Raw genomic sequence first — 72,089 nt, forward strand, 5'->3', positions numbered from 1 at the left:
GAACATTCACTAGGGATGTTTAATCGGTTCAGAACCAGCAGAGAAAAGTGTAAATTCATACCCCTAACCATCTTTGATATTCAAGAGGATTACACCTTGTGTTCAAATAGAGGCAGGAGAGAATGGACGAGAGAAAGGCGACACAAAATGGAATTAGAGTCTGCTTAAAGGCCTGCTTCATTTATTGTTAACTTCTTCCAGTTCATTAAGCCTAATCCTTATTAGGGTGTAAGTAACGCAGGTCTGAATGGGCCGGCCCTGGCCAAGGGGACATGTGCATCTATTGTGGCTCCGCAGGGTTAATCCGGCCCCTGAAGCAGGGGGCCGCACTGGGGTCCAGTGCCTCACCAAAGGCCTGCGGTCCCTCAGGGTCCCGGGCAGGTTGGAGCTCACAGAGTCCCATTTGCCGAAGCAAACGGTAAAAAGCGTGAAGCGGCGTCCTTTGTTAATCAATCTGCCAGCCCGGACACATGCGGGGTCATGTGTGGCGCTGTTAATACAGATGTAAATGCCAATAAGGCCTCGTAATCAAGACACAAGAGGGGAAGATTGACTTTTTGTTGGGAGACATACGGGACCGTTGCCCCCGAAGAGCAAGTCCCTCAAGAGTTCAGTGAAACAGCTTGTCTATAGCAAACATAAATACAAGTCTAGTTCACAGACTTGCCTCCACAAGACTCTGAAAAACTTGCGATGTTGTGACTCAAATGAATGCGAAAGAGCATTGACGTTTAGCCCAAGAGGTCAGTAGGTGAAATAAACACAGGCATGTCCTATTGGGTCACACAATATGTGTCAATAAGAGGTGCAAAATAAAACTGAGAATGAGAATTTACACTTAAAAAGCCTAACAAGCATTGCAAAACATTACAGTTTATATGTACTAATAAATTAACCAAGCTGTTTTTCCTTTAAAAAACAGCTAAATCACGTCATACTGAACAGGAGACAGGTTTGAGCAATGAGGTCCTGTAAATTGAGAGGTATCAACAAGGCAACAAGAACAATGGCCTTAGATTAGCAGCCATTAGTCTACTGCATTACTGCCTCGTGCATATTAAGACCATCGTTTAGCACCATTTAACAAGACAGAAATCCCAAGTTCTAAATTGGAAATTCATTCCCCCAGGTGATTTTAATATGAGAAACTTGAAATGCATTTGATCTGCCCTAATTTCAATTAATTAGACGGGACGACTGTTTGGGGAGACCCAGAGGGTCGTTAATGTGGGCTGAGGGGCCAAAAGGAACACATTGGAAAAGTATGAAAGAGCCATCAATAAACTGTTAGAGACTAATTATTCCACAAATCGGTTTCCCAAAGTCTTGACTCTTTAACACCAGCCTGTACCCTAATTACTGGTCACAGCATCCATTACTACTGCCCAGCCCACGGTGCTCATGCCACACCGAGTATTAATGACTGCTCCGAGTGCCGTTATTAGAACCTGCAAATGTGTGAGTGAGTGTGTGCGTGTGCGCACGTCCTGAATGGGGCCTACGTGTCCTATTAATACCTCAGAGATTGTGTCAGATTTGTATCTACATTAAGTAAACATGAACCCCTTTTATATTTTAATAAACATTTGTCTCAGTGGTCTGACTGACTTATAGGGAGTTAAGGGATAATTCACCTAAAAATAAAATGTACAGAACTGTATACAGTACATAATATATTAATATTATAATACAGTATAACATCAGATTATATATTTTATAATTTAATTAGAGCACTTTTAGCATAGTAAAAGGGTTTTTGTCAGGATTTTACTTACAGATCTCGTTACAAATATTTTAATAATGCAATTTTTCACATTTATAAACTGTATAAAATAATCATACAATTTACTAATTTAGTATTAAAGTAGTCTCATAAATTAAAGCCTCTAATTTATGCAACTGAGCTAAAATATAGTGATTTAGCATATTATTAAGTAAATATTCTGCTATAAAAAGAAGGGAATAAAATTAGTAAATCTTTTTTAGTAAATCTACTCATTTAGTACACAAACAGAACAAACTGATTCACTGGAATGAATCTGACTTTTTCGCTACAGCAGAGAGGACCATTTATGGGGGAAAAATGATGCGCGAAAGCTACATACATGCGTAATACAATGCGTTTGGTTATGCAATACCACGGGTTGTTGGAAAAAATAACTTCTGAAAACAGCTGAGCTACATCAATACTTAAAAAAGTAGTTGAAGGGCTAGTTCACCCAAAAATGAAAAATCTGTCATTTAGGGGGGACATTGCACGCAAAAACACTGTTTCTTTATGCACCTGTCAAGTCTGAGATTTTGGACTTTTTGATTTTTCATAAAGTGTTTTTTCAGACTAGTGGAAACAAAACATCCAAAAGACACTGTTAAGTGTTTCTTTTATAGCACTTTGTCTATTTGTGTCAATAGATTTCAATTACAATATATATTTTTAAAGACCGTTTTCTCAAAATGAGTTTTTTTCTCCTACACTGAGCCATAAATCTCAACTTCAGAAGCCGTAGTATCCTGAAGGGTTTTACAGAGGGATTTGTTCATATATAATTAGCTTGATCATATACAACATTTTATTTTATTTACAAGTATTTTCTGAATTATGGAGTGGCAAAAATGAGATACCCAAAATTCCCTCTGTAAAAACATTTGGCTCTAATATGTCAAAACAATTAAACATGAATTTTGAAACTGACTTCATCCAGTGTTTAGATTGTACTAGAAATGTATGCAAATTAGCACATATTTCATTAAATAATGTCTCATTTAGATATTTAAACCTAACATTTGAGAAAACTTGTAATACAAAAAATGTCTGCAATTTTCAGTGTAATCAATCAACTGGGTAAGTCGATAAATATTAGTTATTTTTTTCTCGCCTAAATTAGGCGAGCACGGGGCACAACCTAACACTTTTTTAAGAATGAAAAACTATCTAATTTTGGAGTTGGACAGTAAACACATTAAAACCATGCTTGAGACGGCCCTGATTGCAAGACACAGCTATACAGCATAGATTTAAACAATGTGCGCAAATGAAGAAACACATTCAGACATTCAGAAAAACACACAGATTCACACACAGCTCTCATAGAACATGATCACATAAATAAGCCAAAATGCTTTACATTTCTTGAAATAATCATTTCTGAACATTAAACATCAGTTGTCAGTCTTTATTCACCTGTTTCTTGTGGTTTCTTATTAAAACTCATAAAATGGTGTAATTTACATAACTAATATCATAGAATAGTATAGTTTAATAATATCGAGGTGCAGTGTAACACATCTGCGCAACTGGAATTTAAAACTGGTTAGTGTCTTCTGCTAGTTTGCGAATTATTAAAAAATATCTAAACTGGTAAATAACCAAATTATTTATTATGCTATTATTTTAATTGAAGATTAAAATAATAGCAGCTTTGTGTCATTTTAAATGAATACTGAAAGCTGAGATGAAAAATTTACTTTAGCCAGAAATTTACTTTTACTATGAAAATAAATATTCAGCAAAATCTTCAAAAAACTGTTGAATTTTGGCACACTTTTTTCTCTATATAGTGTTGATATGGCAAGTAGTAAATACGGTAAATTTAGCTATGCTAGCATGTGTGAGAATATTTAAGCTACGTGTTACAAACCCTGCATTAGTTTGTGTGCTGCACTAGTCACCCTCATGTTGTTCCAAACCTGTAAGACCTTAGTTCATCTTCAGAACACAATTAAGATATTTCCGATGAAATCCAAGAGCTTACTGATCCTCCACAGACAACAATAGAACTACCACATTCAAGGCACAGAAAGATAGTAAGGATATTGTTATGGTACCCTCATTAAAGGAAAAGTCCACTTCCAGAACAAAGATTCACATATAATGTACTCAACTCCTTGTCATCCAAGATGTTCATGTCTTTCTTTCTTCAGTTGTAAAGAAATCATGTTTTTTGAGGAAAACTTTTCAGCATTTTTCTCCATATAACGGACTGATATGGTGCCCTGAGTTTGAACTTCCAAAATGCAGTTTAAATGCGACTTCAAACGATCCCAAATGCGGTTGTAAATGATCCCAGCCAAGTAAGAAGGGTCTTATCTAGCAAAACGATCAGTTGTTTTCATAAAAATAATACAATTTATATACTTAATGTTAAATGCTCGTCTTATCTTACTCTCTCTGAACTCAGTTTTTTTACGGTTCATGACAGTTAGGGTATGTCGAAAAACTCTCATCTCATGTTCTCCCTCAACTTTAAATTCACCCTATATCGCTGTTTTACCTCTTTTGTTCAGGGAGTTTGATCTTTTGTGCATGTTCACTTTGCAAAGACTGGGACGGTACTTCTGTAGCTATGCAGGATGATTTTAAAATCATTTTAGAAGTTAAGGGAGAAAATACAAGTGGAGTTTTTCGACATACCCTAACTGTCTACAACACAATACACAGAGTTCAGGCAGAGCAAGACAAGATGAGCGTTTGAGATTAAAAGGTATTTAAATGGTATTTTTTCAATGAAAATAACCGATCGTTTTGCTAGATAAGACCCGTCTTATTTAGCTGGGATCATTTACAACCGCATTAGGGATCGTTTGAAGCCGCATTTAAACTGCATTTTTGACAGCAACTCGGGGCACCATAGCAGTCCATTATATGGAGAAAAATGCTGAAATGTTTTCCTCAAAAAACATAATTTCTTTATGACTGAAGAAAGAAAGACATGAACATCTTGGATGACAAGGGGGTGAGTACATTATCTGTAAATTGTTGTTCTGAAAGTGGACTTCTCCTTTATTGTGCATCAAAGACATGGAAAAGAAGACATGGTTGAATTAAGTCGTTATTTTAGGTTTCTTCACACACTTTTTGTTGCTGTGTATATGCCTATACAGGTCAGAAAGCTCTCGGATTTCATCAAAAATATCTTAATTTGTGTTTTGAAGATGAACAAAGGTCTTACAGGTTTGGAACGACATGAGGCTGAGTAATTTTGGGTGAACTATCCCTTTAAGTTAGTATAAATTCTTTTTAGTTAGTTACTCTGTAATAATGATGAAGAGTGATCAAGCTGACCTGAAATGCCCACCATATGCACTGAACATGAGCTTACATCATGAAGAGCAATGAGGAATATTACACGACTCGTGTAGAGAAGAGAAACTTATCCGACAAGCACGGGCACAGCGCCTTAAACTCCCACTCAGTCGTTTTCACACCAGCAGCAGGTAAAGAGGAAAAAGGTAGCAGGAGAGAGTCAAAAAAGAGAGAGGAGAAAAGAGAAATTATGAGAGGATATGAGATGAGAAGGGAGAAGGAGAGATGATCAAGGCTCTGATTACCTCCGGCTGGGTGTCTCTCCAGCGCCCTGCTGAATGTGCTTAATTGGCAGGGTTGTGTGAATAGACAGCTGCCCTGGCCGCTGAGCTCTGAGAGGAAGAGGCAAAGCTGAGTGGCTGGCGGAGCACTGCGCCCTATTCTTCTCCGCTGAAAGACTCTCTCCTCTTGCCTCTCTGGGACCAGGCCTGAACCGCCACATAAAAACCTATCTAATCACTGCAGATTATCTGCCTCTAATGGTAACCCACGAGTAGGCTTCTTTGCCTCGATGAGCCAAGAGGGAGGGGAGAAATACAGATCAACAAATAAAGCTGATGGCTTAGCGCAGCAGGGGGTCTGGCAGTGGCGACTCTTGAAAGCCAGTTTGGAAATGAATCCATGTGTCTGACTCCCAGAGATCAGGGCAAAGCGTAAAAGAGCTACAGGCGCACGGTGAACGATTAAACGACTGCTATGCTAAAAAAATGGCATTTTTGAGACATAGATTACGCATAGTGTTTATGCACTGACAGACGAGAGTAGATTTTTGGTGTCATAGTTAATTACAAGAGAAAAATTACAGCACTGCGTGATAGGGAAACATCAATCATCGATTTCACACAAAAAAACAACATTTGCAGAGACAACTTTAATCTATGGCACACTTCACAGACGTGCACACACATCCATAAACAAGCAGAGCGGCGGCTGGGATCTCTGTATTGTCATTCATCCTCTCTAATGCCTGGCCCAGGGTCTCGTCGCAGGGCAGGGGAGAAGGCAGCACTCTTTACCTCCCGGGGTTTCCATTATTCCTCCACCATTCTCTAAAATGGAGGTCATATCAGGTGCCATTTTCACAACCTGCTTCTCCAGATGCACCATTTTCTCCCAAAATGACACACACATTATGCTTTAACGGAGGAGCAAATCTGAAAACGCAGCTCGCACCCTCCGCTGGGACTCGAAAGGCAAAAAACAAACAATAAAACACAGAAACCATCACGATATACAAGAATTGTTTCCCTTCCGCACGATATAACCCATAAAGTGAGGGAATTTTCTAAAGTGCCGGCACCCTGTTGACAGAGGCTTCACCTACACAGAAGACGATTCCTGAGAAGTTCAGGTTTATTTCAGTCTAAGATGTAAATCTTGAAGCGATAAAGGTTAGACAGAAACAACTGTCGTGGTACTCGTGGAAATGTGCGTCGAAAGACTGACACCGAAGAGAAGCAACCGATGAATACAGTCGTTATTTCTGATTTCTTTGTGCACAAAAAGTATTCTCATAGCATCATAAAACTGTAGTTTGAACCACTGATGTCACATGGACTATTTTAACAATGTCCTTACGACCTTTCTGGGTCTTGAACGTGTCAGTTACATTGCTGTCTATGCAGGGTCAGAAAGCTCTCGGATTTCATTAAAAATATCTTAATTTGTGTTCCGAAGATGAACAAAGGTCTTACGGGTTTGGAACGACATGAAGGTGAGTAATTAATGACAAGATTCTCATTTTGGGTGAACTATCCCTTTAAGAATTTGTAAAGCTATGCACATTTTATTTACACCTGGCCATATAAATGACATAACTGTGTCTTGGAAAATAGATAAATCTGGTCTACTATTCTCAAATCACAATTAAGACAGCACCAATATGAAAATTCTGTCAGATAAAGATTTTTCTTGTATTTTTCTTAACTAGCATCAACAAAGATTATTAAGTAGATTACTTACATATTGTAGTCCATTACTGATTACAGATTACATGATGAAAATTAAAGTTAGTAACATAATCTACTTACTCATTTTAGGTAAATAAACATTACATGTTAAATACTTTTTTTAATCAATTTTATTTATATTTTTTAATAATAAAAAAAAAAAATGTACTGCCACGATATGTAATCATTTAATCCATAAAAAGTAACTTTAATCTGAGGATAAGTATTATAAAATATAATATACTCTAATTACAAGTACTTCTGGGAATTTTTGGAATCTGATTATGTAATTCAGATTACATGTAATCAGTTACAACCCAGCACTAATTAAATAAATACTGTAACAAATATATTGATCGTTGTTAATTAATGTTAGTTGCGTGGAGATGCCCATTTTCCACAAGTTGATATGATTCTTTAGGGTCTTAATGAAAAGTCTATAATATACTTTGGTTAAAAATTATCAATGGTAGTGTAAAACAACACCCTTTTTACCTTGTCAAATCAGCTCTGCAAAAATCATCTCATTCTGGTCGAGGCTGCTTTAAATGCAAATGAGCTCTGCTCGCCCCGCCCCTCTCTTCTCTCTGTGGAGTGACAAGCCTGTTTACTTTAGACGCATTTAGCCACGTTTCGCCACTAAACTTTATTAGGAAAGCTGATCGCAAAGATTCATTAAAAAAAAAACCTTATACTTACTTCTTATAGTACAATTATAATTTTTAAAGATTACATTTAACAGTGTTATAAATTATTACTATGCTTAAAGACGAACTTGAAAGGGATACTTCACCCAAAAAAAGAAAATTCTGCCATTAATAACTCACCCTTAAGTTGTTCCAAACCGTAAGACCTTTGTTCATCTTTGGAGCACAAATTAAGATATTTTTGATGAAATTCGAGAGTTTTCTGACCCTCCATGGACAGCAACGTCCATGTGACATCAGTGGTTCAACCGTAATTTTGCAAAGCTATGAGAATACTTTTTGTGTCCAAAGAAAACAAAAAGAACGACTATATTTAACAATTCTTATCCTCCAAGTCACATCCTCCACCATTACTGAGAGTAACACAAGGACAGTGATTGTTTTACCGATATCCTTATTACGTTTCTGGGCCTGGGAACATTTCAGTTACATTGCTGTATATGCAGGATCAGAAAGCTTTCAGATTTCATCAAAAAAATATCTTAATTTGTGTTCAAAGATGAATGTAGGTCTTACAGGTTTGGAACAACATGAGGGTGAGTTATTAATGACAGAATGTTTTATTTTCAGGGTGAACTATCCCTTTAAGTGAACATTATATACCTGTTTTGTATATATTTGGAAACCATTCACATTTTTTTTATATTTGATCCATAAAACAGATGAAGTGATCTTTGTGAATTAGCACTCACATTTCCACAACATTCAGAGCGCAACAAGTCTCATTTCATGCTCAGAGCCAACCATGCCATCAACCATCACAAGCCTTCAACTAAACATTCTTATAAAGTTAATATTATCTTGAATACTTGTTAGCTTGTTTGGAAAATAAAATTCTAAGATTGAGCATAAGGGTGATGGTGGTTTTCTCACCCGCAGCCACATTGACGCCAACCATGCTGCTAGTCTCGCTACGGAGCTATGTTCCAACATCATGACCATAAAAGCAAACGTCCTGATGAGACAGAATGATCGAAACACATCAAGCGCATCATAGTTCTTCATATTCCCGGACTTTCCTTTATTGCCAAGTTAACAGCAACCTGCCAGCAGTGAGTCCCTCCTGCTCAAACACAGCAGCAGATGCCAGTCTCAGCTGCTCAGTAGCTGGTCAGGGAACTGTGGTGTGGTGGAATACCTGCCTTTGAAAGCAAAACAAAGCCAACATCTGTTTATTGCCATGTGTGGAGCACAGCTACGGTAGAAATAGAGTAAAAAAAAACAATGCAAAGCAGTTGTGTCGTGACGCTCCCTCTTCCAGCCATCTGGATAATTGATCGTTTGATATCATAAAAAGAAGGCGAATGTCTCGTAATAGCCTGCTTCTTAAAAACTCGTTCGTCGGTTTTCTCCTTCCCTGGCTTGCATTTTATTTGCATGCATTCCTGGGACCTGTCATGATGATTATGAAAGACACATTACGAGAGGGATTATGCATCATTTGCGGTGGGAGATGATCAATGGCTTGCTTTAATCTGCCATCATGGCTTCATTCACCAGAGAAGCGCTACCTCAGAAGAGCTAGCGGGTCACTATGGCGCGCCTATACCCTTGGTATGTCCGTGACAAACACGCTTGTGCGCTTGTCAATCAGAAGATGTAGAGTCACGCAAGCGGGTCACCTGCGTCGTACGCGCTCTGAATCATTTACTGTCACCTCAGCGACATTTCCAGTCATACAACGGCCGTCATTGTCTACAGGAAAGGTCTGATTGCTCCACGCTATCTCTGTGATAGCTTTCTCACCCTCTCCCCCTGCATTATGTAGATAACCTGTGACGATATATATTGCGTAGGGGTCACCCAGAGGTTGCAATCACACACTGTGACAGAGATAACCAATCCCGGCACGTCAGCAGCGGGGGGGTGGACAAGGCCCCCCTGTAGGGTGTCCTCAGTGTGCCTGGTAGACAATCGTGTCGACCGGGGGTGGTAGAGCCGTGCTTGAGAGGAGACCGGGAGGAGGCCTTTGATCACTGGCAAAGGAAATTAAGGAGAAAGGGGAAATACATGTCAGATTTGCTTTGAAACACACATACATGCATAATGATGAACATAAATTAAATGACAGTATTGACAGTATTTAATGACAGCAGAATATTATATACATATACATAGCAGTAAATATATAGTATGTATATAGTATAAAATAATATATAGTAAATAGTATAGGAAATATTAAAATAGTTTAACTTTAAACAGTTTAAAAGGGAAAAATACCATTTATATTTATATGAAGAATTCAAAATATATGAAGAATCATGCAAAATATTTTCAAAAATCAAGTTTTTTCATTGTCATTGTCATTTCATTTCATTATTTCATTGTCAAGTTTTTTCACTGTGCATTCCAGTTAATCTCAATCTCAATCCAGCTGCAGTTGGGTTATTTTGATTAAGTAAAAAATAACAAAAAATACAGCTAACACAATAAAAGCATGATAACATAATATAAAAACATAATTTAAAAAATAATAATTAAAAACAGAGTTTATTATATTACTGTAACACCTACTGTATTTAAAATAATTTAGTATATAGAGGATTACAAATATAATAGAACCTAGATAAATAAATAAATTTTTAATTATTATATATTTAAATAGTTTATCATGAATAATTAAAGAATATGTTATTGTTATTATTTAATGATTAAATATTAATTATTTAAATAATTTGAATTTATTGATAAATTGTATAATTATTAAAACATGTAAATTATAATATAACTTATATAGAGAATGTTATATATATATATATATATATATATATATATACACATAACACACACACATTTAATTTTACCTAATTTTTTCACATAATTTATTATTATTTAAATTGAATTGTTACAATATTTTAATATTTACACTAAATTCATATTTACAGTAATATTTACATTAAACAGTTATGTTTATTACATACATATCATCATTTACATAATTGAACAATTGTTATCATTTGTTACTGTTTAAACAGTTAAATAGTTTAATATTTAAATATTTAAACAGTTTAAAATTTTAAAATAAAATGTAAACAGATATATATTGTGTGTGTGTGTGTGTGTATTTATATAAAGAGATAAATAAATACATAAATAGAACCTTGATAAAAAATCTGATTTAATTATTATATATTTAAATAGTTCATAATTATTAAAGAATATATACAGTTCTTTAATTATTAAATATTAATAATTAAAATAATTAGCATCTATCGATACATGTTATTATTATCAAAACATGTCAGTTATAATATTGCTTTTATACAGTACATATTTATGTCTATATTTCTATATTTTTATATTTCTACATGTATGGAAATATCTAATACATGTAATGCAATGCCAAAAAAAAATAAAAAATTATAAAATAAAATATCTGTAAGGGAAGATTTATCTTTGCAATAAATAGACTCGTTTAGACTCAAATATGTTCATTTACTCTCTGACAGAGTGATGAGAAATAATGCTCGCTTGACATGAACACAAGACAGCAATTAGCCACTATAATTGTCAAGATTAGATTGGATCGCCGGTACAGGAAGACCTCTCGCCTGTATACTTCCTCCCCCCGCTGCTCCTCCCACCATGTGACGACCTCCACATTGAGTTCAACCATAATGAAAGTCTCTGATGTCTGATAGATGGAGCTCATAGCTACCATATCTACATGCCATCACCTCCCGACCGCATAGGAGCTCAAGGACAACAGAAGAGACAGGGTTTTAAGAATGGAAGAGTCAATTAGAGTAGTTTAAATGCAACTAATTATGCGCAGCTAAACACTCAATTATGAGTATTTTCTACAGTTTCAGAGCAGCTTGATTGATATCCACAGTAACTGACCTCTTACATATGCAAAAAAGCAGAGTTGATTGTCTTTTGAGACAATCCCAAGAGACACCTGGACTCTGGGTACATGAGCTAGCGAGAGCCACGGGAAGCAATATCTGATCCAGCGGTTTCAATAAACACCCCAGATTCACAGGGAGCATCAGGAGACCCAATTACTTGCAGGAGCACTAAATGACTGCGTGTGTGGCTGGAACATGGTGAGAGGAAGTAGGATGTGTGAGATTAAGGAAAGACTGAGAGAACTGTGTCAGCGACTTCCTCGCGCTCTCATTTCTGCCCAGGGTTTGGAGAGAGAAACAGGAGCAGCGTGGCGGATAACAGCAGGTGGTGTTTAATAAGGGACTGGCAGTGACTGTATACTGAAGAAATGTACCTGTTAATCTGCCTGAGAGTCTGAGGGGAATTGCGGGAAGAAGGCGGCTTTCTGGCTGAATGAAAGACCGGTCCAGAATCTCCTGGCCGAATTCAGGCTCGAACCCAAGACTCCCAAGCCGGCCTCTAGCATTCAAATGAGCCTGTTCTCTGGTGTATGGAGGATGTCTTAATCATCAGAGGCGAGAATGGACAGAAGGGCAGGAGATTCCTGGATGCCGTGTACTTTGCTGCCCCTTGTGGTTAAAGATGGCACGTCAGTCTTGTTGACAACCTGTTCAGGGCTGCTGTCAAGGTTTTTCCAGGAGAACATTTAGACTTTCTCTCCCAGTTTCATCCAGAGCAGGGGCCTCTTATTACTTTCCCGATAATTACATTCATTTGCAAAACAGCGAGACAATGGCATGGAAAGGACACAGTGCTGCTGGCGAGGAGGAGGGGGTGAAAATTGACAGCGGTAAAGGGCACGCTCAAGTGCAGTAGGGGAGGAAGTGAGGAGAGAGGGGAAAGTTTAGAGAAAGAAAGACTTTCAGAGTTTCTAACTTTGATAAGTTCCATTTTTATAACTTTTGCCAACTTCCTTGTACAAAAAAGGCATAAAAACCGTTTTTGGTTGTTTTATTGCCCAAAATGGTCACCTTTGACTAGGAATATGAATAAACCATTTAAAAACAGAGGTTTTCATTCAGATGCCTTTGTAGTAATCAGCCGTGATTAATATATTCATTGAGCGAATGCTTCTGATAACATTAGGATTACAGAGATAAAGCAAAAGGCATTTGGCTGGTCATGTGATCTCATCATGGTGACCTGTTCCATGATTTTTTTTTTTTTGTAATAATCAGTGTAAACACATATACATAAAAATATATTCATTAAGTAATAAATTATTTTTTTTGTATTTTTATTTTATGTACTTTTAATTTTTATATAATTATATTTAATAATGTTTATACATTTTTCATTTTTTGAATAATAATAATTAGTTTAAATTCTAATATATCTTCTATATATTATAATTATCTAGCATATCTTATTAGATATCTGACTTCTTGACAGTAGATGTTACAGTAAATTGTAGTTTAAAATGAGTATTTTTATATATTTTTATATTATTATTATATTATTGTATTATTTTCATATATATATATATATATATATACACACACACACAGAATTTTTTCCATTTTTAGAAAACATTTAAGTCATAATATAGTTTAAATTCTAATATATCTTCTATATACTATAATTATCTATTATATCTTATGAGATATCTGACTTCTTGACAGTAGATGTTACAGTAAATTGTAGTTAATTTTTTTTTATATTTCTATATTATTACTTTATTATATATATATATATATATATACAGTAAACTTTACAGTAAATTCTATATATACAGTACATTTTAGTACTTTTAAATAATTTTCTTTATTTTATTATTTTCATGACATACTATATATATATTTATATACATTTATAATTTTAAGTTTTCTATTTTCAAAAAACATTTAAGTCATAATATATTAAAAATAATAAATTCTAATATATCTTCTACATATTTGAATTATAGTACATCGCATTAAATATAACTTCTTGACAGTAGATAGTAAATTAGATAAAAATGAGATAAAATACAATATGTAACAATTACTATTTAAATAGTTTAACTTTAAATAGCTATGCTATTTAAAATCTACAGTATATTACAGTATATTGTAGTATACTATATTTAGACAAATATAATAGACACACTTGTATAATATACAAAGGATACAAAATATATAACTAAATAAAATAATTAAGAGATACTATATAACTATAGTCTACATAGTATGGCTGAAAGATATTTAAGAGGTCACTGAATGACTCCTCAACCATTGAAAAAAAATCAATGTGCCATCTTTGGGTACATACCAACTCCCACATAAGGGGTTGACGAAGCACCCCTCTGACATATGATGAACTCTTCGAAACACTGGTTCACCCATTTGAATACATGCGACCTGAGCTGAAGCTATAATGAGGAGGGAATGTGAAGGCCTAATCCAGAATTGGAGAGGAGAGAGCGTGGGGTGGATTTACAGTGCTGGAGAGCACACAGAGCGCCTTGTAATTAGGAAGAGAATTTGTCATGCTCTTCGGCGAGGCACGCGGATGAGAGCCGCTGAATAGCAATCTCCCCAATGTTTACCCAGAGAGGGGCGGCCGGTGCTGCCGCACGGCGCTGTAGCCACACCGAGATTAATATTTGATGCAGAGCGAGGGAATGTGTGCTTGGCTCCTGTTTATTTAGGATATTGTGAAAATATGGGGAAATTTGCAATTTTATTGGCTTTTTGCGCACATCACTGTGGGTGGGGGGAAGGAGGAGGGGCTACAGAGTGGGGCGGTGACCTCTGACCTCTGTACAGATCCTCAGTGGGGCGTGAGACATGAAGGTGCACTGATGTTCGGCTAAGCTCAGGTACAATCACACTGCATATCCCAAAGTGCTCTAACAGCAGGACTGACCAAGAATTTAAGCACCGGCATTTCTCTGACACAGACTAACAGGCTTACATTTACACTGTCTGTGTGTAGGCAGCGGCTGTAAGTAAATGGCTGCTAATTTCAGTTAACAGGGATGGAAAAAAAAATCATAATATCATATAATGCAAATATTGTACTATATGTATATGTATGTATGTGTACTGTACATTTAATAAAATGTAAAAAAAAAAGAAATATTTGCCTTTTAATTAAATGTAACAATTCAAAAAGAATTTATATTTAATAATACATTTCATTTTTTAAATAATATAAATATTTGAGCTCTTTAAATTGCATCTTTAAATATATAAGACTGTATTATTTTTAGAAAAATATATAATAATATAATATAATACGTATTTATGTATATGTACACACACACACCTATATAGATATATAATATATATAATTATTTTATTTGAATGTAATATATTGCAATTTAATAATATAAAAAATTGACATATTTAAATGGCTTCTATAAATATACATGATTTTTCAATATTTGTTTTTGATTTATGAATGGAATAGAATAGAATAAACAATATTTTATTTAACTATTATACCTACATTGTGTACATTACATACCTGTGAATTTTTTTTTATTATTATCTAATTTAAATGTAATATAATACAAATACAATGTATATTTAATTTTATATATACATACATACATACATATATATATATATATATTTTTATAATACAAATTCTTTAAATGGCATCATTAAATATATAAGACTTAAATATTTATGTATTATTTCTTAACATAATTAATATAATATAATATAATATAATATAATATAATATAATATAATATAATATAATATAATATAATATAATATAGTATAATACATTTTTGTGAATATAGCAAATATCTTCTAAGTCTTAAATTAAGTTAAATTAAACCAGCCTTAAAACACACTACTTCTACTGTGTGAAACAGCACTCTGGAACACATGTGAAAGCATTTCTACATCTTAGTCAGTCATCAGCCAGCACGGCTCATTATTCTGTTTATACGGTCATTACACAAGCCCTGTTTGGCACCAAAAGCAAGGAATTATCCAAAAAGCCTGTGTGTGGTTTTGCTAAGTAGCCCAAAATCTGACACTGGTAATTCTGGTGACATCATGGCATGAAAGATAATGCGAATCAGATAGCCAAGGTCATCAGGAGAAAATATGAAGATGGGACCTATTTCTAAGTATGGAGTCAGTCAGCTCTAATCTTATTTATCAGCAGGGTTACAGAAAAGTCAACTGCTGCAGATTTATGTTGCACACTCAGAGTGAAACCCAAGAACCATACGACAGCCCTTATTTCAGTCAAACGTTTTCAGAAAGACTTCGCATCAAAAAAAGGATTCATGCAAGTGTTTCAGTGTTGGATGCAGGCTAGCATCACTAAAACTCATCACCCCAGGCTGAATGTGATTAATACTTGGTTGTACACAACTAGATGCTGGATTAATGTACACATCTAGCAGCAGAGGCATCTCGTAGAGAGAGAGAGCATGCCGGCGCTACAGAAATCAGCTGCTGAACCGTAGGTGCGTGCGGGTCAATGGCATTTTCAACCACCTCGCTACAGTAAGAACATCACTCGCTTCAAATAAATAGACGCTGCAGACAGGGAGACAGGGGGAACGAAATGCTAAAAACCCAAACTTCAATCCAAATCACACTGAGATAGAAAAACACGGAGGAAGCAAATGCGTCTCGCCCAGCTGTTATTAGTATTCCAGATACACAGGGGAGGACCGACAGCAGTCATGTATTTTTTTCCCCTTTTTTTTTTTTTGCAAATATGCATATAATTTATTGTGAGGAACACAATTTACATGGGTAGTCAATGCCTGTTTTATAGCCTCACAAATAGATGTATGAACTGAAGCATATAATGGCTGAAACCAGCAGGTGCAAATACATTCTAAATCTTCCAAATGTGCAGCAGGAAAAATGTAACCAAGGTATATAAAACAGATTAATTCTTGCATGTTATGTATTGGTTTTTGATTTACAAATCTAATCCGAGGGAAATTCGCAGGCAAACGTGGTCGGGGTTTGTAAAATGCCACGGAGCCTGAGGGTTGGTGGGTGGACGGCTGTCTCCGGTGCAGACGTCTCTAGTGTGGCAATCGTGTGTAGATTTGAGATGGTAATTTAGAGGCGATATTAGAGAGAGAGGGAACAAGGATAGTTAAACGGGCAATGAAAACCTCTGAAATGACGCCTTTTATCCTGGAGCGCGATGATGGAACTGGTCTTCGTCGAGTGTTTTTTGAAACCACGTTCCCGCGTCGTGCACTCGAGGCAAATGCGCGCTTCGTCTTCGCACGCATTAGAGCCTGAAGAGGGGGATGACGGCCGCCTGTCTTTCAGCACTTTATCTTCAAACCACAATAGAGGCGGCACAAAGGGTTATGGCGCCCGACAATGACCTCGGCCCAATTCCCTCCTGATAAATTTGAGATAAAACAGCCCTAAACCTCCACGTTAACTACTGCGGCAATTGGAAAGACGGTTAGATGCGCCGAGATTTCCGAACAGACTCGATTAATCCCATGTGTGGCACCCAGAGTTTTGATCTGGGATATTGTTAACGCATTAGCCGTTAAAGGTTTACAACGCACATATAAAAACACGCCAAAATGAGATTGTGACATAAATCAGTTCATTCAGCATTCAAGCCGATGAAGAGAGAAGGAACCTGTCTGTGGAAGAAGCAGCAATGTGTTAATGGACAGCTTAATGGTCAATAACTGGCGATGGGGTATAACCTCCGTAAGAGCTAGTATGCTAATTGTACATTTGGGAACGCTTTTAAAATGAATCACCGTCAACAAAAAAGGAGGTCGAGCGGTGCCGGTGTGAGGAGAATTGAGGTCACTGCATGCGTACATGTCCCATAAAGCAACGCTTCTCACAATGGCTCAAAGGTGTCAATATGGGTCACGGCCAGAATGCTAAGTTCCCCAGGGAAGCACTATAAAAAACAGGAGAAATATGTCCGTGCGAGTCGCGTCAAGCTGGACATTCGCCTGTCCGAGATACTTAAGTAGTTAGCGCTATGTCTCTGTCAAGCGTCAACACCAGATTAGCATTAGGTAGACCACACACACATCCTTTCTCCACAAGGAAGATGAGCCCGCTTGCTGACGTAGCCGAAATACATCTGGGGTGTTGGATCGTGGGCCGGGGTCAGCCAAACCAGTCGTGCTTTCTCTCCTCTACCTCACTTTTTTCTGCCTCTCAATGCCTGACTGAACAAACGCTCTTTGGGCAGACACACAGGCGATCAATATCCCGGCTCACAGCGCACACACATACGGCATTAGCAGAGCGAATCAGTGCCGCTCCTAACCTTAAAACAATCACACGCCACCGGTCTTATTAATCTTTAACAAGGCAATCTCTGCCAGCGCCACAACAGCTGACGCAAAACAAGCGGAGAGAAAAAAATACATCAAAGTACGTGCGTTAAATAATACATTCGGTTGTGATATGAAAGTGAAAATAGAAGCAAAGTTATTCGTTTGCTAAGTGGCTTGTGTGGTTTTCCTCGAGTGGGTTTGAGGAATCCATTTGCTGGCGGTTTCATATCGTCCTACTTATTCCAGCTCCTTTTTGGTGCTTTCCAGCTTTTTAATTAAATTCCCTTTAAATGAAAAGTCTTCCAATCTTATCCCAAATAGACATCAGCGTTTTCTTAAAACATTGTCAAACAGGGTACCATCTGACTGTCTCCGAAAATAAAAAAACTCTTCTGTCTCTGAAGTTCACTTGGAGGCTCCTGTGAGCACTTGATGGCGATGTCTTCTCCTCTGTTGCATACCCTGAGGATGACACAAAGGAACCTTTCTTGGTATTTAAAGGGTTAGTTTACCCAAAAATGAAAGTTCTGTCATTAATTACTAACCCTTATGTTGTTCCAAACATCTTCAGAACACAAATTTAGATATTTTTGATGAAATAAGTAAGCTCACTCTGACCTGCACAGACAACAATGCAACTGACACGTTCAAGGCCCAGAAAGGTAGTAGGGACATTGTTAAAATAGTCCATGTGACATCAGTGGTTCAACTTTAAGTTTAAGAAACTACAAGAACACTTTTTGTGTACAAAGAAAACAAAAATAGTGACTTTATTAGCATCTATATTTTTAGTCAGAAAGCTCTCAGGTTTCATCAAAAATATTTTTGTGTTCCCGAAGATGAATGAAGGTCTTACGGGTTTGGAACGACATAAGGGTAACCTATCCTTTAAAAGATTTGAAATAAAACCAAAAAAAAAAAAAAACATCTTTGCACATATGTAACTAAGCAGGCAAATAAATAAATAAATAATTTAGGCTACAACTCTCTCGAATGTCAAATTCCTAAGCTTTACTTTCATGACGTTCACAAGGCCTAGTTTAAGTGTTGAAGAAGTAGACTTGGACTGAAGAGACCACAATAGGAGCAAAACAGATGATTTGTGCCCCTGACTATGGCAGAGAGTGTGAGAGCAAATAGATAAATCACAGGTGAATTCTCTGTCTGGTCTTTAGTAGGTCACTGTTTTTGTCCTCGATCCATTAGGGAATAATAGGAGCTGCATTATTAGAAGGTGGGAGGTAAGAGGACCGGAGAGAAGCCCTGCGGGAGGGAAAACCGTGTAATCTGGCACGGACGACCATCTACGAAATGAAAACAAATGGGGTGTCATCCCCAGGAGGAAATATATCCCTTTTCTATTTTTAGTAATCCGTTCCTTCAGACACACACACAAACATGAACACATACATGCATACTATACATATACAAAAGATCAGAAAGTTCTGCTACAAGTAGGGATGAATACCATGTGCTACGAAACCTCTAAAGGGAATAAATACAAGATGGGTTTGCACTTACGTCACGATTTGGCGATACCCGGATGTGCACAACAGCATGGATTGCACAGTTAATGTACTACTGAAAATGTTGTTCTGTTAATTTATGCTGTCTAAACCACATGAAAAAAATGTGGAAGCAGCTAAATCATAACTAGAAGGACTTAGTGAGCAGGAAAGGGCGCAATGTTTTGACAAACTAAAGTTAATAGGTGGTAAAGATACGTACGAGCAGTATTAATTAAGATATTAGCCTAATATTTCACTTACCTGACCAGAAATGATAAGAACAAACACGAATGTTGTCAAAATTGTTGTCCTGGAAATCCTGGTTTAGTTTGGCCAACCTCAAACGCATTATGTTCCTCAGACATTTTTTGCACTCTTCTCCTTGATTTGTTAGTACTCCAAATGTTTTTCCCTCTCTGACTTATTTGTACAGCACAAAACATGACAATAATTGACCATTTTCACCAGCAATAGTCTGCAAAATATGCAAGTTTCGTTCGGTTCAGTGGCATTGTTTACATTCAGTGCCGCCAGTATAGTCGATTGATGACCGGTCTTGAAAACACTCTATATACAGTGTTTAGAAAGGAAATGAAGGGCACTACTGAACCCCCCAGAACCCCCATACAGAATAAATATGGGATGGGATATTTCAGTGATTTTTCTCTCACTTGTATCGTTTGGTAATTATACAGTATATAAATTGCGGGCATCGGTGAGTTGCTATTAATATGCGAAGCATTGAAATCCTTTTGAATCTATGTTGTTTTTTTCCTTCACTTTCAATATTCGTGATCACACCTACTCTAGGTTTATACTAAGGAGCGACAGTACTTACCACACATTTTACAACATTACATGTTTGTCAGTAGTGCTCAGGATCTGTAAATCATTCGCCATCGTCCTATCAGTCATCTCTTCTTACTCTGTTTATGTGGTAAGCAAAATTTTATGTACTGTAATGTAGCATGCTACCGCTAGCAAGAGGCTAGCCATGTGCCTTTAGTGGCTCCGTAGAACGTGAATTTGTTTTCATGCCTTTCTGAATATGGACTTACTATTTGGGCACATTCCTAGCTACAAGTATGTTTATGGGTCATTCTAAGCTTGTCTGTCAAACAGATAGACAAACAGATAGACAGATAAACAGATAGATAGATAGACAGATAGATAGGCAACAGGTAGTAACACATCCTTGTCTTCTAGAGCACTGATACAGTGTAAAATGTCTCACAATGCTTCTTCATAATGAACAAAGTGGAGGAGGGGTCACATCCCTTTTTATTTATTTCCATACTAGAGCAAAAAAAAGCTCATCATGCAGGCCTCTAATTAATGAACAGCTTAAATGTCATGATATTGGGGGTTGAAGGGAACTTGACAGTGAAGCAGAGCTAAAGCACAGCATCGCTGAAATAGGACTGTCTTTCTCTCCGCAGAGCCCAGGCACCCCAGGGTTCAAACTTAATTCACTATGTAAGGTACTCAATCCTCGCTCTTAACAACCTCTCTGCCAGCCTGGCCCATCTGGAGGCCACGGTGGGAGGCTCCACCCAGACGGACGACCTCCCCCCTTATTCTGCCCCTACTCCTCAGCAGCCCAAATATTAAATTAAAAATTAGGGCCTTTTGTCGCCTTGTTAGGGGTCTGCTGAAGGATGGTAATTGAGCCTTTACCTGCTGGGTGGATCTGGGCGCGCGCTGAACGGAGGGGCAGGCCTTTTGGAGACCACCCCTACCAACCCACACACGCTCACACAGATCAGTAGGTTAAAGTGGGGGTTTTCAAACTTTTCGAGAACCCTCCAAATGATGACACTCCTTGCAAGGGACCTTTTTTAGAAAATAAAAATAGTAGAAATAGTTAAAAACGTAGCCTAAGCATGACATTGTAAAAACAAATTGATATTAATATTAGGCAATCAGCTGTATGCAATTTTTTTATATTGTCAACATGCTTAAGTCAAAAGAAAGTGCTGAAATATCTAAAAAAAATCGTCCTTTGTACTGAAATATCTTTTTCATTTAAATATAGAACGAAAAAATATATATTTCAATGCTTTTGCATTCTCTTGCAAAATGATTTTGTATCCCAGAGAAATTTTAAGGAGGAAAATATAGTTTTTCTCCCACCTTATTTTATTTCCTTTACAAAATGCTTGCGAAATTGCAAAGTTTCTTAGAGGAACACAAGTTTTGTGAGAGAACGCAAAAGCTTTGAAATTGAAACTGAAAATAATAATAATAATAATAATAATAATAATAATAATACATCTTATTATTATTAATTTATTTTATTTTATTTTATTTTATTTTATTTTATTTTATTTTATTTTATTTTATTTTATTTTATTTTATTTTAAACCATCACAATGTCCATTTAGGGACTCCGTATTTAGTTTACCATCATAAAACAATACAAACTATTCTTCAAAGTATATATGCCTCAAGTAAGAAAATTTATATTTAAAATAAATTCAAAATATTGAAATATATAAAATAAAATCACAAAACAACATTTTCTTTAACTACAGCTGTCAATACAACAAATCACAAACAATCTTTAGAAAGCACACTGAGAAATTGATACTTTCTTTCATTCTTTTTCTTTTCCCACAAAACAATTCCAATTTTCCAGACCAAAACAGATGGGAAAGCACAGAAAAAACTCCACCAATTAAAACAATATTACAGCAGTATGACATATTTGAAGTGACATATGTTAGTTAATGACCCATTATAGATGTGCTGTTATGACAAGAAGGCCTAATTGTTAACACGGCTGATACAGAACAAGATCTAACATCTCAAATCCAAAAACACATGACACATACCTGGATAACACCTCATTGTTCAATAGATCCATGTTTGGATATGTAAATAAACACCTTGGAGTGAATAAATTATAATTCCTAATGCTTGTGTGAACATGGGGAACTGGCCCTTTAAAGCGGTCGCCCGTATTCAAAGCAGGCCGATTTTACTCGGCTCCCAGATAAGAGGTTTGAAAAACAGGAGCCCAATTCCCATTATCTGCTTCCCTTATTGTCTGCATTAACCTTCCCCATGGTAACTTGTTCTTCGTAATGCTACACTTGTCTAGCCGCAACACATCAGCACGGCAAGCCAATTGTGTCATGCAAATGAATCCGGGCCCTATTGTACAGCCTGCGAGAGAGCAACGGTTTATCAGGAACATGTCTGCCTGAGCAGCGCAGGATTGTCTCCTCTTACTGGCAGGCTGGGGGGCTTCTGCTTTATTTACAGCTCAATGGTCATCCTTAGAGCTCAAGACAAACACACATACACACATACGCACACACACAGTGGCTCCAAGATAATGCATACTTCTGCTGTCCAATTTGGTCATTTTCTTTCTTAATTGTTACTGCGCTGTGGCTTCTGTGGGAAGGTGGGGGGACATATTCACGGTTTTGTTTTGCTCCTTTCATGGGTCTTTTTCTTTAAACTCTGGTGTAACTGTTGAAAGGCTTTTCAAAAAAAGACAGCTCCATGCATTTCAGAAATGGCTCTAATCCGCCAGCACTGTCGACAGAGATTGCGTGTATGTGTGTGTGTTGTACAGAAGAGCTCCACCAGACTTAACCTTCTCCCCTCCACTGCCAGTGCTCGAAGGGAAATGGCCTGTCTCAGGTGCAATGTTGCTCTCTGGAAAATAATAAAGCCCTTTGGTTCGGTTTTGGAAACTGACCTGCAAAAAAATATTTTCTTTAAATCTTAATAGTATTATTCAAATTTATATACACTACCAGGCAAAAGTTTTTGTACAGTAAGATTTTTTATGTTTTTTAAAGTCGCTTCTGCTCACCAAGTCTGCATTTATTTAATCCAAAGTAAAGTAAAAACAGTACAATTTTTTAAATATTTTTACTATTTGTTACATTGTTACATTATACACTACACCATTCAAACGCTTGGAGTGAGTGTTTTTTTTTTTTAAATAAACTATCGAAATAAATACTTTTATTCAGATGTTTTAAAGTGATCACAAGTGATGATAAACCCATATATATATATATATATATATATATATTTTTTTTTTTTTTTTTTTTTTTTTTTTTTGAGCAGCAAATATTAGACTGATTTCTGAAGGATCATATGACTGGAGTACTGATGGTAAAAATTCAGCACTGAATTTTAAAAAATTACATTTTAAAATATATTAAAATAAAAAGCTATTTTACTGTACTTTGGAACAAATAAATGCAGGCTTGGTGAGCAGAAGAGACTTAAAAAAACATATATATATATAAATATACATATATATATATATATATATATATATATATATATCGCGCTGACGCGTTTACTTCAACTTTCCTCATACCATCAACATAAACAAAAAAAAAAACAAATAGGATGTCGCTTTCTGCCATTTGAGTTTACTTTCTGTCACAAAACTGAACTGAAACTCAGCAAATATAGGCTATGTTACGTGTTTTTTCCCCTTGTCTATCAGTTAACTAAATTAAATATATTTCAAGCATTTATTCCTTGTATGTATATATGTACTGCAGATTTTCTAGCCTATATATGACATTAATTTGATATAATATTTAGTATTTTCACATGTAGGTGGATTTTTTTTTAAATTTGTACTACTGTCTGTTTAAAATACATGAAAAGAAACCTAGCATAGTAGATTTTTTTTCTGTTGTACCGAAATCGTATCGAACCGTGACCCTCGAACTGAGGTATGTACCGAACCGTGACATCTGTATACCTTTACACCCCTAATGTATATATATATAATTTTATATGCAGACTTGGTAAGCATAAGAGACCTCTAAAAAAACATTAATCTTTAATGAAGAATAGAAGAATTATTGCATATAAAACATTGTATATAAAAATAATTGCATTATTAATTCACATTTCTGAGAGAATAACTTCAGGGCAGTCAGCCACCACTGGTGCCACCATATCCTCCTCCAAAAAATAAAAAATAAATAAATAAAATAAAAAAGCAAAAGGTGATGAAGAAGATCTATGTGATGCTATGACAAATGATGCTCTTGTGTCCTTTATACCTCTCCCAGACTTCCTGAGGGATATGCAGATATTAAACAGCCAACACAAGCGAACAAGAACACGCATAATAAGGCTCATAAACTTCTATTCTCATGCCGGATGAAGTCTACGTGTAGAAACCGGCCTTAGTGGCGTCTCCTCGGAAAGCCACGAAAACATAAGCCATTGTTTGCGCGTGTTTGCATCTCTGTGTGCGTCCACATCTCATATTCCATGCATCTCATCCTATACGCTCGGTCCCTCCTGCTCGTCCTACTACAACAACCACCCCTCTCCCTCATTCATTTCAGTTCTCCTCCCATTTTTATTCGTCGCCTTTTTTTTTTAATTTATGCTCAGCATACTAAGCACTCAATACTGGCAGTGTCTGCAGTGGCTGAGATAGCTGTTAATGAGAAGAGGTCCCCCTTTATCTTCTTTATTCTGCCACTATTATCTGCATGCAGTCTATAAGCGCGCAGTTACCTTACTGGCCGATAACACCCAAGAGGCAAACGCCGCTGATGAGCTTTCTATACAGCAGAGCCCGCACAATACCTCTATCGGAGGAGCAGACCTCAGGAAAAAAAGGGAAGGGGAGAGGGTAGAGCAAAGAGAGAGACAGAAAAAACCCCGAACCCCATGTGACAGACAAGCGGGGCCGGCTCGCGCTGAATATCCAGTGAATTTACAACCCGGGCCCCCTTGAAACACGGCTTCTCGCACGCCTGATTCTCTCCCAGCTGCTGCAGTTTCTTATCTCGCCTCTTCCTCTTCTGCCTCTGAGATAACAGTAATTCTTCTCTATGCTGTATTTTCAACCCTCCGGACCCCCAATTCCAGTCCCCCGCGCTCCCGACGCCCCCCCGGTACCCGACGCCGCCACAATCAACTTACACCAATCTCGCTCCTCAACCGAACGCCGTCAAACGCGCAGGCACACGCAGGCACTCACACACCAGCAGAGAAACCTCAGCGCGGGATGCAGCGAACGTCTTTCTGCTCAGTCTAGATAAAGGGTTAAAGACTACAGTCGGCCTGGTGCTTTGTGAGATGAGGGGAACGTGAAAAAGAAAGAAGGGACGGAAGAAAGGGGGACGAAGAAATCAAGTATTCAAGTAGAGATTTTTTTATCAGTTGTACGCCGTATAAAACAGTCATTTTTGCCTCTTTCACTTACTTTTTTTCATGAATGTGGCTGCAGCCTGGAGTGTTGAAGCTAGATAAAAGAATTAGCGGTTGCACAGAGGGGCCGGGGCGCTAAGTACAGCCACGAATTAGAATGTCTATCTCTGTCGCTCTTGGCTCATCCTCTCTAGCCAGCCTGGCTCCGAGCTCGTAAACAATTTAATCTTTTCACTACAGTTTGGGGGGGAAAAAGGAGAACGCGGAGAAGAAGAAGAAGAAAAAAAAAACTAGACGTGGACATTACTTCTCCGCTCTCTGTTTCTCTCTCTTACCTCTTCCTCTCAGTGGCTTCTGCTTTAAACAAGAAAACTGACGCAAACATTTGTAAGGCGCTTGAAGATTGAATCTTATTTCTTTTTTTTGACGCCTTCGTCTTCTTCTTCTTCTCTGGCTCTCCCTCCCTCTCTCTCTCGTTCTCACCCAGTGTCCTGAAATTTAAGATGTAGTGCTGCTTCAGCTCTGGGGCCCATTTTAGAGATGTAATGTAATTCATAGCCTATCATATACCAGGAGCCACTCACAGACAGGCTGTTCTGCGGCTCCCTCAGCGCAAGTTTCGTTGCAATGAGAGCGCAGGCTCCTATATATCTTCAACCGTAATAACCATCTATGAAACACCAAACTTCTATAGTCCATTCAGGTCACCTGGTGGTGTCATTTTCTCACTTTAAAGCTGTAATGTACGAGGCGGGATATTGGGCCCTGGTGTTGACGTGTGACCCAACAGGTGAGCTACTATCCTCATAAGCACAAATGAGTTATCAGAACAAAAACACTGTGAGTCTATTCCAGTGTTTCCCAACCATTTTTAGTGTATATGGTCACAATTAAAAGCATCACCCACATCAAACCTACATGTTTCTTTTAAACTGTCTTACACAAATAAAAAACATACAAAATTTGTAAATAAGCACCATTTCAACTAGGGATGCAACAATACAGTTAGTACATGGTTCAATACGTACCTCGGTTTTTAACCACGGTTTTCGGTTCGATCTAATAGCTTGCCACATCGGTGTGTTTTGTTTTTTTGTTTTTTGCAACTAATTAACAACTAAATACTCATGTAAACCTATGTACACTGGAAAAAGCGTGGATTATTATATGTCTGTTTAATGTTTCTTTTGAGAGAGGTATTATTTTTCAGATTTTTACACAAAATATGGTTCATACTGGACACCAGAGGGTGTCCTCGTGCAGAAAATCCACATATGCGTCAAAGAAGCATCACTGATGACGTTCCGTTCCAGCTTCTCTAATAAAAACAAGATATAACGTTAAACGTTTTGAATGACGAAATGTAAGGATAATAAACACTCGTCTGCAATAATATATGGTTTATTTGTGTTCTTTAAGCTATCTCGGGTATTTTCATAATGATTAAGTATATTTCTAAGCTATTGCTAATCGACATACAGTATAGAATATATTGTCTGTCTCATTCTGTGATAAGAAGCCACATCAGAAGGAAGTTATTTCAAACACTCGACTGATGCTGTGAAGTAAAAATAAGTTCTAATGTTCTCTTTTGTTGGACAACAAGCTCTGCAAGTGTTGATTTTCAGGTATAAACGGGGAGACGTTTCCTCATCTCAGCATTTGAAATCACAGGCACACACACAGCAACTTTTGAGAGAAATAAAACAAGGAAATTATTTAAATGCAAAACCGAAAAACCGCAATTCACAAGCGCGTATTGAACCGTGGATGCCGAACGGTTCGATATTATATTGAGTATTGTGACATCCCTAGTTTCCACCAAGTCAAAGTGAACAAAATCGTCACTTCCTGATAAACTGGCAGTAAATATCACTAATAAAAGTAGGAGAAGCTACTGAATATAACAATTTTCATATCCACCTTTTTCTGAATGCGGAAATCACGCCCGACTAAATCGGTGCTTTACATTTTCAGTCTATGGTGTTTCTAAATTATTATATTTTCCGAGCCGATAATATAACGTTAAACCTGCACATTTTTATATTTAGTAGGGCTGTCAGTTTAACACGTTAATTAATAAGTTTTGAAAATGAAAAAATAACGTTATCAAAATATTGTAACGTGGTTAATGCACTGGCCCCGTCCCCAAACCTGTACGTCATCTTATATTTCATACAATTGACTGATGACAAATATGATGTAGGGCAACAACTCCATAAATGCAGTTATGCCCTAAAATTCAAGATATTGGTACAAAAAAACTGCCCCTGTGTGTGTTTCATATTTATATACACATCACATATCACACAATATCAAGGGCATCAGCAATATGACAAAAGTCCTGATTTTGTCCCGATCTATAACAAGCTTAAATGTTTTTTTATAGCCTATAATAGCTCAGTAAATAAGAAGCTGATATTGTGTTATATTTTAAACACAATATTATTTGTTTTTGCTCAATTTTGCAGAGAGCATATTACCTTGGAAGCCATAGCAGAATTGTTGTGCATCTCTGAGAAACATAGGTGTTTAGTTTCTGAATGAATCCGCGTTTTAAACGAATCGGGTGAACCGATGATTCAAAGGCCCATTCATAAAGTGACCCGTTTACTTCATTCCTGAATTATTAAGCCTTTTGAACGAATCATTGAACGAATCATTGAACCTTTTGAACAAATCATTTACCACCACAAGCTTTTTTTTGGTTACCAGTGACTTCACTGTATGAACAAAAAATACTGAGATATTTCTCAAATTATCTTCTTTTATATTCCATAGTTTACATTAGGCCTTTGCAGCCTAAATGTTTATGTGTAATCAATTTTATGCTGAATCAAATAAAAAAGCTACAATTCTTAATATCTATTTTAACACAAAAATAGTTTTGAATAATATTTTGTGGGTATTTCAGCAGTCAAATATATCAAATTTATTTTGCTATTAGTTAGATCAATTAATCAAAACATCATGTAATTAATTAGATTAAAAATTTTAATCGACTGACAGCCCTAATATTTAGTTACATTGAAAAAGTTTCAATTCAGTCAATCTTTTTTACCCCGTTTTAACATGGATTTCTGGTTAGTCAGGGTATGCCATGCCATAGTACAAAACACATTACAATAAGGTTCATTAGTTAATTACATTAGTTAACATGAACTAAAAATGAACAATACTCCTACAGCATTTATTAATCTTTGGTAATGTTAATTTCAGCATTTACTAAAATCACAAGTTGCATTTGTTAACATTAGTTAAAGGGGTCATTGGATGCTAAGTTCACTTTTTCATGTTGTTTGAACATTAAAGCGTGTTGGCAGTGTATGTACAAATCTACCCTATAATGATAAAAATCCAGCTTCACTTACAGCAGAAGTGTGTATAAGCGTTTTTTTTGTTTGTTTTTGTTTTTTTTTTCCTTATAATGTGGTAGTTAGGAAGTTTAGCAGCTAAACCCGGCTAAATGCGGCTAAAGTAAACAAGATCGTCTTTCCACAGAGAGAAGAGAGGGGCGGGGTGAGCAGAGCTCATTTGCATTTAAAGGAACAACCCCTTAGAATGAGATGATTTTTGCAGAGCTGATTTTGACAAGGTAGAAGGGTGTTGTTTTACAAAACCACTGAGAATTTTTAATCAAAGTATATTAGAGACTTTTCATTAAGACCCTAAAGAATCATAACAACTTGTGGAAGATGGGCATCCGATGACCCCTTTAATGCACTGTGAACTAACATGGACAAACAATGAACAACTGTATTTGTATTAACTAACATTAACAAAGATTAATAAATAGTGTAATAAATGTATTTTTCATTGTTTGTTTATGTAAGTTTTTACATTAATGTTAACAAATGACACCTAATTGTAGTGTTACATATAAATATCTTTAAAAATCACTTATATTTTAAAAATATAAATAAACAAATTAAAATATTAGAATGAAAATAAAAATTATTTTATATTTATTAAAACTCACTTTCTCTGAGACTTCCTCAATCTGTAAATGAGATGCTGATAATAATTTTAAATTTATTTTAAAAAAAGTAAATTCATTTGCTCTCACTTTATTGTGGAATTTCATAGAGTCAAGTATGAAGTATGAAACAAGTATGAAATATATTTGTGAGAAAATCTTAATGAAAGTACCTGCTGTGGTATACGGTCACATACCCTTGCTTGGAAATCACTGCTCTGTATCTTTATCCTATAACCTTGCAATATAATTTTAATGAAGTCATTCATATTAGTGTCCTATTCAATACAACAACTTCCCTCAATATATTTTCATCTTCTATTTAAAAACAGATTCTCGAGAGTCATTAACTGTACAAAAGAAAAAACACATACAAATGAATGAAGACATGTGTAGGGAGATTTACAACGATATGAGCTGAAATGAATGGTCACCTAAGTGGAAAAAGATTAAACTGATCCAAAGTCCAAAAAGCATGTATCAGGATTCATTTACAGTCTCAAAAGAATCCATTACCTCCTGTCATTTCCATAACCATGATAAAATCAACTTCATTAGTTAATGAAAAAAGCAGCATCTATAGATTCTTCCAACAGGCTACAGGACGAAAAAGACCAGGCAGGACCACTGAAAGCACTGTACGGGCTTACAGAGGTGAGGTCATATTCTCCCAGCAGGCTCTGGACTAGACATGGTCATGGAGGCATGAGGGCAGGATAAAGTGGCAGACTGAGGGGAAGAACAGCACTGAAGCTGGCAGAGCTTCCACGCTACTGTCCAACTGATACCATCTCACTTCGTTCCACAATCACACCGCCTCTTGCCCCCTAGGCAAATCAGTCATGTTCTCTTCCTTGTCTGTATTCCTGCTTTATTTTTCCTTCTCGTCTCTATTTGTGCTCTCCCAAAGCTGTTATTGGAGAGAGCAGGCGTATTCAGGTCAGTGATGGAAACCGCAGAGAATGCGATTTTACCTCCCCTGCTGGCTGGACATGTAGTGGATGACAATCTGGGAGGGGCGAGAGGCTGTTGTGGGAATGAGGGGAGCAGGAAAAAAAGCCTCCAAAGAGTTTTAATGGAGTTAAATTGTGAAAACAAGCACATTTATCCTCAAGCTGGAGAACGTAATTTTGGAACCAGTAATGTCTACAAACAGAACTGCAAAAATAATGTTTTTCAAACAGGTTTTCAGATCCGCTAACCTTTATTGGTTACACAAACAAACAGCCCCCCCCCCCCCAACTCACACTATTGGTTGAGCCAATGTTGTCAGGTTGGTCAGACAATTAAAGAACAACACAGAAACCAATTTCTGCTTATTTATAGTCACCTCATGCATGTGAAAGATTTTAGGCAAAAATTAGAAACTTGCTTCATAAAAACACTTAAATACTTCTGTTAAACTATGTACTATGTAGGATGTTAAGCTGTTTAAATTATTTATACAGTTGTTTTAATATTTTACCCAGAACTAAAACAAACAATGTTTTTTAAAGTTTCCAGCCCCACCCCCAAAATCTTGCCATTGGTTAAGCCAGTGTTGCCATGTTAGTCTGTTCAGATTTTCGGCAACAGTTTCGACAGCGCCACAGAATCAACAAAATCTCTTGTTTGTAGTTGCCTCAGCAAATTTGGAAGATTTAAAAGGAAAAATTTGAAACTTTTAGAATTTTATTAAGGCACTAATACACTGTCATTTTAGGATTTTAGACAGATATGTGCAACTTTTATTTTTCAAACTGGTTTTCAGTTTCTTTCATCTTTCATTCTTTACATAAACAGAGAGCCTTGCTCCCAAACACATGCCATTGGTTGAGCCACTGTTGCCATGTCAAAATGGTCAGATTTTTGTAAAGTTTTGATAGCAATAAAAAAACAATACTGTTTAAGATGTAAGGGTAGAATAAACCAGTAACTGACTTATTTATAGTCATCTCAGCTCATTTGGAAGATTTAAATGAGATTTTGTTTTTATAAAAGCACTTACAATATTTTTTTCTTTAAATAGATGTATTATTTAGGATGTAAAGCTGTTCAAATTATTTCTACAGTAGTTTTAGGATTTTACACAGAACAAAAAAATAATGTTTTTCCATGTTTTCCAGATACCCTCACCTTTGATTGGTTAAACAAACAGACAGCCCCGCCCCCCAAACTCATGCCACTGGCTAAGCCAGTATTGGCATGTTGGTCTGGATAGATTTTTGTAAACCGTTATGATAGTGCCAAAGAATGAACAAAATGGCTTATTTATAGTTGCCTCAGCACATCTGGAATATTTAAAAGCAGAAATGACAAACTTATGATTTTATAAAAACACTTACATTCATTTAAAAAAAAAAAAAAAACAGTATTATTTGGGCTTCAAAGCTGTTTAAATCATTTACACAGTCAGTTTAGGGTTTTAGATATGTCATCTTTCATTGATTACACAAACAGACAGCCCCGCCCTTAAACTCACACTATTGGTTGAGCCAGTGTTGCCATGTCTGGCTGGTCGGATTTTCATTTTGATAGTGCCAAATAACAATACAATTTAAGCTGCTGGGTAGAATAAACCAACAATTGACTTATTTATGGTCACCTCAGCAAATTTAGAAGATTTAAAAGCGAAAACGAGAAACTTATTTTATATAGCACGTTTTAGGATTTTACACAGAACTACAAAAATAATGTTTTTCAATGTTTTCCAGATCCCCTCACCTTTGATTGGTTACACAAACAGACAGCCCCGCCCCCCACACTTACGCCATTGGTTGAACCAGTGTTGCCACGTTAGTCTGGTTGGATTTTTGTTAACAGTTTTCACAGCCTCACAGAATCAATAAAATGGCTTGTTTATAGTTTATAACCTCAGCACATCTGGAAATATAAAAGGAAAAATAAGAAACTTATATAAATTTATAAAGGCACTTACATTTGTTTTTCAAAATTATGTATTATTTTGTCTTCAAAGCTGTTTAAATAATTTACACAGTCACTTTTTTACATATCGGTTTTTACTTCAAACTGGTTTTCAGTTCCCTTTATCTTTCATTGGTTACACAAACAGAAAGCCCCACCCCCAAACTCATGCCATTGGTTGAGCCATTGTTGCTGTGTAAAGATGGTCAGATTTTTGTAAACAGTTTTGATAGTGCCACAGAACGACAGAAACAAATGGCTTATTTATAGTCACCTCAGCACATGTGAAAGATTTTAAGCAAAAAATTACAAACTTACAATAATAAACCTGTATGACTGATTTTCTACTGTGGAACTCAAAATAAGATACTTTGAAAAAGATAAGATATTATGAAAGTCAATATTGTTTGAACCCCACTGTCACCTTCTAGAAAGAAGGTCATACAGGTTTGAAACTACATGAAAGTTCGTAAATGATGACAGAATTTTAATTTGAACTATCCCCTTATCAGTGACAGATCATTTCAAGCTCACCTACAACTGTCTCTAGTCAGGTAGATGTGGGTGTCTCAAGTCAAAAGCCTTGAGAGGAGTCAAAGTGCGTTACAAAATGAGGCCAAATCACAGGAGGCCTTCTCGTGTGCCGCCCCGGTGCTCCGGAGGTGAGAGGTTAACCATGGTAGCAGACTGGCGGCTCATCACTGGGATAATGAAGCTGGTCGACCAGGCTGAATGACTGTCGAGACAGGTGGCGTTAAACCTGCTAAGATCCCATCTCCAAGGTCAGCCCTTTCCACCCAATCTCACTGGTTGCTGATGAAAGCACGATTTAAGGAAAAGAGAGGCCGAGGGTGGCGGGTGAGGTGGGGGCACCTCGTCGCCACAGTGGATAAGACTCAATTTGAGAAGCCTGTAGAGGGAAATGACTGTTTTTGGCCCCCATCATGTTATACAGCGAGGGCAGTTTACTGTGCTGTTTGCTAGGGGGGTGCAATTTTACAGCCCTTTCTGCGGCGGGATTTACTGGATGTGCAGTTAATAGTTTATATAGTTGACTCGGAGCAGCAGGGATTAAAGATAGAGGGTTGTTGGGTGCAGTGGCATGGGGAAGACATTTATCCACAGCGAGCCCAGGCCTCTTACTGCACTGTCTGGCCCACTGACCTTGGGCTGGGCCGCTACTGGGACTCCACAGCCCAGTGGCTATCATAAAGGGCTCTGTGTCTGATTGTGTAAAAGTTTTGATGGTTATATAGGACTCCTTCGCCGCTCAAATGCTGTAGAGTCTTTGATTTCTAACCCATTTTGCTGTCTTGCTTTCAGTCCCACTTCAGGCTTAAAGGAATATTCTGTGTCTAAAATGATTAATAACATGTGGCATAGTGTGGATTACCACGTCGGTTTGGTTAACTTTTGGTTAAATTAATTTTGTTAAATATAAAAAGAAAGAGAAACCAAGGTTACAGCTACTTTTACAATGAAATTAAATGTGGCCAATTCATAATTTTTACAGTCACAGTTGAGAAAGCCAGGATTTTGGCTCAGAAGAAAAGCTTAAATAGTAGATCAATACTACTATTTAAGCTTTTTTTCTGAGCCAAATCTAACTCCTCCTAGAGCTTTAAACCTACAAACACCAAACTCGGGTCAGATCTTAGACCAGGCTTTCTAAACCATCAAAAATCCCAATGACTTGCATTGAGGGAGTGAAAACTTTTGAACAATGATATTTCTGGTATTATTTAAGGTGTCTATTGCTATAGCAAAGCTTAACAACTCCCTACTGGTAAAACAGCTAAAACCAGCCTAAGCTGGTTGGCTGCTCTGGCTGGTCTCCCAGGCTGGTTTTAAAGTGTTTTTTGTTTGTTTGTTAAATCAGCTGATTTTAGATGTTTGTTGCTAAATCAGCTGGTTTTATCTGGTTGTTAACTTTTTTTGTACTAAATCGGCTGGTTTTAGCTGGTTTTAACTGGTTGTTAACTGTTTTTCTTTATTTGATTTGTAGTAAATCAGCTGGTTTTTAACAGATTTTGGCTCTTTTCACTGAGTCAGCTGGTTTTAGGTGGATTCAGTTGGTTTTAGCTGAATGTCAAGTGTTTTACTTTTTTTCTAAATCAGGTGTTTTTAGCAGGACTTCCCAAAGCTGATTTTTTACGAGCTGTAAAATTTACTAAATCAGCTGGTTTTAGCTGGTTGTCAACTGTTTTACCTTTTTGGCTAAATCAGCTGGTTTTAACTGAAAAAACATGTTTTAACTGGTTTTAGCAGTTTTCTGCTAAAACAAATGTTTTAGCTGTTTTTTTGTGCTGGTTTTAAAATTAATTTATTTATTTATTTATTTAACTAAATCAGCTGTTTTTAACTGATTATAGTGGGGTTTTTTTTCATTCATGTTAGCAACCATTCCAAGTACCCTAGCAACCACATAGCAATTATCTATTTTTGTCTGTTTTTCTATCTATTGAACATTCTAGCTCTGAAAACTATTAAACTAAACTAACTAACTAAACTAACTAAACTAACATAAAATTACTGCAAACTTAAAACCTTCAAACTCATTTTGTTTACTATAATAGTAATTTTAGTTAAATTTGAAGTAATTTTTATGTGCTTTTGTCATTTATATCATTTTTAATAATACTATTCAGGTTTAATTTATTTCAGTTTTTATTTATTTCCAGTTAGTAATTTTAGTGTTAAGTTTTAGTATTAGCTACTGCTAACAACCCTGTTTCACACTAAAATCATATTAATTTATGCATTGTTCATGTCTTGTGGATACACTTTTTGAATATTTTAACATTTACAAATTGTAACCCAGATTTTTTGTTGTTTTAAATAAGTTATCAGTAGAAATTTTCAACATTATGCCATAAATGGTGAATATTCTGGACACCGGAATGTTCTGTTAACATGAGCACTCCTGTCTTTGATCCTGTGGTCTGTGACAGAGATTACAAAAAAAAGAGTGAGTGCTTGTTCACTAGTGATACCTCTGTGTCACTGACCCCTGGCAATGCTGTTTAACTTCACGGCTTGGCTGAAAATTAAACCGAGCCTCCCTTCCCATCTGAGGCCGGCCTGTTTGTGCGGTCTCTGTGTGCCTTTGTGTGCGAACAGCCTTCTCGCACCCAATCGTCATACCTTCAACATCGCCCCACCAGCTGGACCAAACGCAGGCCAGCTCTCCTGTCCTCACACACCTGCTCAGAGACCCTCACGTCCAGACGCACGACCATCCCAGCAGCCCAGAGCTTCAGAGAACCTCGCCATCAATGACAACTTACAGGGACTTCACAGTCGGACAATGAAAATCCCACCAACACGAGAAGAATGCGCCAACACAATGCTTGTTCATGGCAAGTGTCTGATGGGGTAAACAGACTACAGGAGGCACATTTGTGAGGGGAGCTGATTACAGCTCGCCAGGCTTCAAGACACACTTCACACCATTGTTCCAATCTGTTTTTTGAGAAGAACCTCACAATATCAAAGGAAAATGAATATAAACAACATCTGTGCCACAGTAAATAGAAAAACACAAAACATATGTTTATATAGGAGAGTGGGTGAGGTGTTTGTTTCTGGAGCTCGTAAGGGCGACGGACGGATTTGATCACTTGAATGGACAGTTCAAAGGAAGAAGCGTATTCTGAAAGGCACAGTTGTCTGGCATCAGCTTTACCACTACTGTTTACTAACCACTTACAGATATATATTCAAAGGACTATTATGTTTAAAATGCATATAGTCAAACCAGTGTTAATCTTGACAATGAAATTACTTAGAAAAATGTAAATGTTTTTTTATGTATACATCTTTTTCGTCTACACTTGACCCTCTAACACTAGAACTCTCTATTTCTATTACTAAGGGTTCAAGTGCGTAGTGTTGAAACCCTATTGTAATTGTTAGAACGGTCATGGCCCAGCGATCTCCATGTAAAACTGATTGTGCAGACCAAACCGTAAGTCGTAGCGACTTGACACTCGGAGGGATGGTAGTACTCACACCGCCTACAACGTGACCAAGCCTCGCCCCAATCGGCCTGACGGGGGCGCTACAGCAAACAAAAGTACAAAATCACTCATAACTCCTAAACCGTCAGTTGCAGGCTCAAGTGTCTTATGTCATTGGAATCCTTGGCTGCTGAATGATTAAACGTAAATGTAAAACATATCTAAAACATGGACAATGAGGATCTAAAGTATAAAGCATTTTCGTATTATTATGGATTTTCTTTTTCTTTCTTTTTTTATTTTTTAATTTTAAGTTTAACTTGCAACTCACCGTTACAAAGGGACGCCAAAACGTTCAAAGGGGCAAGGCCACTTTTAGTAAAATGCCTATATCTCCTGAACGGAATGAGATATCTTCGCCAAACTTGGCACGCTTATATAAGAGCTCAAGCTGAGGTCACAGGAAAAACATTGCAGAGCTTGGCCATTTGGTGGTGCAATAAGAGGGAAAAAAACTTAAAAATGGCTATATTTCTTGGTCCAAAGTGCCACAAGTGTCTATATTTGCATATCTCAAAAAAATATGGCCGCAATTAGCCGATGAAGTTTGAGCACCTATTAGACAAGGTTAACGGAGGCCGATCGGAAGGTCAGAAATTTGAAAGAAATCGGCCACTGGGGGTTGGGGTGGGGCGGTGATGCATTTTTTGAAAGACTGTACATTGCACAGTTTTCAGCAAATAAATGCGATATTCATATTGTATGATAGACCTTCTCATTCCGAACAACTTTGCCTCTAGAACCACTGCTGTCAATCAAACCGTTTTTTAATTGATTGAGAAGATGTGAAAAACGTACTCTTGTGAACTAGTCCTATGTTTTACGCTCAGTCTGGAAAAAAACACAGCAGTGCAATTCTCTGGACTCTCTAGGTTAGTAATTATCAAAAACATGTTAAAAATTTACCCTTTGGGAAGCTATAACGGGGTCCTTTAGAAAAGGGGCCCATCCAAATATACCCAAAAGCCTATAAAGTCTAAACCAAAACTCAAAACTTCACGAAACCCGCTGAGCACATGCGACAAGTGATTCTAAACAAGCATGCAAAGTTTCAGGGAGCTCGGACCACAGCTGGTAAAAGTCATAAATGTTATAAAAACATCATATTTCCATGGTAAATCACCTGGATTTGACTAATTTTTTGTAATCATTGATTTAGGTGGTTACAGGCTTGCTAAATAATATGTAATGTCTTTTTCCTTATGTGCTTAAATACCTAAAGCGCTTAAAACCCAGTAATCACATATATTTATTATTAAGATGCAAAATTATCAGTGCTGAGATCCACTCAAATTTTATCGTTCTCTTTTGCAGTTGGTGTATTAAAGCTGAAGTACAGCTGTAGGAGAGCAGGAGAGTGTGTTTGTGTTGTTTTTAGAGGACCAGTGGAGCGAAAACAGCCCTAAACAAAATGACCAGCAGGAAGTAGAAGAGGCAACACAACATCACAACACACCAGCTACAACAAAACCCAGTGCCATCTCACAGACGTCTAAATGGCCACACGAACCACTAAACATAGTTGACAGCTAAAGCTAAGAGCAGACAAAAACAATTACAAGCAGTTAAGTTTCTTCTAACCACATACTTATTACCAAAGTGTGTGTGTGAGAAAGGTGCAGAGCCAGATTTTGAAGAGGCGTAATAAGCGGGTGAGATTCAGAAGGTAAAACTGCTCCACTTTAGCCCAGACTCTTGCGCAATTATAACTAACCAATGCTCCGAAAGAAACGGGGGAGACGGAAAAAAAAAAAAAAAAAAAAAAAAAAAACAGAAATTGACCCACTTAAATACAGTCAACAAAAACTAGCTTAGCTACCTTTGTGTTGTTTTGCTTTCTCTCGCGCAGCCTGTCTAGCTTTTGTGAGAGAAAGAAAAGGTTAGAGAGAAATGATTGTTGTGCGATGTTTACGGTGGCCAAATAGCAGGCAAAATTATGCTGTCAGGGACACATCCAGCTCGGATGAGGAGGACACAATTTAAAATTTTCACTGTTGAACACCTTTAATGACTCGTAATGCAAAAGGTGTGGCTATTCCTATTAAACGTGTAGCTGAATCAATACAAGGCGTAATTGGAGTTGTTAGAGCAAATTATAACACAGCTATTATGTATCAGTGCGCTATTTCTCTGTAAACTGTTATTACAGACTTTTTTTAATGCTGGGGATTCAGTAGGAGGAGTGTTACGTGCAATAGTTACCACTATCTGCTATAATCGTCACTGGATTTATTGACTGCGACTTCACTCTCGTCTTTTGTGTACTCTATAATTTCCTGCACCTCAGCCCATCTTGAAACACGGATTGCTCGTTTCTGTTGTTGTTTATGGATATAACGTAATGGGAGGTAGTTGTTAACCTCAAGTCTCCACATTCGACGTTATGTTTCTGAGTAGTATTGACTGATATTGTACAAAACTGGTCGAAAGAGAGGATCCTTTCCCGCTACATTTATATGTCTTCGACAGACAAATTGCTCTGTGAGCCTGACAGACCTTAATGTACTGAAGTGGTAACCCTTGTCAGCTGCTTAGACAGATAAATATGTGCCTTTGACTTCATATATGACAATGGCAGTGTCAAAGCTACAAACGGATAAACAAATAATAAGTCACTGGGAAATGATGGCACGACAATCCCCTTTTATCATCTCTCAGAGAGATGAACTGATTCAGACGTATGGCGGCGAACAGAGATTGGGTTAAGACAAAAGACAAATAATAGTACTTAACCATGTAGAGGAGGATGTATTGCGTACATCACGTTGTGTGTCTCTGTGGCCACTCAACCCTAATGTCCTTATCAATTCAGAAGAGAGAAAGCCAACAAACTGCATGCCAGGGGTCCACACACTGCAAAATATGAGTATTAGATCAATTAGAAAATAAAGTTCATAAAACGTAATAAAATCAAATTCCATAAATACTGCAATAGCAATGTGTTTGTGAAATAAATAAATACATGCATACATAGGACAGAAGAAAAATAAGACAGGAAGAATATGGTTTTTATTTTCTTTTTGTTTATTTATTAATAGTAGCAGTAGTAGTAGTAATAGTATTGTGTAGTACAAATATCTATATACTTGATTTGGCCTATGTGAGATGGCATCGGATGGAACATATGAAGGATGAATATCAACAACAAATCTACTAAATATAATAAAACAAATAAATAATATGAATAAAACTGTGTAGTATATGAACATCATTTGGTCAGTATGAGATCTTTTCTGATAAAATCATGTAATCATATGCTTGTCATAAAATAAAAAATAAATTAAATTAAACTACATAATGTTAAAGCAAATTAAACATTATTTATAAAAAGATTTTCTATGTAATGTGAAAATATCTTAATATACTATGAACCTATGAAAAATATCTTAATGTATTTGGTTCATTTAGGATGTTATCTGATCATCTGACCATATATCTAAAATAAAAAATAGAATAAAATAAAATAAAAATAAAATAAAATAAAATAAAATAAAACAAAATTAAATTAAATTAAATTAAATTAAATTAAATTAAAAATTATTTCCTATGTAGTGTGAAAATATCTTACTATACTATGAAACTACGAAAAATATCTAAGTATATTTGGTCTATATAGGATGTTTTTTGATCATCTATTTTTAATAAAAATAAAATAAAATAAATTAATAAAAATAAACTAGTGATTTCCTATGTAGTGTGAAAATATTTTACTGTGCTATGAAACTATGAAAATATCTTAATATATTTGGTCTATATAGGATGTTATTTGATCATCTATTTTTCATAAAATAAAAAATTAAATAAGATAAAATAAAATATAAAAAATAAAATAAAATAAAAAATGATTTCCTATGTAGTGTGAAAATATCTTACTATACTATGAAACTATGAAAAATATCTTAATATATTTGGTCTATATACTGTAGGATGTTATTTGATCATCTATTTTTCATAAAATAAAATAACATAAAATAATTATTTACTATGTAGTATGAAATTATTTTACTGTACTATGAAATCATAAAAAATATCTTAATATATCTGGTCCATATAGAATATTATCTGATAATCCATTTTTCATAAAATAAAAAAAAAATAAAAATCATGATCATATCTTTATATCTTTATTATATCTATAATACCATATTATATTTTTATATCATGTCTATATTCATATTTTTATCATAAAAATAAAATATAAAATAAAATAAAATTATTTATTTAAAAGAGATTGGGCTAAGACAAAAGACAAATAATAGTACTTAACCATGTATATAAAATAAAATAAAATGAGATTTCATCTGACAAGAATAGAAAAAATATAAAGCTATCAGCTTTAAATCCATGGTTGCTCACATATATTAATATTTAAAAAATAATTTGTAATGATGTATGAAGTTGTATTTAAAAGCCCTCTTAGTGGAACAACACAAAGCTCACATGGTCAATCAGCTGAGCGTGCCTTGGAAATCATGTGCTCGGCAGTCAGCGGGCAGCTGTGGAGGCCTCTAGGGGAGACAGTGATTGGGGAAATATGTGATGACAGGAATATCAAATATTGTCAAACTAATTAACTTCTTAAGATCAGGTAAAATCTCAATTCTTCGCTGTGGAAAAGGGATAGCATGCAGAATGGGATTAGCGCTTTGCACGCTGATGAGATGAAATTGAATGGTCCTGGGGCAGCATGACATGTTCCGTACGGAGATGTATTTTCACATTAAGCAGATAACAGTGACTGTGTCCTAGATTACCTACAATACGCCTGCAACAGGGGGAGAGTAATGTACATCTGTAATGAAGGCTAATTGTGTTGTGTGGCACCCTGTCTCTGTTCATTTAAAAATGCTTTGATAAGGAAAGACAATGAGCCCAGGAGCCTTGCAGACAATAAAGGATGAGTGAACTTCTCATTTTTGCTTGTTTTTCACGATCAAACTTTACCCTACAAAGTGTAATCCTGCCCACGGGGTAATAGCACAGTTAGCATAACTGTCATCAGCACTTAAGAGTGACTTTTTGATGCATCTGTTTGATGGAAAAGTAAAGTGTTAGTAAGCCAACATTTTGTTAACATGATCAATGCAAATCTGTTGTTGCTTATACTTATAAGTGAAAGAGACTGGGGCTAGTTGTCACACAGGAACGCTATACACATATATCAGAGTGACAATAGAGAAATGCATTTTTTAATAGCTCAAAACCTTAAACTAGAATATTTTGTCTTTCTGTTTCTTGATTGTTTTACGGTTTTTTATATTTCTGCAGAAAAAAATTGCAAGCTGCAAGTTTCACTGTGAAAACTTACACTATATAGTGTGACAACATGCCCCAATATGGTCAATGTGTGTGTTAAATAAAGTTACATCAACCTACCCTAAGAAATATTCAGTGAAGACAAAAGTGACCACTAGCCCCGTTCTCTGCTACAGCAGTTGTCATATTTAAGCTTTAGATAATTTATATTTAAATATATTATGTAATTTTAGTGAAACCAAAGCCATTTAGTTGATCTAACTGAATCATTCATAATTCTGAGAAAATAATAAATAAATAAATAAATAAAAGCCTTTAAAATAAATAAATAAATAAATAAATAAATAAATAAAAGTCTTACAAATAAGTAAATGCTTTTAGTGAAGCCAATGCCATTTAGTTTATCTAACTGAATCATTTACAATTCAGAGAAAATAAATAAGCAAATAAATAAACAAATAGAAAATAGAATAAAGTCTTTAAAAATAAATAAATACTTTCTGTGAAGCCAAAGCCATTTAGTTTATCTAACTGAATCATTTACAGTTCAGAGACAGAAAATAATTAAATAAATAAATAAATAAATAAATAAATAAATACTTTTGATGCAGCCAAAACCTTAAGTTTATCTACCTAAATTATTTACAATTCAGAAAAAATAAATACATGGAAAATATAATAAAAGTCTTTAAATAAATAAATTAATTAAATTAATTAATAAATTAATTAATTAATTTTCGTGAAGCCAAAGCCATTTAGTTTATCTAACTGAATCATTTATAAGTAAATAAATACATGGAAAATATAATAAAAGTAAATAAATAAATAAATACTTTCAGTGAAGCGGAAACCATTTAGTTTATCTAACTGAATCATTTACAATTCAGAGAAAATAAATACATGGAAAATATAAATAAAAGTCTTTAAATAATTAAATAAATACTTTTCGCAAAGCCAAAGCCAAAGCCAAAGCCATTTAGTTTATCTAATTGGATAATTAGGTAAATAAAAAAATAGAAAATATAATAAAAGTCAATAAATAAATAAATATACTTGGTGAAGCCCAAGTCATTTAGTTAATGTAACTGAATCATTTATAATACTGAGAAAATAAATAAATAAATAAATAATTTATAAATAAATAAATAAATAAATTTGTGAAGCCAAAGCCATTTAGTTTGTCTACCTGAATCATTTACAATTCAGGGAAAATAAGTAAATGAATAACTACATGGAAAATATAATAAAAGTCATTAAATAAATAAATCAATGAATAAATAAATGTCTATAATAAATAAATAATTTTAGTGAAGCCAAAGCCATTTAGTTTATATAACTGAATCATTTATAAATTTAGAGATAGATAGATAGATAGATAGATAGATAGATAGATAGATAGATAGATAGATAGATAGATAGATAGATAGATAGAAAATGAATATCACTGAAAATATAATAAAGTGTCTTTCCTCTTAATGAAGAGCGACAGTCAGCACAGGTGCAGCAGGACTGAAGGAAAGGAGAGCGAGAGGGGGGAAAGGGTCAGGGAGAAAGCATGCAGGGTAAAAGGAGGGCGTGTAAGAATGGAGAGAAAAACGGGGGGAAGGAGAGACAAAATGGGGTAGGAGGAGAGGGGGAGAAAAAAAGATTGAGAAACAGAAATAGAGGCGCTGGAAAAAAAAAGAAGGAGAGAGTGTGAGGAAGAGAGAGAGAGGTTAATAGCACGCAGAAGGCTCAGGGCTGATAGAAATGCAGACCGCGTCTGTGGCATGGCGCTCGGTGATGGGTTGGAGCTGAGATCTGGCGCATGCTATAAAGGAGCTCATTGAAAATAATTCAGAGTGACGGCTGTGCAGGCCCAGAAACAGGAAGCAGAGAGAGAGAGAGATGGGGAGTATAGGATGGAGAAAGAGGAATAGTGAAAAGGCGGTCTGAGGAGAAGATAAGCTGTGGAAGTTGAGAAGCTGCAGGAAAGCTATATAGACAATGGGGAGAAGCACAGGCGCTGGTTTGTGATGTAAACACTCAGGTAAATTGAGATGAGAGTAAACAAACACAAACATAAAAACAGAAGGGTTTGGAGTGCAGAGAATCGAACTATTGCCCTGCAGCGGAAAAATAACATGATAAGCATGAGTATCCATCTATACACTGACAATGACGAAATCCCAGGAAACCTGTAGTGTTCCCAGGCTTTGTTAAAGGGATAGTTCACCTAAAAATGAAAATGCTGTTGTTATTTATTCTCCCTCATGTTGTATTTTTTTCAGTGGGACAGAAAAGGAGAATTAAAAAAAAAAGAAGAAGAACAACAACAACAAGAAAGGCATTAAGCAACAAAAACCTTTAACAAAGGACAAACAAACGTGAAAATAAATAAATAAACAAATAAATAGCTAAATTAATAGAAAAAAGTATGATTTTTTGGTGATGCAAAACTAGAAGAATATCTTAATATATATTTAGTCGATCGATGACTGATCAATCATATGAAGGACAAATATCAAAAATTGGGTGCATATGAGGTGCATATGAGAAATCATGCATATTTCTTTTGTAGTGCAAAACTGAAAATAATTGTATTTTATTTTATTAATAATTCATTAATACAAATAAAATATTTAAAGACATTTTAAAGCATTTTTAAAATAAATACATATAATTAATATACAAATAAACTTATATTTTATAACATTTTATTTTTTATTTAATTATGCATTTAGACAAACTGATAAAAAATATCTTAATATTTATTTGATTTATATGAGATGAAATCATCATATTATCTTTTACTGATCATAATACCAATAAAATAAAAATAAAATCATACATACTTCTTTTATGGTGCAAAACTATGAAAATATTTGATATATTCTTGTATATGGGATGTCTTTTCATGATCATATATTGAGCAAAAAAAACTAAACAAAAAAATATAAATTAAAGATTTTTATAGTGCACAACTATGTCAATAATTTAATAAGCAAATAAATAATATTTTAAAAATAAACATTTTTTAAATAAATACAAGTAATAAACAAATAAATTGTTTTATTTAATTAAATTTTAAATATTTATTTATTTATGCAAACAGACAATTTGATAAAAATATCTTAATAAATTTGATTTGGTCTAAATGAGATGACATCTGACTAACTGATCATAAGAAGGACAAATATCAAAAATGTGGTGCATATGAAATCTCATTTGAGTGGTGATTTAATTTTTTTAACACAATAATAAGTATTTCTTTTATAGTACAAAGCTATAAAAAATACTTTGATATATTCTTCCATATGGGATGTCTTCTCATGATCATATAAAATTTTTATAGTCCAAAACTACGAAAATATTTTTATTAATAACAAATAAATTAAGATTTAAAGATATTTTAACCCTTTAACTGTCACTGTCCCCCCAGTGGAGTTTTTGTTATAAAATAAGGTAGGAAAAGAAATAGATAAATATATATGTCAAGAGTGCAACTTAAAAAAATTCATCCTTTGAAAGGCATTTTAAAATCAGACATTGCATTACCATGGAAAATGTACATCAAAATTATATTACAAAATGTTCTCATTCATGAATTATAAAAATATAAGTCTGGATAGTGCATTTTTATGTCTGTGTTCAAAAATGGGAGTGACAGTTAAAGGGTTAAAGTATTTTAAACTAAATACACACAATTAATAAAAAAATTAAATGTTAAATATTTATTTATTCATTTATTCATTAGACAATCTGTGTCAGATGCTTGGTTAAACTATTTGGTCTAACAAACTTAAATATCAAATTGTGGATTTTAAAAATACTGTAGCGTAACTAAACACAACATAACAGAATGCAGTCTACAAACAAATTAATAACATTCTAATAAACAAACAAGTCTTCCAGATTTTATTATATATTTTTAAATTTATTTATTTATTGAGTATTTATGGACAGATATGGGCACTATTACATTTTCAGGTTTAAAAAAATCAATAATAATAATAATAAAATAAATAAATAAATACATATTTATATATATGTATATATATATATATATATATATGATAGCATAAGGGTTTAGAACACCATAGGGATGACTTTAATTTTGTATACAGAAGTGTATATGCAAAATCTCCACAAACTGCTCGTGCATGTAAAAATCAGATATTTTCTAAAAGCGCAGACTTGTGTTTGGTTCTGATTCAGCCTTTTCAGACAGAACAAAGCCGCGCGGCTTAGCAGAGGAGTCACAGTGTCAGAGCTGCGCGCCTTTCAAATTCAGCACTGGCCTGAATGTGTCGCCGGCACAGAGATATGACAGAAGCCCATCACAGAGAGCAGCCCTCTGCCCTCTCCAGCACCACTGTATTAATGTGGACCTGCAGACCTCTATTAAACTGTGCAAAGCTCATTCCAGGCTTGAGGACATCGTTTACGCTAACGTCGACGCTTAAGCACACACTGGCCCCAGCGAGAGGCATCCGGGGGTTAATGGGGCTTGTCTGCGCCGGGGTGCCAGGGAAGGGGCAAGGGGAGGGAGGGCATAGGGTTTCAAACAGGACGGAGCCATAAAGCACTGTACAACCCAGCTGAGACCCCCACCCACGGGCTCTCAATACCACTACAAACATAAATATGCTACTACAGCCAAAATAACGTTAGCGCATTTTCCATCAGTCAAGGGGCTGAAATTCGCCCCTTACTGCAGGCTGATGTAAATAGGATGGACGTCTGTGTTTTGCTCAGAGATGTGCTGTATTTACGCCCGCTGCACGAAGCCCTTAGTTCACAGCACGACGATGAGATATTGAACCGCGCAGGCCGTCGCGCCGTGATTTATAGGACGCTCTCGCTGAGACCACCACATCCACCGGCCCGTATTTCACTGACAGATAGAGTAAAAATTCATTGAAATATTTCTTGAGGACCTGGCCCACTTTTAATGCTCAAATTAAATTCATTCAACAACTGCAGCGAATCAAATCCACAGGACTTGTTATGAAAATAATAACAATCGAAATTAAAAAAACCCTGCAATTTTCCAAAAACGACGCTCGCGCTCGCACTCGCTATCTCGGACCAGAATCAAATCAGAAGCGACTGCCTCTCTATAGCTGATCAATTTAGCGCACCTTCGAACATAACAGTAAACATCGACCAAGTCATTTTCTGGCATATTAATGTTTACATCCAATCAGTAGAATGTAGGGCAGCCTAATTAACTCAAACAGACGCCGGAATGTGCAGAAAATGAGAAGTTCACCTAGAGACCGCAGACAATTGATCACTTCAGACCCTCTTCACTCAATTGTTTCTTGACAGCACTTCAGAGCAGCTGAATTAGCAGAGCTACATATGGTGATTAAAAAGCTGTTTCTCCCATCAAAAAGCACAGCGTCCTAATTGTCAGAAAATGGAAGAGGTCTGCACTAATGGTTATATTATATGCTGCATCACTGGGGTGGTTTAGCGGATTTTCAGAGCGAAAACAAAACTCTGGTTATGATACGGCAAGTCTTTTTATCCTATAGCCTTATAGGAGACAAATTTTATCAATTTACCAACTTATATTTGTCTGCTTTTTGGTTTTGTTTGATGTTTATTGAGGTATTTGTTAGATTGCTGTTTGTTTTATTTTGTTTCATTTGATTATTTGTTTGTTTGTAGAATGCATCCTGTTATGCTGTTTAGTTATGCTACACTGTTTTAAATCCTCAATTAGATATTTAACAACTAGTTTGTTTGACCAAACAGTTTAACTAAGCATCTTTGATATAGCTTGTCTACTAGCATAAATAAATAAAGTTGAGAGAAAATAAATAAATAAATAATAATAACAATAAATGCTTTAAATAAAAAAAGCAAGAATATAAAATAAAGATTTCTTTTATAGTGCAAAACTACGAAGTAAAAATGTAAAAAATAAAATGTTTTTTTTTTTTAAATAAATACATACAATTAATAAACAAATAAACTGATTAATTGTTAAACATTTTATAATTGTACATAATATGTAAAAAAGTATTTTTATAAAAAATCTAAAAAAGTAAAAAAATAATAAAAATATATTATTAAAAACAATTAGTTAAAAAAGAAAAAAAAAACCTTTACAAAAAACTTTATATAATCTGTGCACAGTCTTCTTCCTTTTTTAAATAAAGTTGAGAGAAAATAAATAATAATAAACACTTTAAAAGGCACTGTTTACCCCAAAGTAAATATTGTAATTTCTTTTATAGTGCAAAAATATGAATATTTAAAAAAATAAAATATTTAAAGATATTTTAATGTCTTTTTTAAATCTAATTAAAAATAATTGAAATATTTTATAATTGTAAATAATATTTAAAAAAAAAAGAATTTTAAAAATGTTTAAAAATTAGCTTATAAAATTATATATATATATATATATATATACACACACACACACACACACACACAACACACACACAAACAAACAGCAATCTAACAACTTTGGTCCACTTCAAATGTTTTTAAATAAATACATAAAATTAATAAAAAATAAACTGATTAATTGTTAAATATTTTATAAGTGTACAGAATATTATTTTTTAAAATCTAAAAAAAAAACGAAGTAAAAAATAATCGAAATTATCAGTAAAAATCAATCACAAAAGATGATTTTATTTTTTTTACTCTTATCTTTTTTTTTAATCATACACATTTCTTTTGTAATGAAAAACTATGAAAATATTTTGATATATTCTTTCATATTGGATGTTTTTTTATGATCATATATTGATCCAAAAAAGAAACAACAACAATACAAACTAATAAAATAAAATAAAATAAAATAAAAGATTTCTTGTATAGTGCAAAACTATGAAATTTTTTAAATTAATAAGTAAATAAATATTTAGAAAATAAAGTATTTAAAGATATTTAAGGTGCTTTTTAAATACATGCATACAATTAATAAACAAATAAATTGATTAATTGTTAAATATTTAATAATTGTACGTAATATTTAAAAAATAATTAAAATATTATAAAACAATGCCAAAAAAAAAAAACATAAAAAAACATTAAAAAACATAATATGTGCACCAATTGTTTTTTTGTTTTTTTTTAATAAATAAAGTTCAGAGAAAATAAATTGCAATAAACAACACTTTAAAGGCATTGTTCACCCCAAAATAAATAGTGTCATTATTTACTTAAAGCCATTCTAAACTATAATGTACCTTCTTCTGTGGAACACAAAAGATAATTTTCTTTTCCTCAAAAAAAAAATGCCTTTTTATTTGCCGATAACATGAAAGTCAGTGTACATCAAAACAATATTTCTCAAAATATCTTGAAGAAAGACAGTCATAAAGGTTTGGAATGACATGATGGTGAGTAAATGACAGTTTTCATTTTAGGGTGAACTACCTACTACTATAACTATAAATACTATGATCAATTTCATTTTTTCTCCCTGTTAGGGGTGCATTTGTTTTTTTGTTGTTTTTTTTTGTTGTAGTTTGGCAAAGAATGTCAGGGCTCTGTTTTTCTGGAAAAACAGTCCAAACACAACATGATGATCTCGGACCACAGCATTTACAGGGCATTTCCCTCTCTTTCTCCTTTTACTAAACTAGCCTTGCTCCTCACTTCCCTCCCAGCCTATGAAAAATCAGCAAATAAAAAGTTACATTAACCCCAAGCCGACCTTTCCCACGTAATACACTGCTGCATGATGGGCTGGTGGGGGAGCTTCATCGAAAAGCTGTCACTCTCCAGTATCCCAAGCACTGCCTGGGGAACATTTACCGGATAATTAATATATTAAATGCATGAAAAATAGTTACACAGGGGCCTCTAGTCAGCTCTTCCCCAGCACAAGGGGAAGAGGGATACAGCCTGTGAACCATCAATATACAAGCATCCCCCTTGAATGGCCCATCATAAAAACTGCTCATAATTTAATGGCTTCATTCACAGCCCTCGCTGTAAAGGAAGGCCATATTTCCTCGTAATTCACTGGATCTCTTCTGGCTTTTATGATTTGGCAGTTTTAAGCTACCGCCCGCTGCAATTATAAGGTGGTCTTCACTTTTGTGTGAAGGACATGCAGGGGTCAGCAGCCGGCACCGTGACTAAACAGGACGCTCCAACTCAAGCCGTGGCTAAAAATACAGAGGTGACGGCACGCCGCCGTTTCACATATGTCTAGACAGTCGATGGTGTTTCTAGTGCTCGCGATGGCCAAATGAAAGTTTTCTGGTTTAGGACACGCACGTTCTAATGTTGTTCATTGCTGTCGCTACTTACAATCAGACGTTATCAAAATCAATTGCGGAGCAGAAAATTAGAATGGAGAAAATGATCTCAACACTCTTGAAAGAGACAGGGACGTCTATGAGCAAGTGAGGATAGTTGTTTACTAGGATTTGTACCTGCTTAGAGTACCTGCTGAAATTTGCTACCCTGAAATTTAGTTAGCACACGACTGCAGCATGACACAATCACACCGAATCTGTGCTTCATTGTCTGAGCTACATATTTACAGTGTTTTGTTTTCCGCTTTGTTTTATTATGTATTTGTTTATGTTGTTGTTTGTTTGTTTTTATTTTGTTTCATTTGGTTGTATTTTTGTTAGATTGTTTTTTGTTTCATTTTGTTACATTTATGTATTTGTTAGACTATTTGTTTCAATTGATTTATGTATTTCCTTATTATAGACTGTTGTTTGTTTTGTTTGATTATGTATATAATTGTTAGATTGTAGTGTTTTGTTCTTCTCTTTGTTTCATTATGTATTTACGTTGTTTGTTTTTGTTTTGTTTCATTTCGTTACATTAATGTGTTTGTTAGACTATTTGTTTTGTTTATTTGTTTTGACTGATTTATTTATTTCTTTGTTATAGACTGTTGTTTGTTTTGTTCCTGTTTTGTTTGATTATGTATTTGTTTGTTAGATTGTTGTGTTTTGTTTTTCACTGTTTTATTATGTATTTTTTGTTATGTGGCTGTTTGTTTGTTTTGTTTCATTTGATTGTATTTGTTGTTAAATTGTAGTTTGTTTTGTTTTGTTACATTTGATTATATATTTCTTAGACTATTTGTTTTGATTAATTTATGTATTTTATGTATTTGTTTGTTAGATTGGTGTGTTTTGTTTTTAGCTATTTTTTATGTGTTTGTTATGTTCCTGTTTGTTTTTACTTAGTTTTAATTAACTGTCTTTGTTTGTTACATAGTTGTTTTCTTTGTTTGTTTTGTTTAATTACATGTATATATTTGTTTGGCTATTTGTTTATTTTTTGTTTTGACTGATTAATGTATTTCTTTGTTATAGACTGTTGTTTGTTTTTGTTTTGTTTGATGTATTTTCTTGTTATGTTGCTGTTTCTTTTTGTTTTGTTTAATTTGATTGTGTTTGTTAGATTTTTATTTCGTTTGATCATGTATTTGTTAGACTATTCGTTTCATTTTTCGTTTTAATTGATTTATGTTATTTGTTATATTATGTAGTTCTTTGTTATAAACTGTTGTTTTTTTTTGTTTGATTATGTGTTTGTTTATTTATGTTTATTTATCTACGTTTGTTCGACTGTTAAATGTTTCGATTTTTTGTTATGTATTTGTTAGGTTGTTGATTATTTTATTTGTATTTCATTTCATTTGATTGTATGTTTGTTTAGTTTTTTGTTTTGTTTTGTTTAATTATGTTTTTTGTTTGTTTCAGTTGATTGTGTATTTATTTGTTAGACTGCTGAATGCTTTGATTTGTTTTATTATGTATTTGTTTGTTAGATTGTTGTTGTTTTGCTTTGTTTCATTTTGTTTGTTTACGTATTTGTTAGACTGTTTTTTTGTTTGTTTTGATTCATTTAAGTATTTCCTTGTTATATACAGTTGTTTTTGTTTTGCTTCTTTTGATTATGTATTTGTTAGGTTGTTGATTGTTTTATTTATGTTTCATTTGATTGTATGTTTGTTACATTGTTGTTTAAGTTTTTTTGCTTTGTTTTGTTTAATTATGTTTTTATTTATTAGACTGTTTGATTTCTTTCATTTAATTATGTATTTGTTTGTTAGACTGTTGAATGTTTTGATTCGTTTGATTATGTATTTGTTTGTTAAATTGTCATCTATGTTGTGCCAGGTTTAGTTACATATGCTACATGTTTTTAAAACCTTGATTAGATATTTAGCAACAACTGGATTGCTTGTCAACAGGATGCACCTTCTGAGGCATCTATGGCACAGACTCTCTGCCTGCAAAAGAATAAATAAATAAATAAATAAATAAATAAATAAATAAATAAATAAAGTAGAGGGAAAATAAATAATAATATATAGACGAGGAGAAAAAACAAGTTTACTGGCTTCATTTCTCCTGTAGTCTATAATTAAACTGCTCTCTGCTATTTTCATGGGACATTAAGTTGAGTCACGTGATCATTATTATCGTCATCCAGACACAGATGAACAAACACATGGAAATGCATGCTGGCAGACATGTGCTCATAGACATAATAAAAGACTAGGGTGTACAATACATACACTCTCATAATCTTTCTCTCGCTCTCTTTCTCCTACTCTCTCTCTCTATTATTCCCTCTCTTGGAGTCGCTCTCTCTTTCAAACACACAAACCTATAAGACAAACGACTACGCACTAAGATGAGAGATGGTATTACATTTTGCAGAGCACCTGCCATAACGCAGTGATTTAAAAAACACTGAGAGCAACAATATCAGAGCAAAAAAAAAAAAAAAAAAAATTTGTTATGGGAGAATATAAAAACACGGAGCTACAGGACCACATTGTACCACCCGCTCCAAAAAAAAAACAGCACATCCTCCCTCTGAGGATGCATGAAAGAATCCAAACCTTAACAATGCCCTCTCCCATACGTAATCTTGTCTGCGCCTATCCGTTACCAAGAAACATCCCCCCGAGACCCTGCCGTTATTAATAGTCTTATTCATTAAATATTACTCTTTGTGAAAAGGGTAGCATAATACTGGCCTGGAGACAGGAGCCCAGATCCGGGGGTAAGCCGAATTAATTTTCTGGAGCAAACGCCCGATTTCGTAAATGACATTCTGTACCGTTAACATTTTAAATGTGACACAAACGGCACTCAACACAATTTAACCTAAATGCACTGAGGGGTCCCGGTATGTGGTTGAGGTGTGGCTCTATGTGGAGTGCTCACCAAAACAAAGGTCAGTCCTGTGCCACGGCTGGCCTGAGCACATTCCCAAGGCTGTCAATCTCCATGAATGTGATTTACCTGCTATAACATTCAAACAAATTCACTTATCTCAAGAACATTAAATCTTAGGTTTTGATATTCAAAAATACCAAGTAAGAATGGACTACTATAAATCTATACACATAAATACATACACACATATATATATGTCTTTCTTAAGCATTAAAGCAGCATATTATGGAATGATTTATGAAGGATCATGTGACACTAAAGGCTGTAGAAAATTCTGCTTTGCCATCACATGTATAAATGACTTTTTAAAATATACTGAAATAAAAATATTTTACTATATTACTGTTTTGACTGTATTTTGATCATATTCACAGCCTTTATGAGTATAGAAGACTTCTTTCAAAAACATTAAACATTATATAACAATATTTTTAAAATATATATTTACAATCTAAAAATGGGTCAACACAACCCAGTGCTGGGTGAAATATGGACAGACCCAGCAATTGGGTTGTTTTGACCCAGCGGTTGGGTTTAATGTCCTTCTGGGTAGTTTTATTTTACTCACCTATTGTTTAAAAATTACTTTATGGCTGTCTTAAAATTAACGCAAAATAGATTAGAAATCACACACATAATTACTAGAGGCATCAGCAATAATCAAAACGTGAATATTTATTAGTAAGCAATTTTTAAAAATATTTATTATTTATTTATTAAACTTATTATTAAAAATGTTCATTTCTTGAACATATTAATACATGTTAATTTCCAACCTATTTTGGGTTTATTTTAAGCAAGAAATATAGTAATTTTAAGCAATAGCTGAGTTAAATAAAACTACCCAGTAGGCTGGATTAAACATGTAACCCAACTGCTGGGTCAAAACAACCCAATCACTGGGTTTGTCCATATTTCACTCACCACTGGGTTTTTTAGTGTATCATTTATAGATTTATATTACTTAATACCATGATTACCTACTGTAAAACATAACATTATTTTGAAATATTTTATTTATTTATTTTCAGAAATCATGTTTTTTTTATTGTGCATTCCAAGTAATACCAATCAAACCGCAGTTAGTTTGTTTTGATTAATAATAACTTAAATAAATACAGGTAACTTGCAAAAACTTAAAAAGTTCACTGAAAGTATGTTTTTCTATATGTATAATATATGAAAATATGTATATATGTATATATATATGTATATTTCTATACATCTATACTAGATGACTCCACATTTCATGTTTCAGAGTTAAACAAAAAACACTTGTTTTATTTTTGTAATCTCATCAACTGACAATGTTGTTGTCAAGCGTTGTTGTTGTGATAATAGACTGTATGGTTGTGATTACACACAATACACGGAGCTTTTCCTTACCATTGTAACGTGAAAAAGTTTCAGCTTTTATGATCCTTTTACGATATCACGGGTTCATCAAGTTCGTCGAAATTATCCATCCTTGATCACTTTTAGTCAGCTTTGACAGAACTCCTCTTAGCTAGCGCGCCAGCCTTGTCACGTGACCTGAATACAGCGTGCTGATTTGCTAAAATTATAGAAGACTTACCGGCTTCTGTTCGCAAACAACAAGGGCGATTGTCGGCTTCTGCAGCAAAACGTTAGGTGACTTGAAGGTGGACAAAACCCGCTTTTTTTTAAACGTGTTTAGGGTTCAGATCACTCAGTTTATTTTTTTAAAAAAGTGGTGTTTATCGTTTTTTGCAAATAAAATTTTCAAATAGTATTAATATATTTTAAGAGCATAACCAACAAATTTCAACATACCAATCAAAATGTAAACACATACAGTCTTTTTTTCCTTAACAATATCAGCTCTCCAAAATATTTTGTTGCCTCTTCCATCACCTGCTGAGAGTGTAACAGTAATGAAAAACAAATGGCAAACCGAACCTATATGTGCTTGGCTAGCAGCACATAATAACCCTATAATTAAAATGGGCTTTTAATCAGAACTAAAGGGGAATATTTATTTGTTTCTGTTTATGCTTTAAATGGCATAGCTAATGTACTCAAGCCTAATGTCATTTCAGGCAGGGACGGATTCGCTCCATCACCATTCCAGCCTCATCAGCACCCTGACATAGAGGGGTGGGGGGGAACACAAAATAAAAAGCCACGTTCGTGTCGTAGCCAAACTGGTGAGCTAACATTGTGCGTGTACAATGCAGAGTATAGGTGATCCTGGAGAGCCAGCAATAAGCAGACCTAATCCTGTTGACTAAGAATGGGCACAGGGAGCCATGCCAGGATGCAAAGAGCTCAGTCTGCCGAGTACACAAGGGAATTACTCACCATGCCAGGGTGGTCCTCGTCGAGCATCTTCCGCTGCCAACGGGCACCGGCGTTAGGCTGGCACACCCACGTCGACAACCTCTCTTCCCTCCCCCTGCTCGCCCAGTGCCCGCCAAGGCCAATTTCCCAGCTAGGACTTGGAATTGAGGGATTTTCTCAAATTACTGCATTAGAATAGAGTTGCAAATTAACTGTGTGTCTTTTTTTGTTTGTTTTATCTCTCCCCTGGCCTCGCGAACCTCCCCATCCTTTTACGATGAGGCCACGGAGGGCATTACCAGCCATTTTCGGCCTGCTATTTCGGAGGCAGCTCGGTGCCAACGCGCACCGCTCCCTTTGTCATCCGCTGTCAGGTGGTACCAAAGCACAATAATGAAAAGGCCGGAGAAGCTGTTGAACCTCAATCACAGAATTAGCACAACATTATGAGAAAGCTGTAGCTGATATGACATTTCCACTCTGAGAGACAGCTTCTCATTGTTCCTCAGAGTGTATGTGTCACTCTAATACCCTTAACTCTAGACTAGACTAGCAGCTCAGTGTCATACACAGGCCCTTTCAATACAGTGTAGTGCAGCACTGACTTAATGTCAAGCCTCCGTGAGCCCTGTAAAGATTTTCTTAAGTCATTACGAGAGTGTCACCAGTTAATGAGATGACGGAGATTACGGCGATCGAGAGAAGGAGCACAAAAGATATCATTATGAACCCCCTCCCCACTTTTACTCAAAGTTTCCATTTTTCTCCACTGCGGGCTCCTTTCAGACGATTGAATATTAGCTGTTTAATCAGCTCAGCCGCAGGTTAGGGGAACTAAGCGGTGGAACAGTCTCCCCTGCGCCCATTCGGCCGCTGTTCCGCTATTAGGACGTGGGCAGGAGAAGGAGGTCCTCGGGGGGTCGTAAGCAGAAGCGTCCGTCCCCCGTAGCCCCATTAAATCATTACTTTCCTTCCCCGCCCGGCCTTTATGAGCTGTGTCCTAATGGCCTAACAGACAGGGTGAGGTGGCCTGCTAGAGCAAGTGAGCACAGGTGCCTTTCCGCCTCGCGCCGGGTTCGCACCACGGTTCAGAGGATTCCGCTGTGTGGGGGGATTTGTTTCTGTCTCACTGTTCCAGCCTTCACGCCTCGAGCCAAAATGTCATGGCACTGGTTCTAAGAGGCTCTGGCAAGCTGGCTAGGAGAGCTAGACGGACAAACCCTTTAGCGACTTTTAGTTTCTCATCCTACACGGGGGCTTTTCATTAGATCTGGAAGGCCGGAATTACATCACCTCACAAAACACGTTAGCAAAACATCCAGGCGGGAAACGGGACCATATGCCAGTGCAACTACACCGACAGGCTACGATGCATGTCAGGGAACAGGGTCTTGAGGAATAGGACCAGACAGAAAATAGCACCATTCGTCAGTCCGAGAATAAAACTTAAAGCAGCTCGGAAAATAACACCCAACAGTCAGATAAAAAGACATATACTGTGCTTTGACTGTACTGGTAATGAACTGGACTATAAAAGGACCAGGGGAGAACGCACACTTACTCACTGGGACAGGTTATGAGACAGCTCCACGGCGCACCGCTGGTGTCATCATCATCATAACAGGTAGTCAGGTAAGTCTCTCTAAGGCCACGTATACACTGCAGCTAAATAGGTCTGTAGAGTCAAAGTTTAGTGATTTAGAGAAGTGACAACCGAATTCTACATCTGAATTTCATTTCAAGTATAGTAAAAAAAAACAAGTATTTTAAATACTTTTGAAATCATATGTGACCCTTGACTACAAAACCAGTCTTAAGTCACTGGGGTATATTTGTAGCAATAGCCAAAAATACATGTATTAAATTTTCTTTTATGCCAAAAATCATTAGGAGATTAAGATCATGTTCCAAGATATTTTGTAAAATTCCTACTGTAAATATATCAAAAGTTCATTTTTAATTAGCAATATGCATTATTAAGAACTTCATTTGGGCAACTTTAAAAGTGATTTTCTCAATATTTTGATTTTTTTGCTGCCTCAGATTCCATATATTCTGAGAGTTGTATCTCGGCTAAATATTGTGATATCCTAACAAAACATACCATCAATGGAAAGCTTATTTATTCGGCTTTCAGATAACGTATAAATCTCAGTTTCTAAAATTTTACCCTTATGACTGGTTTTGTGGTCCTGGGTCACATATTAAACAATATTTTGCATATTAAAGGGATAAAAATGAAAATTCTGTCACTAATTACTCACCCTCTTGTTGTTCCAAAACCATAAGACCTTTGTTCATCTTCGGAACACAACGTTTCTGGGCTTGAATTACATTGCTGTCTTTGCAGGGTCAGAAAGCTCTCGGATTTCATTAAAAATATCTTAATTTGTGTTCCAAAGATGAACAAAAGTTTTAAGGGTTTGGAACAACATAAGGGTGAGTAATTAATGACAGAATTGTCCTTTTTGGGCGAACTATACCTTTAAATATATATTAAAAAAAAAACAAATAAGATTTTATTTTTACTTAATTTCTTTTTCTTTTCTTTTTTTTTGATTAGCAGTGCACTAACCCACATAAGCATTAAAAAAAATGACTAAATAAAAATTTGTAAACATCTTCATTAAATAAACTGGGTACCACTATTAGTTGGGTAACACTTTAGTATAGGGACCAATTCTTACTATTAACTAGTTGCTTTTAGCATGCCTATTAATAACATATTGCCTGTTTATTAGTACATATAAAGCATTTGTTCTGCATGACCATATTCTATATCCCTAATCTTACCCAATACCTAAACTTAACAACTACCTTACTAACTATTAATAAGCAGCAAATTAGTCTTTTTGAGGCAAAAGTCAGTTAATGGTTAAAATAAAGTGTGACCACTAGGGTCTTATCAGCATGCGTATTACTAGCATATTGCTTATTAGCATGCGTATTATTAGCATAATGGCTGTTTATAAATCACAGATTAATGCCTCATTCTGAATGACCTTATTTTAGATCCCTTATTTCTTCACTTATACCTAAACTTAACAACTACTAACTATTAATAAGCAGCAAATTGAGAGTTTATCGAAGAAAAATTGTAGTTAATAGTTAGTTAACAGTGAGAATCAGTCTCCGAACTAAAGTGTGACCGCTAACACTTACAACCCAGAATAGGGAACACTTATACACTATTAACTACTACATTTCCCTTAATAAATTCCTAATTTACTGCTTATTAATAGTTAGTAAGGTAGTTGTTAAGTTTAGGTATTGGGTAGGATTAGAGAAGTAGAGTATTGTCATGCAGAACAAATGCTTTATATGTACTAAAAAACAGCCAATATGTTATTAATAGGCATGCTATTAAGCAACTAGTTAACAATGAGAATTGTTTCCTATACTAAAGTGTTACCTTGCCTATTAAAAACTGTGATTGACATGAACATTTACTGGGAAAAAAGTCAACACAGGAAAGACTGTAGCTCAAACAGTAGCGCAGAGTGCTAGCAATGGCAAGGTCAAGGGTTCGATTTCCAGAAAATGCAAGAACTGATAAAATGCTATGTAAGTTGCTTTAGAAAAAATCCAAAAGTATAAATGTACTGTAAGCTATTTCAGTGGGATAAGGCTAGTATAGCCAAAATAGCCAATATCAAGTGTAAAATTGTAATGTTCCATGTTTAAAGCTGCATGATAATACAATAGTTTACACTAATTATGAGTCTGGTGAAGTACTATTGGAGTGACTTCTTCGTTATGTATGGACACAGAATGATAACACGGCTGTCACTCCCAAAACTTTGCTAGTCTAATAATGCATGTGATATATAGCACTGTGTATATGCAGCTTTATACGTTTGTATAGATTTGTAAATGCAAATCTGCTTGCACAAGAATGAGTCCAATTTTAATTGTGCGAGTGTGTGTGTGTGTGTGTTGGGGAAAGCCCGGGGCCCAGCAGATGTGAGCAGATGTCAGAGTAAGTGAGCGGGGACTTGGGAGAGAGAGAGCAATGTGCCGGGCCAACGCTCTAATTTACGCATGAGTGGAGCTGCACCACCGATATTTACATTTAAATTGATGTTTCAGATACTTAATTAAAGACGAGGACTGGGCTCTTCTGGTCGACGGCGGCTTCTTCCTCATCCTCCTCCTCCTCGGCGAAGCCAACAGACCACTCACTGGAACCTAGAGCACTTCCCAAAACCCATATAAATATTTCACTGGAGTCACATTAATGACAATGGTCCCAGTCCTCTCGATGGTAATTTGCGAGAACATTACTGAAGACACAATGCCCCCTGGTGGATTCTAATTCCAGCCGTACTTCAGTGAGTACGGCCTCGTGGTTAATGTCGCTCAAATGCCGGCTCCCCCTTAAATCAGCCATTGTTTCGCAGACCGCCCCGATGAAGACCTGGTGTCGCCCAGGAGATGGAGCGAGGGACGGGAGGGGTGGGTGCTGCTGATATTAATGCACTGGGCATACAGTCTGATGATGAGGGGACTCCTGTGGGGCCCGAGCTATAATGCAGTGGCACTCCAACCCTGATGAACCGACGTCCCAGCATGCCTCTCCGGTCTCCCGCTTCCACCCACCGAGGGACCCGTTGCTCCACGCAGGACATCCTCCTCAACCACTTACTCTCAAAACAGCCTTTTAATAGAGTTTAAAAGAGGGTTATTAACATTACCTGCTAATTATGTTAAGGACCTAATTAGAGAAAAAAAAAAAAAAAAAAAAGAGGGCCTTTTTTGGTCTAATTAGGTTTTCTTTTTAAGTACACTGATAACCAAGGGAATGCCAAGATCTCCGTAGAAATGAGAGTGCAATGAGCCAGTGAGAGGCTCCTTCGGAAAAGAAGTTAACCCTCTCATCAGCCGAGTTGACTCTATTAACGGGGCCCTGGCAGAGTGCAATTACCACCCAAATCGTTTATTTAGGACGTGTTTATCTGGAGTGGACCGCATCATTTAGCGCGTTATAAACTCGCTGCCGGCTTCATTAGTGATTACAGTTGGTGGGTGGTAATACCTGCCTGATACAGCCAACTGAAACCTGATGCTATCAGTGTAGTGCTGAATTACACCAACGGGACTTAATTTTTCAGCAGCCGTGAACACTTCCTGCTGCTTCCTCCACTCACCGCAAACACGCTTGGTGCCAAAGCCACCGCTCAGGCATTGATTATGGGATCTGGCCTTGAGATCACAGGGACAAAACACAAGAACTCTACCACATCCAAGTAGCTTCGGCGCTACAATGACGGATACCTTGTAAGCACAGTGCAATATGGAGTTTCTTTTTTTGCAGGATATTGTACCTGTTCAATCGCCGTAAGTTAGAGTGCCTTTATCCGGCTCTCCACAAAGAAATCAAATGTCAGCAAAGAGGAGACTTCTGGAGTGTTTCAAACACAATCCAAAGCCATTACTAGGGTTCAAGTGCGCTACTCCATCTGCCTCTGGTAGTGACACCTAGTCCCGGCGAAGAGTTTGAAGAGAACGGGGAGAAACAGAGTTTTGCGATGCAAGGCTATGACACGGATGGCCCTGAACTTCACCGAGAACCTCCTTTCGTGATTACATGTTTAATTTACTTCTCATCTCAAAATTGTCCACTATGACAGAGCCAATTTGTCGCGATCCCGCGCAAGTGTCAGTCGAACGGGGGGGAGCGCACTCCCACGTTCCTAATGGAATCTCAATGAAGCTAGAGCCGAGGGTCCACGGGAGCAGACAGCCCTCGCCATTACGAGAAGGGACCCTCCTTCACCCGGACACCTCTCACTCACGGCTGTTATTATCGCTTCAAGCCACAGGCTAAAGAGCCGGGCGGCTAGGAGGAAAAAAGCACAGAAGAAAAGAGGTTACTATTACTTATCGCTGTGTACCTTGACATTTTCTAGATCTGGTTTGGAGGGAAATAGGCAGTCTTCCAAATTGACAGCAGTGGACACTGTGTTTAAACTGATAGCTGATCGCAGCCTTGTAGTCATCTCCTATTTTATTTTCAAAGCCTGAATCATAAATAGACAGACAAACCATAGATATCTGGACTCAAGGCGTCTCCCGGACTGTCACTTTTTTCAGCTTCAGAGAAACAAGCCTACTTTTTTTCAAATACATTTTGTCCATTCGATATAACTCAACTCAAGCAAATTATGGAAATTTTACAGACGTCCAGTATTGTGCAAATTTGCTCAACTGTGATGGAGCTTTATAGGTGTTGTTTAATCTCATGTCTAAAAAGCAAATACGCCACTAGTCTGATACTACTTTCATGAGACCTAACCGAAGAATCCCATGTAGATAAATGATTTAGACTGATTTAAAAATAATAATTATTATTGTACATAAGCAGTCTTCATGTTCCATAAATATGAAATAAATAAAAAAAATTAAAAAATTAAAAATTAATTAATTAAACATAATCATTGTTTATGCGAACAATGCATTAGTATTACGCAATACCAGCAAGAGAATTATTTTCATTAACATTTTAGAAGTTTTATGCATGCTATGGTAATTCAAATGAAGTCACGGTAGCACAAAACCAGCATTTGTACGAAGTATGAAGGATTAGGACCTCACAAAAATAAGAACACACCTAACTGTACTATTTTGGCCCTTGAAGGGCCCTTCAGGGGCCTCTGGGAGCATTTTTTTGAGAGCAGCATGTTTAATGGGCCAGCGCTGGGAGCAGCGCCGTGCAAGCTAAATATGTTTACTGTTTGCTCAGCCAGACCCTAGTCAGGAAAGACAAGATGAATTTGATTGCTAATGCAAAAATAACAGACAATCATAAATCATGGAAGTGGGAGTGGGAGTCGATGACGAGAGTTAATCAATACGAGCCCTGACTTTGCCATTGTGCAGAGTGGCACTCCATTTATAACAGAGGAGTTTGAGGAGAAACATTATTCACATTAGGGTATGCATGGAGGAGGGCGAGGGTGCGAGGAGAGGGTGCTTAGTCACCGCAGCTGCGGAACGCCGGGAGCGTGCCTGAACACCAGCCATCATCCACACACCTCATAGCTCTGCAGGGGCACAAACATCAATTCCCCAGACCCCAATGATAACGTTTTCGGTCCCTTCCACGCATTAAGTTGTAAGGCGACTCAATTGGACTGCGTCTTGAAAAAAAAAAAGAGAGAGGGGTAGGGAATAAACAATGTGTATTTTGTGTGGCAGATCAACAGAAAGTTCACTAAATTCCATTTTACTCTGTTGAGAGGCGCTACTTTCCACGGTTGCTGAGTCTCCTTGATTTTCTGTTTGAAAGTCGGCCAGCCTACTTGATTTGAGTGGGTCTAGGATGGAGCTCTCGGGGGAAATTGGGCCTGGGGAGCACAGGCTGATTTACTCTTGGCTTGACCTGTCTACTCGATGAGCTGAAGGCATAGAGGCGACACAAGGATCTCATCCCTATAATATTTCCCTCTGCACGCTAAAGGACAGGCCTAATGCAGCACAGCCCGGTCAATGCTTTCTCTCCTTCATCTCCAGGCCTCCCGCACCTCGGCTACGACTTTCTCATGCTGCAGTCATTTTTTTCCTCACCCAGCTCCCCGTCCAGTGGTTCCAGGTGGAATGTATGGCTTTATTTGAGCTGTGACTGGGTTTCATTGGATTTGTATTGCTCTGAACAGGAAAGGACATTTGAGATTCATCAAGAGCCAATTTAATTCAGGATTCATGGAGTCTGCATCAGTCAACATGCCAGGTAAACTGCGCTCAATGCAGTCTCCATTTGCAGGGCTACGGTGTTGCTGCGTCCAGAGACAAAGTACAGCATTCCATGATTAGAAAATACTATAATGGTTTCATTTACTTCGATTTAAGGCAGAAATAAGAAAACTCTTGCTTTTCCACCAACACGATAAAAAGAAAATCTAAGGAAGGAAGTTATTAGGGTCTGCTAAGGATTTAAAGTAAAAATGTACTGATTGTTTTGATGCAACTTGTATTGATGCTACTGTGGAGCCAAAACTATTTGAACTATTCAAACCTATTTGAATTGGATTGCTAGTCAGATGGACAGATGGACGGATGGATGGACAGATAGATAGATAGCCAGAAAGATGGTCACACAGAACAACAGACAGACGAATGATCAAACAGATAGATAGATAGATAGATAGATAGATAGATAGATAGATAGATAGATAGATATAGGACAGATGGATGGATGGACTGACAGACAGACAGACAGACAGAGAGACAGATAGATAGACAGACGGACAATCGGACAGACAGGCAGACAGACAGACAGACAGACAGATAGATAGATAGATAGATAGATAGATAGCCAGAATGACGGACAGATGAATGGACAGACAGACGGACAGATGGACAGAAAGACAGACAGACAGACAGATAGATAGATAGATAGATAGATAGATAGATAGATATAGATAGATAGATAAATAGATAGATAGATAGATAGATAGATAGATAGATAGGACAGACGGACAAACGGACAGGCGGGCGGGCGGACAACCGGACAAACAAACAGAGAGACGGACAGACAGACAGACAGATATGGACAGACAGACAGACAGACAGATAGATAGATAGATAGATAGATAGATAGATAGATAGATAGATAGATAGATAGCCAGAATGACCGTTGGACAGACAGACGGACAGATGGACAGATGGACAGACAGACAGACAGACGGACAGATAGATAGATAGATAGATAGATAGATAGATAGATAGATAGATAGATAGATAGATAGATAGATAGATAGATAGATAGATAGCGAGAATGACGGACAGATGGATGGACAGCCAGACGGACAGATGGACAGATGGACAGACAGACAGACAGACAGACAGACAGACAGACAGACAGATACATAGATAGATAGATAGATAGATAGATAGCCAGAATGACAGACAGATGGATGGATGGACAGACAGACGGACAGATGGACAGACAGACAAACAGACAGACAGACGGACAGACAGACAGATATGGATAGATACATAGATAGATAGATATCCCCTCTAATCAACAAGGACAAGCCAAGTGCACAAAAAAACATCTGACAATAGAAACCATTCCGATTTCGTTTGTTTGTTTGTTTTGCTTCCTACCACGAAGTCTCATCCTCTACACCCATAACAGGTCACATCAACAACGTGCTAACCGAGATAACACAGCAGCGCTCACACACACACACATACCCACAACCACTCTTTTCTCAGCCTCTGCTTCAGTCCACTCGTCCTGACCTCTGGAAACGGTTAGAAATTTCACACAATATCCCAGCACAGCAGTGTCTGTGGCAACGCTGGGAGCCAATATGTTTCCATAATTGGGCCTGTAGTGGGGGCAGAGTCCAAGGCAATTAATCCTTTCCTCCTCTGTTGTTTTGCGGCCGGATGGCGGTGACTAGGTACAGAGTAATTGGACAGGAGCGCCCTTGTCCCCTCCGCTTCACATTAATATCCCTCCACCCAAGCTTTAATCCCGGCCAGGCCTCAGCCCGCACCGCCTGAACTGCTCCCATGTCAAGTGCATGCAACATCCACATGGAACCAGTCGCAGAGAAATGAAGGCAATGGAGACCCGGGTCAGAAAAAGAAAAATGCCAAGGAAATTAGGGATTGAGGGATGCAGAAGGATCCTCTGTATCCACAGTATGCGTGGATTTATCCACAGGTGTCACACGTGTCTGCACAATGGTTATTTTGATTCAGAATATGCTTTCTGCTCTGCAGCAGTGGCAGTTTAGCACTTTAAGGTCAAACCTAAGAAGGAGAGCGAAAGCAAAGAGTCAAGTTTTAGCTGGTTAGCCACTTAGCACCTGTTCATAGACACGGTAGCTACATCATTCTGTGGGTCAAAAGCATCGTTCCCCCCTTGACAGCTATTCAAAAGTAAAAGTGTATTCTGACTAAATAAATATTTCCATAAGAAACATACAAGTCTCAAGCAGGGGTGTTACGGTACACGTATTCATCCTGAATCGTCACGGTTCGGTTCACGCAGTCAGATGACGAATACAGTCAGTCATAGGCGATCAATCCAGAAGGGGCTGTGCAACAGGAAAGAGCAGAAGAGACGATCTATGCACCAACCTAATAAAAGATCATCAAGTTCAGATGGTATTTTCTTTTCCACTTACTTCTGTATAATGCATATTAAAGAGAACCTATTATGCAAAATTCACTTTTATATGGTGTTTAAACAGTTGTGTGGCCACAGTGTGTGAAAACAACCAGCCTATAATGGTAAAAATCCACCGACTCATTTTTTTATCCCAATAAATCATAAACACTCTCTCTAAACAAGCCATTTCAGATTTCTCCCTATGAACACGTCATCGTAGGGAAAAAGTCCCACCCATTTGTGACGACCTCGGCCCTACTAGCATAGACACGGCATTGAGGGAGAAGCTGTAGAATTTGTCGAGCTCATAATCACAAGTGGGACTTTTAAAGTGTATGATAGCACGTGAAGGCACCATGAGACCAGCTGTGTCATTATTTTTGTCACGCCGTGCTTCCATCTGTGTAATTCATAAATGCGCATTTATAATGCACAGTACTATCAGATAACTGACTTTTAAACTGATTCCGGTTCGAACATATACGGCTGAACACTGCTGCTGAGAGTGACATTTTCAGTGCGTGAGATTGTCCTATTTTGTTTTTGCCGGCTCTTGAAGCTCCGCCCTCTTCTGAAGAGGGGGCCGGGAGCACCAGCTCATTTGCATTTAAAGAGACAAACACAAAAGCGGCGCATTTTGCTCATACCCTAAAAGTGTCAGTTTTAACAAGCTATAAAAATTATATAAGCTATAAAGCTATAAAGAATATATATAAAAATGTCAGGTATTTTGAGCTAAAACTTCATATATACACACTTGTAAAAAAGGGTAATATTAGGTCACCTTTAAAGTAGTGTTTACAAGCACAGCGTTGCTTTGTTTACAGCGATAACCAAGGAAACTCTATATCGCAGCTGTTACATAAGCGCCACCTGCTGTCAGAGAGTGAATTTGCATTTTCATTCAGTCCGTCTGCTGTTTTTGTTTTGTGCAGGTGTCTTGTGTAGCATAATTTCAGAACATTCTGTTTTTGCTTTAAATCTTGAAATTATACATCTAATTCAAAAACAACTGCTCGTGCTACATGTATGTAGCACTATTGTCTGTTCAAAGTAAATGAAAAAATACAAAAAAATAAGTAATTTTAAAGTATATTTCTTAAAAAAATCAAACTTTTGGTAGCAAATAGTAAATTATGTATTATACTATACATTTGTAAAACGTAGTAAAGACATTTATTAATGCAAATGCAAATATGAATAAAAATATACAATATAATATAAAAAACTACATTCATATATAAAAAATACAATATATGAGATACAAAAATACTTGTAAAATCTCCACAGTAATGCACTGCACTACAGGGGTCACTTTGAGGTCAAGGTTCACAAATCAATGAGCAATTTTCTGAGTGAAATCACTACAGGCTATTGTAGCATCACTCAAAACACACAAAACACACTTACAGTCTTTGTGACCCAAGGTCTGCGAACAAAGCCTATTCAACTCCATATTCTTTCTTTCTCTTTATCTGTCTCTCCGTGTTCTCTCTTTGTGGGCCCTCGCTCTCTCTAATCTCCTCCAGCAACTTTTATAAGCCTAGGTGCACCTCAAAAACAAATCAATAGAGGTGTAATAGCACAGAGCACGCTTTGTAATTTTTATATCATTAGTTTTGTGTTTTTTTTTTCCACACTTGCTTCTCATGCATCAAAAAGGTGGGGCGGGGGGCGCTGGAACGTACAACGTCGCGTCCTCGTAAAGTTTATTTAGTATTCTATGAATATCATATCAGTTATGTTTCCTAATGACTTGGCAGAGGTGACGGTGGACACGGGGGAGGGGGTGCAGGTGCTGATAGGGAAGGCAGAGGGAGAAAAGGAAAAATCAATAAGAGTAGCAGACTTTTCCGCAGCATGTTGGAGAGGGGATCTATTGTGGAGGAATTATGATTTATGTCAGGGGTGGAAGGGCCGTCAGGGTGCGGCACGGACGGAGGTGTGCGCCAATAATGATTAATGCCCCCCCCCTTCTCCGTCCCCGGCGCCTCCGTCCCCCGTTTCTTCTCCCACCTCCGTTCCTTTTGCATACGCCTCAAAACCAGGCGTCCTTCACCAGCAGCCATGCTTTGATATCACCCTGTTCTGCATCTCCTTCTTTGTCTTGTTATGCATCTCTCTCTCTTTCTTCCTCCTAACAGAAGGTGCGTTTGGCTTGCAGGCTGCAGTTGGCCATGATAGATTTGCAGCTCCCCAGCTGTGCAGCTGCAGGACAGGGCGGTCACTTTTTAAGCTGGACGTCCGCACTCTGTCTTTGCCAGCCCTGTCAGCGCTCTCAGACCGGAGACGGAGTGTGAGAGGGATGGACCGAGAGAGAGATGGACAGAGCAAGAGAACGACTGATGAAAGCAAATGAAAAGATGGAAGAGGGCCTGGTGACAGGAGACAGAAAGAGAAATGAAGCTGCTCGGAGTAGAAAAGGCAGCCCACAGTGTCATAAGTAAAACCATGGTTTTCAGCAGTCAGGAGATTTACTTGTGTGCCAGAAGTAGAGATGTTTTACAAATGCTTTATAACTTAAAAATACAGTTAGCCATTTAAAAATGTTTAAGCACTTTTTGCTAGGGTTGTCACAGTATCAAATTTTAATAATTGATTCCAATACAACATAAATTTCACGACACTTCACTAATTTTGACTCTACTGCAAAAAATGAAATTAAACCGTTCAAGTAAATATTCATATACTAATACTCAAATTAAAATAAAAAATACATGTCGCCTTTGTATGTTAATTAAAGGGATAGTTCACCCAAAAATAAACATTTCATCAATTTACTCACCCTCATGTCCTTCCAAACTTGGATTGCATGAATGATGAAACACAAAAGATTATATTTTGAAGAATGTTGGTAACTAAACAGTTTTGGTATCCACTGATTTCCACTGTATGGGCAAACACAGAGATATTTCTTATCAATATCTTCTTTTGTGTTCCATGATAGTGTTCCATGTGTAAAAGATAACACGTGTAATTTTTATTGAGTGAACTATCCCTTTAAGTAGGCATTACTTGAAATTATAAGCATCAGTAGTAACAAATTGACATATTAAGAGAAATTGAGACCAAGCTCTATAATATAATATAATATAATACAATATAAAATACCAGTCAAAAGTTTTGAACAGTAAAATTTTCAATGTTTTTAATGTCTCTTCTGCTTACTAAGTCTGCATTTATTTGATCTAAAGTACAGCAAAAACAGTAAAATTGTGAAATATTTTTACTATTTAAAGAAAAACAGTTTTTTATATGAATATATTTTAAAATGTAACATTTATTCTTATTATTATCACTATTATTATTATTATCAATATTTAAAACAGTTGAGTATATTTGTTTGCAGGATTCTTTGATGAATAGAAAGATTCAAAGATCAGCATTTATCTCAAATAAAAAGCTTTTGAAACATTATGCACTATACAATTCAAAAGCTTAGAGTCAGTTTTTTTATAGAAATTAATACTTTTATTTAGCAAGGATGCTTTAAATTGATCAAAAGTGATGACAAATACATTTATAATGTTATAAAAATTTCTATTTCAGATAAATGCTGTTCTTCTGAAAATTCTATTCATCAAAGAAACCTGATAAAATTCTACTCAGCTGTCTTTAACATAATAATAATAATAAATGTTTTCTGAGCAGCAAATCAGAATATTCTAATGATTTCTAAAGGATAATGTGACTGGAGTAATGATGCTAAAAATTCATCTTTGAAATCACAGAAATAAATTACATTTTAAAATATTCAAATAGAAAACAGTTTTTTTTTTAAAATAGTAAAAATATTTACATTTTTTTACTGTTTTTTGCTGTACTTTGGATAAAATAAATGCAGGCTTGGTGAGCAGAAAATACCTCTTTAAAAATAATTACAAATCTTACTGTTCAAAAGCTTGAAAATAAAATAAAATAAAATAAAATAAAAGCTCAAACAGTGTAATGTTACCAACACCAAGGTCAGTGGTTTAATTCCAATGGAATGCATGAACTTGTACATAAATGCAATGTAAGTTGCTTTGGATAAATGCATCCTTCAAATGCATAACATAATAATATTATATAATAAATAATGAATAATAATAGGATTAAATGGAATAGAATATGATATATAATAAATTACCACAAGTTTGTATAATATGTTAACTATCGAGCCTGTGATGTTAATTTCGACACTGAAGCCACCTGAACTAAGACAAAAAAGTAACTCTCATCATATCTGAGATTCATCAGTTCGTCTGTTTTTCTCTCATTAGATCCTGTTTGAAGAACTGAACAGCCCCCCATTTTGAGAGCACAAAACAGTGACACTTGCGGAACAGAGAGACGTAAAAGCATTGATAGTTTTCCTGATAGACCTTCGGTCCACTTAAAGAAATATACCAAGGAAATTGAATTTCAACAAGAGCCACTGCTCACACTGAGGTATATTCATACCCCGAATGTGCGCTACTTTGTGAGGGGCACTGAAGAGGAACCGTCGTGTTGAAAGCATTCTTTGGAACGCCTTTCATTATCACCTGGAAAGCAGGGGCACCCTGTGAACTATTCTAATATGTGGGGAGCTGAATGAGGCTGCTGAGGAGGGAGTAAGAGGCAGCCCATTGTGCCCTCGCTCCCGGAGCCGACGCCTCAGCACACTTTCGACGAGGGCAACGGTGCCGCTGCAGTGATTTGCCTCAGCCCCTAGAGGGCAAGCCTAGGTCACCGGAGAAAGGAGACCCGAAAAAGAAAGGAGAAAGTAAAACTTTTTTTTACCAAAGTACAGACAAACGACAGCAAAACCAGGCAAGCAAATGATCAAGCGGCAATTTGCTTTAAACAGCGCCGCGCGGAAGGTGACGCCACACCGTCTGATTTCACAGTCACAGATAGTGCCCCGAACGTACACCGAGGGAGAAAGGGAGCAAAACAATGGAGGTGAGAGAGCTGAAAGAATAGAGGTGGAAGGCAAGGAGGGCACTGGGTACAAAAGCGAGGCTGAGGGGGGAATACGGGAGGGAGTGAGACTGAAAAGCTCATTTCCACCCTCCACTGCCTTCTTCTGCCTAGTGTAAAAGATTACCCTACAGCAGCAGAGTATAGAGGAGCGCTACACACTGAGGAGGGGGGCACAGATGCGGAGGAAAACACACTTGCACACACGTGTGCGCATAGACATTCTGACAAGCTCACGCTGAAACACTCTGTCATTGGTTTCTATAGGCTCACACTCACGCATCTGCCTGCAAACACTTTTGTCAAGACATCCGAGCAACATGGGACCTACTGCAGTCAGCGTGTCAGAATGCAACGAGAAGAGATTTGTTTTCCAGTGGTGGGTCTGTTCTGGTAGGGACAGAAGGGGAAAACGCTGAATACAAATAATCAACCATAAAAACAATAAAGTAGATAATCGTGCATAGAGATACACTAATAATTTAATAACATAAAACATGTTTTACTATGTAAAGTGTATAGCGAGAAACTAAAACTAAAACTATTAAAAATAATTTTTTATTATGTCAGTAAATTTAAAATTGATCATTGAAATAAAGCTGAAAATAAAATATTGGTAACACTTTAGAATAGGTAACACTTATTCACTATTAACTACAACTTTTCCCTCAATAAATTCCCAATTTGCTGCTTATTAATAAATGGCTAATATTCTAGTAATATGCATGCTAATAAACTAGTTAAGAAACCGTAAAATAAAGTGTTACCAAAATATCTACATTATATATATATATATATACTAAAAGAATGATATATACAGTATAACCAAATGAAAATCTAATCAACCAACCAAGACAACTAAGTAACTAACCAACCAATTAAATGCAGTTGGTTATCAGCCATAACAAAAATAGTTTATTATATTTTATTTGTAAAATATATTTTACTATAATGTTTGTATTAGCAAGAGAGACTAAAGGAACAATTATTAATTTTAATAATGCCAGTAAATTACATTTACCTTTTTTTAAAAAATATAACATTAGTTAAAAACCTAAAACTTAAACTTAAGTTAAAAAAAAATGTAATGTATATTATAAAAATTTTCTGAAATATGAAAATAGAATTTTCCCTAAAATGTTTAGGGAAAATATTGCCCTAAAATGTTTAGGTTGAAGTACAAAAATGGCTAAAGCTAAACTAAAAAAAAAAAAATATATATATATATATATATATATATATATACATATTAAAACTAAAAAGAAATATATATGAAACATACATACTGAATATATACATACATACATATATAAACATATTCATATTTAAAATAAATAAATAAATAAATGTGCCAAAAGCTCATATTGTGATTACTAAATAAATGACTAATTACCAAATTAATACATTAAGAAAAATACTAAATAAATGACTAAAACAAATTAAAATGAAAACTGAAAAAAAAAAACTGAATTATAAAAATAATATATACTTTATAATAATAAAAAATGAAAAATTATATATATATATATATATATATATATATATATATATATACATACATACATATAAATAATAGTAAAAAGTTAATTTGTTATAAAGATATAAATATAAACAAATAACAAAAGTAATTTGTTATATTTTATTTGTAAAACATATTTTACTATAATGTATGTGTGTATTAAAAGTGTATTAAAGAGGGAGAGATTGATTTATTGTTAGTGTTAACTAAAGCTAAATCTATTAAAAATCATTTCTGATCATTAGATGAAAAACTTAAACTGAAAAAAAAAGTTTAGGTTGAAGTACAAAAATTACTAGAACTATACTAAAATAAAAATCTAGCTTCAAGCTAAA

The sequence above is a fragment of the Labeo rohita genome, chromosome 15, assembly GCF_022985175.1.
Source record: "Labeo rohita strain BAU-BD-2019 chromosome 15, IGBB_LRoh.1.0, whole genome shotgun sequence".
NCBI lineage: Eukaryota > Metazoa > Chordata > Actinopteri > Cypriniformes > Cyprinidae > Labeo > Labeo rohita.